Raw genomic sequence first — 51,819 nt, 5'->3', positions numbered from 1 at the left:
TGTGAGAAAATAAGCTGCAGCAGTGTCTGAGTATGATAGTTTTCTAGACACTTTTCTTCTACAGTAATCCCTCTACAGAACTCTCTTTCAGTCCATGTGACAAAAATTAATGTGTGTGTGTGTGTGTGTCAGAGAGACACAGAGAAGCAGAGACTGGTTTACTCTTATTCGGGAGGAAGGTCATTCCTATCCTATGAGTCACCCAGTTTTAAGAGAGACCAGAACACCCCCATCTCTCCATCACACACACACACACACATTGCTCCACTCTTCTCTTTTTAAGGAAAAACCCTTCCCCATCCAGAGAGAAGAGCTTCACATAGTAATAACTCTGGTCAGCAGCTGGCCTTCTCTTCCTCGTCATTCTCTTTTCTGTCTCAGCACTTCTTCTCATCTTCCCTCACGGCAGAATGCTGATTCCTGCCTCACCTCCAGACACCTCTGTAAGCGAGGTAAAGTTAAGAGCAACGTCTTCAAAAATGTCCTTTCACAGATTCGTTACGTGTTCATTCGTGTCGCTTCGTCTAAAGCTTGACAAGGTATTTTATGTTGATCCTTGGTACAGCTTCAAAATAAAACTCCAGATTTTCATTTTTATTTTTTACAGCATCTTCCTTCCACAGTGAGTTAATCCACATGACCGCTTCATTTCCACATTGTTGGCTCTGCCATGTAAAGGATGTACAACTCTGTTCCTGATTTGCCTCCTGTGATAACATAAATTAAGACATGCTTTCCATTCACACTATAAATCTAACTGTTTGTGCAGATGTGCACAGACAGGGTAAATCCCCTAAAAAAGGGGAGAACTCCCACTACGTTAACACATACAAGTAGGTAAATAGTTCGCTTTAAGTCCCTCAAAATATGTAAACATGTGCGCCTCCTGTGTTCTGCGCTGGATTACACATTAGTGGCAGTGTTAGTCTTCACTGCAAAGGCAGCTCCAGCAGCATAATCTGCAATGATAACATAAATTAAGACATGCTTTCCATTCACACTATAAATCTGTTTGTGCAGATGTGCACAAACAGGGTAAATCCCCTAAAAAAGGGGAGAACTCCCACTACGTTAACACATACAAGTAGGTAAATAGTTCGCTTTAAGTCCCTCAAAATATGTAAACATGTGCGCAGAGTCATGCACAGGCTGCCTGTGTTTACACCAGGTATAAACTACAGAGCTTGGCCTACTAATTGCAAGCATATCACCAGGAACAGGCAAGACGGTGGGTTAGGAGTATGGAGGGGGGTGAGTCTGCTCTTTATCCTGTTTTATTTCATTCTGACCTGCCACATGTCTGAGATCAACTGTGAATACCTCCTAAATGCTTTAGCTCGAGGACCTGAAAGCTCAGCGTGTCCTAAGGTTTTCACCATGTGTTCTGTGGAATGGCAATGATAAAAAAAAACTGTGGCATTTAAGACAGAAACAAGTCTTGGCATCCCAAATTAGTGGTGCTTGGGGGGAAAAATTGAATGCTGTAAATGACTTGTTGGCCTATAATCTGTCAAGCATATCAGAAATATATCTCTCATCAATGATATCAAGTCATTTTGAGCCAGAAGAATATTCATATGACAAGACAGAAGATTGATCAGCCCAAATATAACATCACACTTCTATAAAGAGAATTTAATTAGTTTAAGTGGCCAAAGATGTAGAACACGGAGCTTGTATGATAATGCAGAATCATAAGAATATTTCCATATCAGGTCATTTCTTTATTTTATATATGAGTTCTTCATAAATACACGTTGACTGCAGACTTTATATCAGGATAAGTAAATACATTAGAACTAAAGAGCACATATAAACACTGGCGATCACTTTCTGGCAAACGACCACCTGTTGGCACGGCAGGCACTTGGTACACGCACGCGCACACACTCGGGTTCCAGCGAAGCCACGGCGCCTCCAAGCGGACGGCGTTGCGCACTGAGCTGAGCTGGGAGGAGGAGGAGGGCTCAAGAGCTCGTAGCTGGGGTTGGACCGGGACAGGCGGACGAACGGACGGTTCTTCTGCGGGAAGCAAACGCGCATCCAGGGTGTCATTTCCCACTCTCTCTTCCTGTATCACTCGTTCTCTCGGCTCCCCCCCCCCCTGTGGAGATGAGGAGATAATCAAAAGATAAGCTGCTGACGAAGTTCTGAAGTTGTATAGAGTTTGGGTAAGCTGCACTTTTACGCACAGACTCTTTTTGCTTCTCTGTTTCGCTCTCGCTCTCTCCCCCCGTGTCTCTCTCGTGAACCTGCCTGTCTCCCTCTTCTCTCCTTCTGTGTCTTGTAATTTAGTCCTATGAGCTGAAATGACGGTGTTTTCTCAGCCGACGAAAACTGTTGTGTGAACTCTAGCTCTCAGGCGAGAAGTTTGTGAGTTCTCAGAGCGTCAACCTTCTCTGAGAACTCACAAACGTTAAACAAACAAATAAAAATATCAGAGAGTGGATTGTATATTTCTTTGGGTTTTTTGCACGATATTCACCCGCTCTGAGCTCTAAAGCTGTGAGAGCTCCCACTCGCTCGTGGCCCGGGCAGTGGAAGAGGAGTAGGAACATCTGCAGAAGCTGCAGGACTCCTGCGCAGCTCACAGCCTTTTGTCCGCTAGAGGGACCCGCAGCAAAGCGCGTCGCTGACGAGGTTCTGGCTGATATTCCAGCATTAAAATAAAATGTAGGCCTGTATGAAAACTCACTCAGCAGCGCTGGTGGGGGAAAATCATTTTGTTTCACAGATACGAGCTCCACCGGCAGAACAGCTGAGCTGTGTAGAGTGACATATATGAATGACACATGTAGTATTGGAAATTGTGTTGAAAGTTCTTTGTTCTCAGACGGAAGCTGTTTTCTCCTGTTTTGCGCCGTTAGTGTGCGTTTTTTCATACTGTGTCTTGTAGACATTATTTTAGCTGGAGTTCCTAGTTTAAATGGAGTGATGGGCAATAGAGTTCTTAGCTTCTTTCATTTTGCTTCTGCCCAGATCATAAGAGCTCCCACAAGGCCCAATGTGCAACTGGTTTCTGTACATTTGTTTTGAATGGCAGAGACATGTCCCGTCAAAGCTGTAAAGTGTGTGATGCAAATAAGGTCACCGAGCCTGCCCTCAATGAGTTAACCTTGCTGTGACAGCTTTGGCTTTATGTGAGAGTGGAGAAATCCTGTTGATGGCAGTAGAGTGAGACCTTTGAAAGAATTTGGTTTGTGATAAAAATGTGTGCCTTTCTTTTTATCCAATCAACAACCTGTTTTCTGGTCTCCAGATGCAGCCATAGGCTGACCCTGATGTTCAGGAACACGGCTGAGGTTTCATGCTTTTTGTTTTGAGAATATAATCAGGTCAATACCTCGTAGCTTTGAGCTTGAACTGAACTACTTCACTCCTGCACAAGTTTTGTTGTTCTCATTGAACTTTGATGGAATCTGGTTGTAGTTTAGCAGCGGGTTAAGTTTCTACAGCGACACAGTCATACAGTCATACAGTTATTACATTTTTTAGCTTTTCTTTTCTTTTCTGTCTTTGGACACACACAAAACAAGTTTGACTCATGTGATGCTTTCAAACCTCTTACATAACTGCACGGCAGCCATTTTGTTCACTGTACAACAGTCCCTGCATGTGTTTGTTTGACACTGATGTCAGATGAAGAAAATGAAAAAAAAAATAAGTTCAGTTTTAAGCAGGAAAAAAGCACTCTAGATACAAAAAATTCATATAGTGAAGCGTGCATTTTCAGGGTTTTTTATAATGTTTTATATATTAAAGGCTATTCTCTCATCATTTCTTTTTTTCATCTTAATAATCTCATCATGCATGTCTTTGCCTTTCTTTGCTGTTTTATCCTGCAGTTGCCGAATTCATTTCCCAACTGCAATAACTGAAAAGTGTGTTTCAATGTGCCGTGACAGGAGAAGAAGAAGATGGTGGGGTTAGAGTTCGTCCTGTTCGCTCTTCTCTTTGGAGCCCTGACTCGTGCCGAGAAAACCGATTGCAGCAGTGAGCACGACAAAACTGAACAGCCACAGTTTCACTAACACAACATGGAACATTTGTCTGATTCAAGTACTCTGTGATGTAACAGGAAGGAAGGTTTAAGTTTGTGTTTTTGTGTTCTCATCTTTTCCCTTCTAGAAAAAAACGAATGTCCCATAGACGTGTATTTCACCATAGACACGTCGGAGACTATTGCCCTGCAGGAGCCGCCTCCTGGAGCACTTGTGGAGAGTATCAAGGTTGCTCATTTATTTACAACTCTGTGGCTTAAAACGATCCCTATTGTTGGATTTAGTAAAAGTAACAGCCGTGTTGTGTAATGTTGTTGATGCTGTAGATATTCACGGAGCGGTTTGCACAGCGTTTGGATGATGAAGAGCTCAGGGGTGTCGTGCGGATCACCTGGAAAATCGGTGGACTGCACTTCTCCCAGACACAAAGTGTTTTCAGTCGGTTTGCATCCAAGAATGATTTCATCACAGTGAGTGACGCACATCTCAAAAACCTTTAGTCTTTCAAATACACCTGTTCACTTTTTGTCCAATAGCCAGCTGGCCTAATTGGCACAGAGACGGATCAATTCAGCTCAAGTTCATTTTATGTATTAGCACCAAATCAAAACAACTGTTACCTCATTGGGCTTTATATTGTAAGGTAAAGACCCTACAATAATACAGAGAATCTGTATTATTCTAAAGCATCTGGGAAGGAAAAACTCCCTTTTAACAGGAAGAAATCTCCAGCAGTACCAGGCTCAGGGGAGCACAGCCGTCTGCCCTCCCTGTCTGGGGCTGAGGGGAGGTAGGCAAGACAAAAACCACATTGTGGAAGAGAGTCGACTAATAATAATAACTAATGATTAAATGCAGAGTGGTGTATAAACACATAGTGAGGGAAAATAAGTGAATGAAGAAGAAGCATTCAGTGCATCATGGGAAGCCCCCAGCAGCCTCGGACGAATGCAGCATAACTAAGCAAGGATTCACGGTCACCTGATCCAGCGTTAACTGTAAACATTTAAAACAGGAAGGTTTTAAGCCTCATCCTATCAGGCTTCTCCTTTAATGTTTCTGCTGTAAATAACATAAAATAACACAAATTTTGTAACTCATCCTTCATGATAACGCCTCTGATTTTCTATGTTTCCAGGGTGTGAGGGGAATCAGGTATTTGGGTAAAGGGACCTACATCGATTGTGCCCTCAGAGAAATGGCAAAGGAGATACAGAGCTCACCCTCATACCCCAGGGCCCTCCGATTTGCTGTTGTCATCACTGATGGTCATGTGACTGGAAACCCGTGTGGGGGTATTAAGGTGGCAGCAGAGGAGGCTCGTGACAAGGGCATCCATATCTTTGCTGTGGCAGCATCGAATAACATAGAGGAGACTGGGCTGAGGGACATCGCCAGCTCTCCAGTGTCCCTCTACAGGAATGAATATGCAGCTGTGAACTTCAGCCAGAACAGAGTCACGATAGATACCCCAACTATTGATCGAATCATCAAGACAATGGTAACTTCCAAACACACACGCATAAACAGTCACAGCTACTGACAGCTACTGCTAACGTTTTGTGTCCTTTGTCTTCACAGAAACATCTGGCATATGTAGAGGTAAGACACACCTGAGAATCAGAAGAGGATCAGTTTATGAGCTGCCTTCCTTTATCTTCACTGACTGTCTCTCCTTGTGTCTTGTGAACCGCAGTGTTACAATGTGTCCTGTCTGGAGACAAAAGGGCCTCCTGGTCCAAAAGGCCACAGGGGACAAAAAGTGAGTTTAACACACACACAAACACTCATGCTTAGAGCACTTTCACCTATGTGACTTTGATCCTCACAAATGTTTTCTCGTCTGAACTCGATGACTGCAGGGAGCTAAAGGAGACAATGGCGAGCCAGGAATAAAAGGAGAAAGAGGTCGCCCAGGAGACCCCGGTATCGAAGGTCCAATCGGTCAGCCCGGTATCAAAGTAAGAAGCCACACTTTCGCCTACCCATCATCTTCATCAGTGCAACTCTTAACATTGATTTAGGCTTTATAATGACACATGGTTTTCTTTGTCCCGTCTCTGTAGGGAGAACCAGGTCTAAAAGGCGAGAAGGTGTGGCTTTTGGATTTTTTCAACTATGAATGGGCTATGGAGATGTTTGAAAATGAATGAAAGTAACGTCTGTGTTTCTTATACATAAAATGACTACTGACTTTTGTCTGACTACAGGGAGAGATTGGAACTCAGGGGAAAAAGGTATGTCTAATCTAACGTCATCTCTAAATAATCATTAATGCTGGAAGGTGATTTGCTTTTCTCATCTAACTGTTTCCTCTTTGTTCTCATTAGGGTGTGGCTGGCATCCCAGGACGCAACGGGACAGATGGGCAGAAGGTAGGACTCAAGCAGTCTTTCCTTAAATGCTCTTATTTTGAAATGACGCTCCCAGTTTTTGATCATGGGATGCTTTTCTGATGTATTTGTCGTTGTCTTTAGGGTAAAATTGGGCGAATCGGCGCTCCAGGCTGCAAAGGAGACCCAGGCGACAGGGTATGTCACGTCACTGATTACTATTCAAAACTATTATTACATGCTATCTATTTATGGTCTGTTTTTTGATGGTTTGCAGGGTCCTGACGGTCACCCTGGAGATGTCGGTGAACGTGGTCCTCCCGGATCTGATGGAGACAAGGTAGATGGTCGCTCCTGCTGTAAAAATAATAAAATTAAAAAATCTATAATTTGTTCAAGAGGTGATGAAAGTCTGCTTAATTGTCTTTAGGGAGATCCTGGGCGCCCTGGAAGATCTGGTCCGCCTGGCCCAGACGGAGATCGTGGACCAAAGGTAAATTCTGTACCAGCAAACAGACAGAATAGCAGCATGGAAGTCACATTAGTATGATCAGTGTTGGAGGTGATAGACTAAACTCTGGTGTTTCATCTGCAGGGAGAGAGGGGAAGTCCTGGATCACCTGGTATTCCTGGAGCGAAAGGAAACACTGTAAGATGCATCCCCACATAAATAACAAAGTCACACTCATTCACCTGCTTCAAGGCGCTGATTGCTGTGTTGTGTGTTTTTAGGGAACCTCTGGAGTCCCGGGTGTTCGAGGCGAGAAGGTGAGAACACCTATTTCATTTGCCAACAGTCGTTCTCCTGCGAGCTTTGTCTTTATGTGGCATCACAGCTGCCATGCCTTTTTTTGTTTGTAGGGTAGAAGAGGAGACTATGGTCCAAAGGGTTCACAAGGGCCTCCAGGCACTAAGGGAGAGAAGGTATGTCTTTATGTACACACTGACACAAATCGTAAATGTCAGGTTCAGGTGGTTTGGTCTACAGTAGGTGAGCAACTCATCAACATACACATGCAAAACATAAAACAACAGATAAGCAAAAGAAATGAATGCTGTTTTGTACTTTGAACACTGCCAGCCTTCATCAAGAAGGAAGAAACTCAAAGTCAGTATGCAAAGGATGCGAGTGGTCGAAGTAAGATCGAAGCAGCCGACCGCTGGAACTGTCTGGCCTCAGCTGTGGCTCACCAATCAGCCTTTTAGACCAGTCAACAACTTAACTGAGAGGTTTTTTTGCTTACAAATAAGCATCTGACCTGCGCCAACAAGGAAAAGGATAGACTAAGAAAAAAGAGTTTCCTCAGAAATGACAGTCCAATCAGTCAGTAAAGGCTCCAAGATTTTTACAAGACTTTTTTGTAAATATTTTTTACATGTCACACTGACATCTACTAAATCATCCAGGACAGCGCTGTGGTTGGTCTTATCGTCTGAGGTCCCACTAACTTTTGGGACCTTTTGTAACTTTTACATCACCTACGTGATGAATTATTCGCATATCCTCAAATGATTTGTCTCTTAAATCGGTTTTATTATTCCACCACTGGGAGGCTGAAGGGCGTTTTTTACTGTGTTTCAGGGTGAAAGTGGGCCTGAGGGCCAGAGGGGCCTTCCCGGTGAAACAGGAAGCGATGGGGCAAAGGTAATATGAACTGCGGTGTCACATTCATTGATTCATTGTCATTGAACACTATACAGTCTTGAGCTCTTTAATCTACTTGAGTTTGTTACATGTGCACTTTTCTTTGTTCTGAACAGGGTGATGTTGGCTTGCCAGGACCTAGGGGACCAGCAGGCCCACCAGGAGAGAAAGGAAGAACCGTGGGTTAAAAGTCACATTTGAGAACTATATTTAAAAGTCCCTTAAAGACATATATGTTAATCCACTCTCCATTTACTCTGCTTGTATTTTAGGGCAGCAGAGGTGACCCTGGTGATGCTGGACCTAGAGGAGAGCCTGGAAACCTCGGACCAAAGGTTAGACTCTCCACGTTTGTTTCTGTGGTAGCTGTCTTCATAGCTGCAGTTCCTTGTTTTAACTCTTTGTTTTATCGCTACTCAGGGAGACAATGGAAGAGCTGGCTTTAGCTATACGGGATCAAGAGGAGAACCGGTAACTTAGAATCAATGCGTTAACACTGCTTATAGTTTCTGCCTGACATGGCCAGGTGATGAAATTTTCCCCGATAATACGCAGGGTGACAGAGGAGACAAGGGTAAGCGTGGACCTCGTGGCACCAGAGGTGACTGTGGTCAAAAGGGTGAACCTGGACTTAAAGGAACTCCAGGACAACCAGTAAGTAGCACCTCGGATGAAGTTTGAAGTTTCTCTTTCGCTCAAAGGAAAGCTGTGTGATTTATTTCCTTCCAACAGGGCGAGCCAGGGTCCCAGGGTGAACCTGGATCAAGAGGCCCAAAAGGAGAAGCTGGGCGTGATGTGAGTACACAAAAAACAAACAGACAGATCCATAATGTAGTTGCATTCGCAGTGTGATATTTCGCATTGTCTTTTTGCAGGGAGATCCTGGCCCTGAGGGGGATCCCGGCCTCACTGTGAGAATATTGCAACCAACTACACTTTTATTATGTCAGCACAAACACATGATGATGATTTAATGATGTTTCCTGTCTTTTCCTGCAGGAATGTGACGTCATGAACTACATCAGAGAGACGTGTGGCTGCTGTGGTGAGTTTGTTTGCCTCTCTCTAAACATTCATGACATCAAAGTGCTCTGTCAGATTGTCAGACCTTCACAGCGTGCTGCGTTTTCATCTCTAGACTGTGAGAAACGTTGCGGACCGCTGGACATCGTGTTTGTTATCGACAGCTCAGAGTCCGTGGGTCTCACCAACTTCACCCTGGAGAAGAACTTTGTCATCAACACCATCAGCAGACTGGGATCATTTGCCAAAGACCCTCTGTCAGACACAGGTAGATACAGCTGTCAGGCTTTAAGTTCACATTTTTACAAGATAACTCCCAATTACACCTGTTAATAAGATAGCCACGCTTGTTTCCAGGCACTAGGGTGGGAGTGGTTCAGTACAGTCACAGTGGAACCTTCCAGGCCATCCGGCTCAACGACCCCAAGATTGATTCATTGGCTGCTTTCAAGGTCTCACACAGACGGACACAAACACATGTGTCAGTTTATTTTTAGAGTAGAGAGGAGATTGTTCTTTACACCAGATGTTTTTTTTTAATGAACTAGGCTGATCAGTCTGCACATGTTCCTCTCAGTACGTTGCTTAGTAGTGTCTGAGCTGCAGAAGATGGAATTCACCATCATAAAGCAAGTGTCTGGCCACATATGATGTTTTTCTTATTATAAACAAATCAGAAAAGAATAAAAACGATGATACACTGCATATAACAGGTTGATCAGCCACTGTGATGTCACCCATTGACTTGGGGGCTCTCATTTTAAAGCTTTCAGTTTTACATTTTAGCCAGTGCTATTTCAGTTTTTTAAAAGCACATGTCCCAGGCCAGGGATGGATCATACTCAGATCTTGGATTTCAAGTTAATACTGAAGCAATTTGCAAGTTAGAAGGCTACCACGCCCAGAGATATGCCTCATTTATTTCATTTTCATTAGAGCTTTAATCAACAAACCCAACAACACGTTGGATGGAAGATTTGAAACTTAGCACTGAGATTTTAAACTAGTTAAGAAAGTGTTTTCCAGACATCATGAATCAAATTTTAAAAAAGCAGAGTGATTTTCCCAGACCTCTTCACAATTGAGGCTTAGACGATCTGCCCCCTGCTTGGCATTAGAAAGAATGTAAGAAGTGTAATCCAGCTTCTCTCAAAATATTGTTTGTTACAATTGCTGATTACATTTGGTAAACAAGTTTAAATTTGAACTTGAATGTGGTCAGTGCAAACTTTATCCTATTTTATTACATTAGGGTGTGTCTGAAAAAAATGGAAATAACTTCTGAATCTGAACAGTGATGTCAACACAGCAGTACCTTAAACCTGCATTCTTTCTAATGGCCAGACGGGGGCGACTCATCTGGTTGCAAAAACAAATCTGTCTCTATGAAAGTTTATGGGAAAATATATCCACTTATCTATTGACTCATAGCCTTGAAAATCACTTCACTGTCAAATTCATGGTCCCATGTGCTAGTTTTAAGTCCTATTTAATAATACAGAGTGTTCATTTTGTAATTTATGGTTCCACTAAGAATGAAAAAGATAATAAAACAGGGTATAATTTAGGGATAGTGCCTTTCTGATCTGCAAGCTACTGTAACCTCTATAACTATAATTAAGGTAAAATGCTTAGTTTCTTACCGACATCCATCCTTTTGCTTGTTTCATTTCAAAAAAACCAAGGCAGTAAATGACAAAAAAAAGGGATTCAACAAACCATTGGGTGTCATTACAGCCTATAATTTCACCTCAGCACATATTACCATAATTGTTTTTATAGAACAAGGCCGTAGTCAGACATGAAGCGCCTTTGTAAAAATAATGGTGGTGATGTGACATAATACGCGGCAAACTCTCATACTGTCGTCTCCATCGCTCAGGATGCAGTAAAGCGTTTGGAGTGGATCGCAGGAGGTACGTTCACGCCGTCTGCTCTGAAGTACGCCTACGACAACCTGATCAGGGACAGCCGCAGAGCGAAAGCCAACGTCACTGTCGTCGTCATCACCGACGGACGCTTTGACCCCAGAGATGACGACAATTTGCTCACCTACCTCTGCAGGTGCTACTGGGGCTGTGGTTTGAGATTCATTTTTTGTGAAAAGGATCATTTTTATCTCATCGATTGTGTTTGTGTGAACCAATGCATGTGAGTAGAGATCCCAACGTTGACGTGAGCGCCATTGGTATCGGAGACATGTTTGAGCAGATCGAGGAGAATGAGAGTCTGAAGAGCATCGCCTGCCAGAGGGATGGTAAAGTAATGGGAATGAGACGCTTTGCAGACCTAGTGGCAGAGGAGTTCATTGACAAGATCGAGACCGTGCTCTGCCCAGGTAAATACACAGAAATATTCATTATGTGCAGCATGTAGTGGACTAACCATCTTGTTTTGTTCTTCATGGTTTGACATATTCGCTATCTTTGTTTTAGATCCTTTCATCGTGTGCCCTGATCTGCCTTGTAAATCAGGTAGGATTTTTTGTATAAGTCTAAGTGTCCTGTTATAGCTTCATTTATTCCTATAACATTTATACTATGCTTCAAATTAAGTTACTTTTTGTTTTGCCTTATTGAAAGTTCTTCCATCGAGGTACTTTTACCTATTTATACAAATCGCCCTGCATTTCACTTCAGTGGTGGCCATTTACAACTTAAATACCAATAGATTTGCCTTCTTTTTGAAGCATACTGCCCCGTTAGACTGCATTAGGATTTGGTTGCAATTTGTTAAACCGTGCGAGCAGTAGGTCAGTAGAGATCATTACACCTCCTTTGTATTGGTGCGATTACATTTTTTGGCTCAATCTAAGAATTTTCAAGCAACTCAGTGTACCTCCGACATCTCAGTTGGCTCTGTTGGTGCCTCGTGTTTGTGGGACCACGCCCACAATGTTATTCCGCCCACTCGTTGCAGGAGGGGGCATCTCTGTGGGGCAAGCCCCACCCCCTTGGAAGCCACTAGCCGAGGAAGGCAGCCCCTCATTGGTCCCCACCTCTTTGGAGGGTGTGACCAGCCTGCTGAACGGCCTGAGCGAGCAACAGTATGGGATTGGTGTGGCGACCATGGCGTACACAGCCCAGAGAGCCAAACTCGCCCAAGGAGCGGACAGGCAGCAGTGGACCCAGCTGTTTATCAACTCCTTCAAATATGTCTATGGGGACATTATGGGGGACCCAACGAAAGCCATAGGACTTTGCTAATGCTAATATGCTAACCATGCTACCTCGCCATTATGGATGCCATTGACTAATAAGCTTGCTGCTGGACAAAGAATAGAATTTATTCAAACTGTGGGCATTGTTTTATTGTTTAAACTATGCAGGTGAAATATACACCTGGGCTGAACTGCATGATATGAAGCTGGTCTTTTACTAAGCTTTCAGAGAACCCTTTGTGTGAATTGACTTCAGTCAAAATGTGGATTCATGATCCCTTCTGGCCTCAGAATATAAATATAAATATAAACATTTATGGATATAGCACAGTAATCCTGAGTATGTCTGTTAGTAATATGTACAGATCACGTATTTCAAAACATTTTCAATTGAAATGGAAAATGAATGTCATGCATTTGTTGGAGGCAGATTTGTCTACAGGGCCGTTCTTGTTATTCGGTTACAGTTGATGGAGCCTCATTTTCACTGTGAATCACTCCGATGACAGGTTTTTTTTAGCTGTTTTGCACGTATCCATGGTTACAGCCTTTATGTTTTTTTCCCCTGTGAATGAATCACGTCGGTGAAAGGCTGTTGCATGTGGAAAATATCTGGTTTTACACAATTCACAGCATACTGTATGTGAGTCAGAGGATGGTGTATGTTAATGTTTGGTTAAATGAATTGGCACCGACTGTGAGGGAACTATTGTATGATGTGCCCTTGACTGGTGCATGTTTTTCGGGGGGATTTTTTTTGCATGTGGCTTGGCTTGCAAAGTAGGATGACTTGAAGAAAAGGACCACAGAGTGGCTTCAATCCAATGTCATGTTATTGTTTTAGCTCTGTGACTGCAACTTGCTGATGTGAACATTGTTCACGTTGTTCATTTTGTTTCCTGTAAAATGGGATACATTCATATATTATTTTTATTTTAATGTCTAAAGAGAATAAACTCAACGAGCAAACTAAAACAGTGCTTTATTGACAAGGCCGGTCAGAATCTGGGAAGGCTACTCAAAGAAATACTGAAAGAGCCGGACTGCAGCTGGCATGCATGGAATTACAGCATGTTGTTGTTAATATGTGTATATATATTTTTGTTGTTGTTGTTGTTGCGGGCTTTGACTCTTGAGCATCTGTTTTCCAGCTGTAGCTCACCGAACACCCTGCTATGTATGTATGTGTGTCTGTTCCAGAGCCTGCTGTGGCTGCTTGTGTTCAGCGGCCAGTGGATATGGTGTTCCTCCTGGATGGTTCTGAGAGGATGGGGCTGGAGAACCACCGCAGGGCCAAAGAGTTCATTGAGAATGTGGCTCGCCGTCTCGTCCTGGCTACCGGCGAAAATGACGATAGGAATTCCCGCCTGGCTTTGTTACAGTACGGCAGCCCCTCGGAGCAGAGGGTGGAGTTCGCACTGACGCATAACCTCACAGTGATCTCCGATTCACTAGCAGGCGTCACCTACATGGATTCTTCCTCTGCTTTGGGCAGCGCTATCATCTATGCTGTCAACAATCTGGTGTTCAAGGTATAACAAATATACACATCTTATTTTTTTTTCATTTGAGAAGTCCAGACCACTCCCTCCAGCTGTTTGAGGTGACACGCAGCTTGTGTTCTAGCCAACACCCGCTTCTAACTGTAAATGGCTGAAGGTGCTTAATGTCTAAATTGTTGTGTTACTTAAAAATTAACCTAAACACAGAGACTTTGAAGGATGAAGTCAGTGAAGTCAGCTTGAGAGATCAAAACTGTTTTTTACTCTGTTGTAGCATTGTTAACTCTGTTGTAAAGCTCAGCATTTTAACAAGGGAGTCTGTGGGGATTGACTCACTTTTAGAGCCTGCCTCATGTGGCCAGACGAGGTACTGCAGTTTTTGGCATTTTGGTGTGTTGTTTTTTTTTTGCAGTCCTAGTGGTTGTCTTTTTGACTCCCTGGAGTTTTCACTGATTGACTGATAATCTTCTGGCATCACTAATGTCGCAAGTATGGAGCAAAAAATGCTCAAATGATACGCGACTTTATTATTTGTTTTATGTTGTGTTTGTAGGGCAACAGTCGCTTGTCACGCCGCAACGCTGAGGTGGCCTTCGTGTTCATCACTGATGGCATCACAGCCAGAGAGCAGCTGGATGAAGGTGTGAGCGCCATGAAGAGAGCGGAAGGCGTTCCCACGGTGATCGCCATGGGAAGCGACACTGATGAGGAGGTGCTAAAGAAGGTGGCGCTCGGAGACACGTCAGCCATCTTTAGGGGAGACGATTACGCCATGCTGAACAAGCCGGCCTTCTTTGAGCGCTTCATCCGCTGGATATGCTAGAAAGGAACTGTAAAGCTAGAACGAGAATTCATGGGAGGAAAGAAGGACCAGCTCCTTCAGCGTACATGTAAACACACCCTCACAGACCACACCTCTGTGGTCACTATCATTACTGGATGGAAGGCACTGAGGGGGCTACATATCCTGTCATTATGGGAGAAAATTAATTTACCAAAAGCAAAAGCAGTCTATGCAGGACCAACACACACACACACACACACACACACACACACACACACACAAAGACATGCAGTATCATTTGTATCAGTTGTTCTTTTAATCTCAAATCTATATTTTCAGCCAAAGACCTCCCAAAGGAGAGGTACGTGATTTCTGAATGTGTACCACTTTATCAGTAGGCTTTATTTTGTATTAATTTTTGGTTTGCCGAAACACATTTTTCCTCCCTCTCTCACAGACGTGTGCACACACACAGTCCTTTTTTCCAGGAAGTCAGTATTTACTTAAAAGGTGCTAAAGTAGAAAAACAAGGACAAAGCCATTTTATTTGGTATTGAATGTGTTTTTTACTTCATGTTATGCTGTAAATGTAGATTGATCAGGGCATAAAAACATGTAGACATGCTTCAAACACAAATTACACACACAAATGCATATTCAGTAGATAATTGCACACTGATTAACACGCAAGCCTAAATGAACCAAATCTGTAAACCTGACGTCCAAATAAAGCCTGATATTATGATCCCAGCACTGTCTGTTGTGTCTGCCAGCCTGTTTGTAATTTCTTTGACACCAGTGACTTTCCTCGGTTTTACGCAGTAACTGTTAGTCAGCTTGCCTCCTGCTGGAACTGCTGGATAATGATTCAAACCAATAAACTAGTTCTTTATATTGTAAAGGAAAATATATTTTGCTCATTTGCTGTGTATTTTTCTTTATGTATTTTAATTATAAAGGCCTGTATAAAAGAAGGACAGCTTTGACTCACAAACAAACTGCTTAGCCAGACTGACACTCTGCAGAACAGGAAGCTTTCATGCTCATAACTCTCCGTAACTAACAGCGGGTTGTATTTTTTCCCCCATTCACCCAGAGCAGGTGACATTAAAAGACAGGGTCAGCTTCTCTAGCAACCATGTGGATTTAAAAAATTAAATGTATAGACCACACCAGCAACATTTACATCCATATCCTATAGACACCAAAGAGAGGGGTGTATAAGAAGGGTTAGCAGAAGTATGGACATTATCAGCTGTCAGATTTTTTATTCTTTTGGGACAATGTTTACATTTTAGTAGAGGTAGTCAGATCTTTTTGAAAGGTATTGAGTGGTTTCGCTTTCCCGAGCCTTGACTTGATGCAAATAGACTGACCATGTATGATAAGAGTTTTTAGGAGTAGCTTAATTATTTCTTCCATTTCTTTTGTTTTTCATATTTGCAGTTGGTTAGCAACTGTAACAGTAGAATGGCTGTCACAATAACAGTGTAATGCCTTTTTACCAATAATGTAGTTTGGGCTGTTTCTTATAGTTACAAAGGGCTTTCAAAGTTTTTACATCAGAAGCCGATCCTGTTGCAACCCTCCCATAAAGGACTACTTTTTAGCAGCCCATCTATGACCCTTGGTGCAGTGGTGTAATTCCAATAGAAGACAATAGAATTATCCTCAATGAGCACACATTACAATCAGTACTTGGCTGATTGTCCCTCCTAAATGGAGGGACAGTAACTGCGTCTCTCCATTTAGGCTTGGACTTTGTATCTTTTGTAGGCTTGGACTTGACTTTGGGCAGGTGCAGTGCCTGCAGGCCCAAATATGTTGCTGGTTGGTCCACCTAATTATGATCACCTCTGGGTCCAAAAAATCAACATGGTGGTGTCCGTCACACTACACACAACACAGAGTGCAATAACCAGGGGATGAGGTCACGATGGCTGTGTCCAATTTGACATCACGTGTCAGCGTGTTTGTTTCAGTTCCTCAAGTTCACGAAGCCAAAGCCAGCCAGCCTGTGGCAAAAGACAAACGGCACCCATAGCCGATGCACCAGCCAAGGAAGAGCCAACCGCTGCCACTGCCGCTGCTGTCTCGGCACCCTCAGAGCCTGAGCCCACGCCTTCCTCATTTCCTGATGACACATCCCTGAAGAACCAGGAGCCCCGCCTGGGACCCAAGCCTCGCTCACACAAAAGGGTCCTCAACCCTCCTGAGAAATGTCTAATGTGCTGAGCGTGCCACCTCTCCCAGTTTGTGTCCATAAACCTCTTTTTCTGCTCCCCTGTTAATCTTCTCCCATTCTTACACTGCTCTTTGATGGTCATGTGATCTCTACACCTAAATACAGCCCAGTTATTGTTGTTGTTCACACCTGACGCCTGGGCTCATGAGTTGTCCTCAACATCTTGCACTTTCATCCCCCGTTTCTGACTCCCTGCCATCTGTCTTCTCCTCGATATTCTTCTATAACGAAACCTGCATTTATTACAGTCACCAATGAGTCAGCTGAATGGCTAGCTGTCACATTATCACTTTAACTGTAACACTTTTCAGTCTCAACTTTGCAGTTCCTGTTTTCATCGTTTGTGGTACAAGCATTTGTAAGTGTAATTTGTTTGGAGGCACAATCGTTGAATTTTGTGTATGTGAAAACATTTCTGCATCTCAGGAATGGTTTGGACTACTTGCATAATTTTCAGCTTGAAACTGACCTGCAATTTGGTTTGGCTAAAAATTTCACAGCAGACATTTGCCCAAATTTCTGGGAGCTTTCTGGGGTGAACACAGCTTCTCATCAGTTTAATACAGATTATAGCCTTGGGCTAATTTCCATCTGCAGACCCTCTGGCAGGTTGGTGTTACACACAAATTAGTAAAAACATACAGAGACAACAATAACAGGACAAAAACAGTGATCACATTAAATTAGAACAAACAATGACAAGAAGAGTGGAAAACAGAGGACAATACAGATAACAATAACGGAAACACATCAGTTATATTGCACAAACCCCACACATGCCCTGACTGTCCTGATATTGCACTGACCCATTACACTAATAGTTGTTTCCCTTTTTGTAATACACTAACTCTTTTTCACGTCCAACATAAAGCATGATTAAACATGATCACATGTTTGCGTGTGCCTCAGCCACCCTTTTAAGTGACTCTTAAAGATAGGGAGACTTGCACTTTCCCTCACTGACAGGGGAAGAGTATTCCAGAAGCTCAATGCAATGACAAAGTTCAGACCTTAACCTGATGGAAATCCGTTGGTGCGACCGTAAGAGAGATGTGCATAAACAAATACCCCCAAACTTCAATAAACTGAAGCAACATTGTAAAGAAGAGTGGACCAAAATTCCTCCACAGTGATGTGAAACAGCAATAAAATCATACAGAACATCATTGCTTCAAGTTATTACTGCCAAAAGTGCTGCAGGTTTCTCTGTGCTGCTTTTTTGTTGTTGTTGTTGTTGTTTTTTTTTTTTTTGGGGGGGGGGGGGGGGGGGGGGGGAGTCACTTGGGGAACAGTTTCAGGCCTTTATTGGCCAAGCTATCTATGATAGAGATGCAAAATCTATAGATTTGAACAATCATACTGAAAATCAAATGTTCAAAATGTAAATTTGGTGACAGGTTAACAGAAAGCTTGAAATATTTATTCTGACAGGGAATCCGTGTCTGAGATTTGAATATTTAACCCTAAAGGGCTGTTTTCATATCTGGAGGCAACGGGATTGTAAAGCATTGAGTTTCATTTTTGGTTAGTGCATCGGCATAATTATTCTGGCACCAAGCAGCGATGTGACCTGTGGATTACTGCAGGATAAAATAATACTTCTGGGCCCAGCTTTCAAAGTAAAAGCAGTTGTGGGAAACTGGCAAATGCTTTATTTCCATCAGCATTTAAAAAAGCTAAAGAATAAATAAATAAATAAATACATAAATAAATAAAAAGGGTGAGTGGTGCGCTGGATGAATGAGAAAACGACTCTGTGAAGACAAAACAAAGCTATAAAAATGTCCACGTGCACAGACATGCACACAAAAACTGCCTGACTCCTTGCTGGCTGTAACTCACCGCGCGTGATCACCTGTAATGTTCGTTAATAAGACAGACACGTGACCATTCTGATAGCCGTGTGCCATTTAAATTAGCATAGCTCACCAGCCATCATGGAAATCCGATAACAACGCAGTGGTGGGGGGTGGGGGGGTCGCTTCACATTCTAACTTTAAACAAAGGATTTTAAAGCTATTTGGTGTGGGTTTAAATCACATTTAAAAAAATCTTAACTTTAAAAAACTGATGAATTGATGATTATCTCATACATCAACACTTTGGAAAAGTGGCAAGAGGGAATCTCCCTCTAAGATCATTTCATGCACCTTTATGAGCAACATTTTACACTTCCATCACAGCTAAATGAGCCCTCATTCATTTGATCATATTTGGTTCATTTCCTGGGATTCATCTGTTCCTGGGATAGATGACAGTGTGAAGGAATTCCCAAGCTGGGCGCATGACTCTGGGTAGCTTGCATCAAAAACAAAAAAATGCTTTGATGCGGCCATTAACAGACCTTAGACTCCAAAACACATTGCTTGCATTAACTGAACTTTCAAAACAGAGCTACCTTAAATTACACAATTGAAACATATGTGTATTGTTTGTGTATTTATACACAAACACTCATATATATTCAAATGATTTAAAAAAAAAGTCCATTTACCTGTTACTACCACACCAAATCTGGTCGTTAGTACTTCCTGTCTTGTGTAGCCACTATGATCCTGGAGCATTTCCATTGTGTTTTGGAGTTTGTAAGTGCTTTGTCTCTAGGGGCCACCGTAAGTATACTTTTATTTATTCACTCCACATAAAATCTAATAAATAAATTATAAAATACAACAAAAAAAAAAAATTACATTTCAACTTTTAACCTTTTAAATGTTCTGCTTTTTCCTTTTAAACAAATTTTCAAGTGAAACAACACAAAACACTGCAAACCACAGCACAATAAAACATAAATTAAAATATGCAAAACAAGAAGAAGATACACATTCTCTGTCATATAGGTCTGGGATGATTTCTGGGAGAGTGTTTTCCTGCTTGGAATCGCAAACATGGGATTCACTGCATGGATAAACTTTCTGAATCCTTTTTCATCCGCAACTGAAAATAGTTGTGGATGATGACTATACCTTTCTAACGTGACGATGTTGTCTCTTGTTGTTGTCCCTGGCTCGCTATCTCTCTATTTCCCTCCTGCTCTGTTCCTGCTACTGTATTATATGCTACTATGCTTCTATATTAGATTTTTTTTCTATGATTTATTTTATGATTTGCAAAAGGTTCTCCCTGATTGTACTTTTTCATTATTTTTGACTCCTCGAGGACACCGTAGTAATGTGATCGGAACTTCCATAGAAAAAACAAATTCGCTGTTTTGAAAAGGTAAGCTGTGGTTTGTGCTGCATATTTCTGCATTTTTTGTTGTTATTGTTGTTGTTTCCGATGCTTGTTAATGTGCTGGTGGTTCCCTCACTGTTTCACAAACGCTATTATGCAGATTCGAAAGCAGTATGATTTTAATTTATCTATCGTTATGATGCACGATAATATTATCGGAAGGTCTTTATAGTACCAAAAAGAGGAGGAATAAAAAACTGCTTAAAGAGTGAATTGGATCACATACGATTTGATGAGTTGCAGTGCATTTGTAAAGTTAGTGTTTAAGTTTAAGTTAGTGTTGTCAAAGTTCAAAGTGCGCTGCGTTACATAATCAGAGACGTTGCAAAACTACACCCAAGTGTGATGAAGTTTACTTGCTGATTCGTGCATGTATAGCAGATACTTATAAATATAACTATTGAAATATGCTGGTTGAGCCAATCATGCAATAGAATTTAATTGCATGGGAAATATCTGAAGTGCTTTGTGTGTGTGTGTGTGTGTGTGTGCGTGTGTGCGTGCGTGCGTGCGTGTGCACTCCAGTGCTGCCAGTATGGAGGGAGATCCTCTCTCAGCCCTGTGTACTCCTGCTTTTGTGGTGGACGTGGACAAAGCGAAGAGGAATGCCCAGAGGATGATCGAGCGCTGCCAGAAACTGGGAGTCCAGCTTCGTCCACACATGAAGACCCACAAAACCCTGTATGGATTCATACGCTCATGCATAGACACGCACACAGCACATGCTTACAGACTTGCTGCGTATACAGGATTCTGATGAGGTCTCTGTGTGTGTCTAGTGAGTGTGCTGACATTATGACGGGTGGATCACAGAGGTGCATAGTGGTTTCCACCCTGGCAGAGGCCTGTTTCTATGCTGACCATGGATATGATGACATCCTCTATGCCTACTCTATTCCCTTTGATAAGGTTCTCTCAGCTCACACTTTAAATGTGTCCTTGTTTTATATTCTGTGAAATCATAAAAGCTGTAAAACATTAGAAATGGAAAAAATAGATTATTAATAACTGAGCCTGCTGAAAATGTATGAATCATATTTAGTAATATTATCACTAGAAACAATACATATATGTAAATATATGATACATGTATATCGCCATAGCACTTGCATGTAAAATAGCTCCAGTTCTATGCCATTACTTTGACATAATTTCTCATCACTTTTATATTTGTTAGTTGTTAATGTCCCAGCTGTGCTCTCTGTGCCATTTTTAATGTATGTCTCTGTGTGTCTTTAGGTAGAGCGTTGTGCAGCCCTGTCAGAGAGACTGGATCTCTTCCAGATTTTATTGGACCATCCTGATGCTTTGGAGCAGCTCCGAAAAAGACCCCTGAAAGATGGCCGGCAGTGGCACGCCTGGCTCAAACTCGACTGTGGCAATGGGAGAGGTAAACGTGCAGGGAAACCACGATAGATTTAATCATAAGTGCCTGAGCTACACTTCACTTCTCTGTTAACACGAGGATTGATCATGTGTCGGCTCTTTGTCATAGCTGGCGTCCTGCACTCGGAGCCAGGAGCGCTCAAACTGGCTGAAGCCATCGCTAAGACGGAGGGCGTGGAACTTACAGGAGTGTACGCCCACTGTGGGAATACCTATTACTGCACAGGAGTTGAGCAAATACAGGCTGTTGCCCAGGAAACCACCAAACTGACTCTGCAGTTCATGGAAAAGTAAGCTGAAAGCTTAAAAAAAATACACTGACTCATTAAAGCTGCTCTAATCAATAATTTTATCTCACTGGCTATTTAAGAACGCACACGACATAACAGCTGTTGCTCATACTCTTGAAAATTAGTTTTTATAAGCTGTTTTAACATCTTTGTTTTGGTTTCACAGCCCACAGGTTTCTTGTATTGAGTCATGCAGCTTTGTTTCCAGAAGCAACAAAAAAATCATACATCATATCTAAAAATGATGTATCCCATGTTTTGCACCAGACTGTAAACATGTTTCTGCTCTAAATTTGAGCATTTTCACATGGGTGTGATTGACTCTCTTTTGGAGCCATCTGGGAGAATAATTCTGCATTAACTTTCAACTGGTTTTTTGTTTGTGTGTTTTGGGATTTTTTTTGTGTCAGACTGAGGGCTGTTGGCATCATCTGTAAGTCCAGCATTGGCTCCACCCCTTCCTGTAGCCATCCAGTCAAAGACATGTCGCAGCTGAGCGAGGTCCACCCAGGAAACTACGTCTTCTATGGTGTGTACACATAGACCCACTGTTTCCTAGTTTAAAGGTGACGTGTAAAATCCACTTTTTCGTTATTTGTTGTGTATATTCAATATTCCCAGCGTGACTCAGTAAACATGACAAAGACCACGCCCTTTGACTTCACATCAGATGGGAAGCGTAGAATCAAAAGAGCCCTTTGCCCTATAAAAACAGTCCCCGACAGTACTGTCCTCTTAAGGTCATGACACATAGCTGCCTCGTAGTTTTGTCTACTTGCCCGACATGTTTCTAGTTGACTTCGGGACCCGACAATGTTTAAAGCTACAGGCGCTGAAACGGCCTGTTTGGAGCAGAGGTTTATTAAACAGTCTATAGGTATGGCAGGATAAATGACCTTATTGGTATTTTGAGCTGAGGAATAGTCGGGAGACATGTCACACTTAAAATATATTTTTCAAAAGGGCCTTTAAATTACAATTTCTTTTAAATGCATGTTTGTGGCATGCAGATGTGCAGCAATCTATGATTGGCTCATGCTGTATGGAGGACGTGGCTGTGAGGGTTCTCACAAGAGTCATTGGTCACTGTCCACACAGGAACCAGCTCCTGATTGACTGTGGATGGGCTGGAATCAGGTGGGTTCAACTTCATTCAATGGGAGCTAATACCTATCCCCTAAGTTCTGTTTTTTGTTTTACTCATCCCTGCTATCATCAGTGTAAGCTCTGTTTTGGAACAACCATGTAACTTAACCTTTCACCTACTCTTGCTTGTCTCTCTCAGTTTGGACGGAGCTGGAAAACTTCCCACTGGATACGCTGTGATCGAGGGGCATCCAAACCTCAAGTAATGCTTTAAAAAAAAATCTCAGTCTATTTTAGTATCTTTTTTCTCTTTTACTCTCAGTACCAATGTTAAATGTGACTGCCGTGTCCCTCCAGGTTGTTGTCTATGACCCAGGAGCATGGACGAGTGGAGCCCATCTCAGGACAACTGGACTACAGCAAATACCCCCTGGGCTCTCTGCTCACACTGATTCCCTACCATGTTAGTACTGAATGATTTATAGTACATCTTATTGACACATCAGTTTTATTGTACATTTTCCTGTTGTCAGACAATGTCTTTTTTTCTGCAGTCATGTGCAACAGCAGTGATGCATCCTGTGTACCATGTACACTCCAAGGGTCGTCTGGTAGGGAAGTGGACGCCCACTCGCGGGTGGTGAAGAGCTGGACGATGTCTCCCCCTTCTTGTCTCTTTGGGACAAGTGAGATATATAGAGACTCATTCCAAATAATTTACACATTAGAAACACATACAGCGATTCCTTCTTTGTTAGTGAGATGTGCCATCTTGATGGTAAAACATATAATTAATGAAAATATTCTCACTGTGGGCTTCAGAAGTTTCATACTGTAACAGAAACCATGTTCCACTAATGTTATGTCTTTAAAATTAATTTTTGTGTTCTGCACCTGTTTTTCACTGTCTGCAAGGAGACCTAGCTAGTGATGACTTAATAGAAAGTCATATCACTTGTGCTATCAGCTGTTAATACCAATGCTAATAAATGTTTATGAATGACCCTTTATATACAACTGCAAACTTTTGTGATTTATTTTTTCTATCAAAATAAAGATTTTCTTGGTCCCCTTTAATCTTCTATTTTTCTGTAATCTATGAATAAATAAGTGCCAGCGTTTGAACGGACACGCAAAAAATATCTTGGTGATAAATGTTATTTTTTTTAATATTACAGAAAATACATCATTCGCATTAATAGTAACCTACATTACTTATTGAAAATATAATAATTAATCAGTCGGTAAAAACCCTTCCCCTGTAGGGTTTTAGCCGCACAGACTGAGCTGATGTTCGAAGTGCATTTTGGGAAATGTGGTTTTAGCTGGAAGCAGCGTTCCAGTTGGCCACTGAATGACCTTTCACTTGTCACGTGGTTTAAAAACTTCAGCGGGATGGCGCGGAAACTTGTCCCAGCGGCACACTGCCTTGCTGTCACTGTGTGAAAGTTGTGTTTACATTTTCATGTGGCGGTACTGACGCTGTACAGTAAGTTGTGTCGCTTTAGACGCGTTTCTGTTTTTATTTCCCAGTTTTATTTGGACTTTCGGCGTGTGGCCGCTGGTTGAAGCAGGGCTGCTTCTCGCTGTTTGAGAAGAATGGCCGCCCTTCACTGTTCGTGAATAGAAACGCACTGACTGAAAACCTGCGTTAGCATCTACACCTCTGAAAAGCAAATTATATGTTGTAGTGTTACGAGCAACTAACTAAAGTCGTGCTGGTTGTCATTATTATCTTTAGTCATGAGTGTGCTGGAGGTGAAGTTCATCGGGGATGGCGATGTCCTGGAGCACATCGTGGACAAGCAGGAGGGTATGGATGCTCTGCTACTGTAGAAATGTTAGTTTACGAGCACTTCTGTGTCTCTCTGACTCTGCTTTCTGTACTGTGCGTACCTCCATAAGGTGCGCAGAGCATCGCCGGGTCCGTTCAGAAGATGGTAAAGTTTAAGAGCCCGGCTGGACGACGGGGATGCAGAGAGGATGCGGAACATGATGGAGATGAAAATGGAGTCCACGATGAGCAGGATTATGTCCAAGCTTTAGGAACAGATAACGCAGAAGGTGAGTGCTGAGCAGGGGTAATGACTTTCTTCACCGGGAGGTTTGTTTTCTTTGCAGACAGACCGTGATCAGCTGACGATGCTGCTGACTCAGCTCTTTACTGCTCTTTGTAGATTTACCCAAATACGTTTGGAAAAATGCAGACAGACGTTGGCTGATTTTCAGGCAAAGTACAAATGTGGAATTTAGCAAGTGCTGGTTCACCAGCTGAAATTCAGTTTAGTGACAGAGACTGCATATAGTTAGCTCAAATCCCTACAAAAGCCTTGTAAAAAATATTCCTGTCACAGAGGTACTTATGATTATGACAGGAGACTTTCTGTACACCTCAGTTTCACTCCATTGCACACATTAAGTGTGTTTGTAAGATGGACTATATCGCTGATATTGACATATTATATGCTTATCAATACTGGCATATAGACATATAATTTTTGGTGGGAAATTTGAACATTCATAATGCTGTGAAATTTTAGCTTCGTATAAATGCATGAAAAATATCTGAGGCTTTTTCTTTCTTTCTTTTTTAAATTCATTTTAAAATGACCAGTTTTCTCTTGGATTTACAGAAGATGAAGATGGCTTGTCAAGAGTGGCTGGATCCTCCATCTTTACCTTTCAGAAAGTCAAACGCAGCCACAGCATGGCCCAAACCGGTGAGAGCCTCCATTGTCTTCTCACATAGATCGGAAAACATTTGCATATTATACATCTCCTTCCAGTTCTTTCTTTAGACATCGTATATGCTCATTTTGTGTTGCACATTTTTCATAAACAGCAAGTGAGCTGGCTCGGACTCCTGGAAAAAGCGTGAGTTTCAGCGCGACCCCAAACTTTGAACCCTCAACCCCCAGTCGAACGGGGCGGAGTGAGTACAATAAACGTTCATCATCTTTTCCGTATACTCATCTTTTTGCTCATTTTCTCACAGTTAAGTATTTTCTTTTCTTCTATTTCAGACCTTAGAGGTGAAAGCAGAACACCACAGAAGGTGAGACCATAGAAACCTTTAAACTTCTTAAAGTCCAAAGCCAGCAACCTCTGGTGCCAACTTAAGAATTTTATTTTATTTTTACTTAATGGCAGAGCAAAAAGGTCCAGTTTGTCTCTACAACACCACACAGGCTCAGGAAGAGAATAGCAAGTGAGTCTGACTGGGAATAATTCAATTCATTCTAAGTGAAATTTCACCTTTCCTCTAATCTAAATGTTTTGTTTTGTTTGTTTGTTTTTTAGCTCCAAGCTTGCGGTCAGACAGCGACAGCGAGCTTTCACCCTCTGACTCGGGTGAGGAGGAGGATGAAGATGGGCTGGAGGAAGAGCAGAAAGGAAAGAAAGAGGATAAAGAGAACGTGACCACCCCGAGAACACCCAGTAAAGGTTTATCAGCAGCTCTCTACAAGACTCCTGCCAAGAAGAGCAAGAGCACGCCTGAACCTCAGAACCAGCCCAGTATGGTTGAGGAGTACTTCGAAGCTCACGGCAGCTCGAAAGTGTTGACGTCAGACCGAACTCTGGAGCGTTTGAACACCCCTAAACTTGACAGGGTTTGTTTTTAACTGCATTTTGAAACATTGTAAATGAGCTGCTTTCCTAATAGATTTAGTGTGAATTTATCTTTATTTTTGTTTTTGTAGGAAACGTTGGTCCGACTTCTGGAGGGAAAACAATCCTGCTACTCAAAAGAGATCCAGCAGCTGCACGACAAACACAGAATCCACTTTAGCAAATGGATGTTACAGTTACAGTAAGTGAGGTTGCAACGTAGTTGTGTGCATTCTCTGGTGTTTTAAGAGCAGTACAAAGTGTCTGTGCCGGTCTGTGTGTAGGCTGGGATTCAGCGTGCTGGTCTATGGTCTGGGAAGCAAAAAAGCTCTGCTGGAAGACTTCAGGGAGTCTCATCTGTCGCAAGAAATTCACCTTGTGGTTAATGGATTTTTCCCTTCCATTACTCTTAAATCAGTCAGTATACACACACACATCAAAATATTTTGCATAAATTGCATAATAAAATAAATATCCCTGATCATGAAAATTAAATTCTCACAGATATTAAACGCGCTGACGTGTGAGGTTCTGGATCACCAGGGAACTTTCCGAACCCCCTCGGACCAGATCCAGTTTATCTCCCAGACCTTAAAAGACAGTAAGCCCATCAAGCTCCTGTGCATCCCAAGCATGTGTGGTTGTACCGCATGTTTTACACCGATGTCCTCACAGGCCCAGATCTGCACGTGTACCTGCTCATCCATAATATAGACGGACCCACGCTGCGAGGAGAGAAGACCCAGAGTGCACTGGGGCAGCTGGCATCCCTGCCAAACTTGCACATGGTGGCTTCTTTAGACCACATCAATGCTCCACTGGGTGGGTGTTCATAATAGTCTGCACTGAGGTGGTAATTCTGTTGAAATCTATCCTGAATACATCCTGCTTGTTTTCAGTGTGGGACCAGTTGAAGCAGAGCCAGTTTAACTGGCTGTGGTGGGAATGTGTGACGTTCCAGCACTACTCGGAGGAGACATCGTATGAAAACTCCCTCCTGGTGCAGCAGACTGGCGCTCTGGCTCTGTCCTCCCTCACACATGTGCTTCGCAGCTTAACACCCAATGCAAGGTAACTCCAAAGACCTACTGGGTAGTTGTTTTTAATCTTCTGTCTAAATGAACAAGGAGAGAGCCATGGGAGGATCTTAATGAGGTGCTAATGAGTTATTGAAATACTAGGATCTAAATATGACATCAGATGAGAAAGGTTAGCTCGCATATTAGCTTCTTTGTGCTTCCTCCCAGTCCACTCCACAAAGTCATCCAATAGTGTTTTGCACTCCTGCCCATCACTAATACAGTGGTGTAAAAAGTGTTTGCCCTCTTCCTAGTTTCCTATTTATATCTTTGTCCCACTTAAAGTTTTCAGATCATAAAACAAATTTAAATATTAGACAAAGATAAAACAGGTAAATACAAAATGCACTTTCAAAATAAAGGTTTTCTTTATTAAGGGGAAAAATCCAAACCCACTTAAATAGGACCTTCCTGACAATGTGGAGCAGACTAGAAGATCCTCAAAAGCCAGTCATCACGCCACAATCCAAGGAAATTCAGGAACAAATGAGAAATGAAATAATTCAGATCTCTGTCTGGAAGAGGTGGGACCTGTGGGACTCCAGCGAACCACAGTGAGAGCTGTTATCCACAAATGGCAAAAAAACATGGAACAGTGGTGAACCCTCCCAGGAGTGGCCGGCCTACCAAAATTACCCCAAGAACACCGCATCCAAGAGGTCACAAAAGATCCCAGAACAACATCCAAAGAACTGCAGGCCTCACTTGCCTCAGGTTAGGTCAGTGTTCATGACTCCACCATAAGGAAGAGACTGGGCAAAAATGGGCTGCATGGCAGAGCTCCAAGACGAAAACCTCTGCTGAATAAAAGGAACGTAAAGGCTTGTTTCAGTTTTCCCAGATGATCCCCAAGACTTTTGGAAAAATACTCTGTGGACTGAAAAGACAAAAGTTTAACTTTTCTGGAAGGTGTGTGTTCCATTACATCTGGTGTAAAAGTAACACAACATATCAGAAAAGGAAAATCATAGCAACAGTAAAATATGGTGGTGGAAGTGTGATCCTCTGGGGCTGTTTTGCTGCCTCAGGACCTGAAAGACTTGCTGTGGTAAATGGAACCATAAATCCTGCTGTGTACCAAAACATACTGAAGGAGAATGTCCGGCCATCTTTTCATGACCTCAAGCTGAAGAGCACTTGGGATCTGCAGCAGGATAATGATCCAAAACACACCAGCAAGTCCACATCTGAATGGCTTCAGAAAAACAAAATGAAGACTGACATGAATCCGATGCAGATGCTGTGAAATTACCTGACTGAATTACAGCAATTCTGCAAAGATGATTGAACCAAAGCCTCGGTCAGCAGTCACAGGCTGGGATGAGATGAACGTGTTTACTGACACTTCCTGTAGCTTGTCTCTGAGTAGCAGTGGCTGAAACATATTAAAGGCACTTGAGAAATCAAAGAAAGGTTATCTTCACCACGCAGCTGTTATTATCTAGTTGCGAGTAAATATAGATGATTGCAATCATTCATCCACTCCCAGATTTGGTCTGTGTGCAAACTGCAGAAGGTCAACAGGTGTTTTCACCTGTGGTCTTAGATGGGCCCAGATCAGTTTCAAAAAACTGCATGTACAGACTCGACAGTCAAATCTTATTGTGAGAAGTGCTTCAAGACTTGTAGCTTTTCAAAGAGTTTATGAAACTTTTATTTCAAGAGTGACAACACAGCAAGTGTTTTTCTACCAGGACACTGAAGCCAAGAAAAATAGTAAGTGTATATACTCATAGGGAATATGGTTGTTTGTTGTTGAGAATGATATTGTTTCTTTTGGACAACCATTGTCTTTGCTGTCACTTTATTCACTCATTTGTGATTTCTGTTCTAAATTCTGTTCGAGTCTGACCTCCTCTCATTATGTACAGAGCTGTTGGGGGGGGAAAACTCAACTGCTTGTTTTTCTTTTTGCAGAGGAATCTTTAAACTGCTGGTCAAGTTCCAGCTGGAAAACAAAGATAATCCTTCATACGCAGGTGCGCATTCACATTCGGCTTTTATGTCCCCGTTTTCTAGTGCAGTTTGTAATCAGTTTGTCCTCTGTGCAGGATTGTCATTCCAGGATTTCTACCAGCGATGTCGAGAGGCATTCTTGGTGAACTCTGACCTCACGCTGAGGACTCAGCTGACAGAGTTCAGAGACCACAAACTGATACGGACACGCAAGGTGGACTTCCACTTTAGAATTCCCCAACTCTCATTCATTAAGTGTCTGCAGTACCTGGTGCTTATCACATTTATTTGCTTTGCTTCAGGGAGCAGATGGAGTAGAGTACCTGATTGTTGCTGTGGATGCAAGCACACTGATGGATTTCCTGGAGAACGAAGAGGGTGACTGAGTGGACAAGACTTCAGACGTATGAATCATCTCTTCCCGCAGATGTGCAGCAGCACAGTTACATTGGAATAAGATGTGAGCCCCAGGGTTCTGAACAGTTTAAATTATAGATTAAATGTATTTTTTTGCACCATTCACGCATACAGCCAACATCTATGTAAATAAAAACATTTAAAGTTAATGCATTGCTGTTTATTTTCTTTACAGAAATAGATTTACATTTAGCAAAACATACAATCTTTTGTTCTTACAAAGCAATAAGGCATGCAGCTATAAAAAAGACAGCAGGGGAACTGATGAGTCCACACGTGAAAGCTGGAACTGAAGTAGTGTCATGCCATGCATATTGCAGGCAGATGTTAATGGGACAAAGTGGGCACCTTTTATGAACCTGAGCTTAGTGTTAAATGTGGAAGGATGGGGTTAGCCCTGAGCGCATGCTGTGAAACGTATCAATGTTGGATTTCAGCTGTTTTCTGTGTTTGCTGTGTCTTTGTAAGCCTTTCTGAGTCCAGTGTGTAGATCTGAAGTCTGTTCTGTGTGGCGGTGTGTACAACATGAAGCTCCTCTTCATCCAAATCTTTCAGCAGCAGCAAAACTGCATCAAGAGCGTGCGACTGAAAACACAAGTTTTATTGTTAGCTGGCAGATTACAAACCAAACATTCCAGGTTTGAATGAATTTCACAATATAAATAGATCTATTGGCTCTATTAAGTTAAAAATGCATGCCGTGGAAGAGTTCAGGTCTTAGGAGGGTAATATGCTCCAAAGGCAAAAAAAAAAAAAAAAAAAGGGCACAGTAGTACTGTTATGGCAGTATTGACTAATCTAGTACCCAACAGTAACTCGCCCATTTGCATTTGGCCTTAAGTTAGTGACGTGGACTCGGTTGGTTAGACTTCAACTTTGCTAGTTTGGGACACTAAACTCTACATTTCTATTGTATTGGTCAGTTGTTGCCAAAATTAAATAAACTGTCTGAAAAAATGATATGGTCTGCTGTGAAGATATAGCTAGCACAGTAAATTGCACAGTTTTTTTTAGTCTGTTACTGAATGCTCATTTTTTGTTATGTGTTTTTGTGAGATACACATGTACAGCTTATAAATGCTGCTGCTAGCATCAGCTGATAATGCCAACCAAATGGTGGAAAAGTCTAGATCGCCATAGAGCTAAAGTGGAAGCTCCAAAATACAGAGTCCCGAAAACAACTGAGGCGGTTACACACATCTTTTATACACTTTCTATGCTTGAACGTTTGATCATGAGGGGTGGCCAATCTAAAGAAAGCTGGCAAGGCAGCTCGTTTCAGACATTCTGTGAACTGAAAGGCGGCACCAAGCTACAGCCTAAGACAGAGGAGCGTTTGTTTGAACTGTGAGTCATACAAAGCTACTTTAGTAGAGTCCAGGCCCACAAAAATTTTAAGGGACACGGTGATGAGAGGAGCTACCTTTTTGATTGGTTTGCTTTCTCTGGTTGATGGAGAGGACAGGGAAGAGAACTTGTCTCTGGAAAGTGGCTTCATTCCCAGCTCTTCTCTGATTTTGCTAGAAACAAAAGTTAACAGAAATATTTTCTTCTGTTAATTTTACTTCAGTTTTCGCATTTTCTGCAAACTATAAGTTGTTTCAGGCCACAAGACCTACTTTGTCTCCTCCATGTTGTAGTTTAGAGGGTCGTTCTCTGTCTCTGCATCCTGAAGTCCGTTGGTTGTATGCTGGTTCTGGATACTACCTGGGGGTGTTGTGACCTCTTCACCTTCCATGAGAGCCAGTGAAATTTCATCATCTGTCACTACTGTACACAGGAAACATTGAAGAATAGCTACAGTAAGAGTCAGACTTCAATTCAACTTCCTAGATCTGACACTGATTTTCAACCTCAACTTTTTCATGAGGATGATGAGTGGCTGCTAATAAAGTGCTTAAACAGTCGAGGTAAGCAGACGGTAGTGTGGCCCCAAAACATCACACAGTCACCTTGGTTATCGAGTTTCTGGAGACGAGGGAGGCAGCGAAGCACTGTGAGGCGATACTGGGTGGCATCGGTTCCACAGCAGGGGTTCTCAGCTAGCCAGAGCACTCTGAGACGAGTTAACGGTCTCAGGTGAGAGAGCTCAGAGAGCGAGGGGATCATGTTCCTTCTCAGGTAGAGTTCACTCAGAGACAGACAGCCAGCCAGAGGAGAGAGAGACAAGATGCTGTTGACACTGCAGACAGATGAAAGAGAATCATAGCCTGGTGTTACTGGGTCGTCCCAAATGAGTCTGTGCATTTGTGACTGTGAAATGATTTTATGTGTGTGGCAAAGGGACCTACCTCAGTGTCAGCACTTCAATGTTTGGCATCTGAGCGAAGATAGAAATCTTAGAAGACACATGAATCCATGCAACTTTCATTAAGTATGAACACTAAATTAATTGTCAGAGTAAACATGACATCCAAGTTTGCTACTCACATCAGTCAAGTTGCATCCCCTGCAAAAATAAGATGTAACCTAACGTTACCACAGATAGGAGACACAACACAAATGGTACCTGTTCACGTCAATGATCACTATGTAATTAAAAGGGCAACAAAATTACTGGTATGCCAAAATGGATGCACTTACCAGCAGTTCAGTTTTTTCACGCTCTCCAAGTCGGAGGCCTTCGCCTTAGCAAGAACCAGTTTCCGTGTTAGCTTCATAGCAAAACATTTAACTTCCTTTTAAATTAATAATATTTTCAATGGGCTAAATATTCACAAACAACAAAAGCCACATCGTGACAAGCTAATTGACCAAAGACTTCAACTCGCAGCCGCAGGGATGTTGTCGTACGCCACATTAATACGCATGCGCATATCAGCTTAAGCGTCCATGGTAACGGGTTAATATCTTTTATTTATAGTTTTCCGTAGATTACGCTGTTTTATCAAAAATTCTAATTTAGCTATAATACCAGAGCTAAAAAATATATTTATATATATTATCGTAAGCGAACTTTTACGTTTTTGTACAATGTCTGCGTTTTACGAAAACTCAAAGTCCCAGAATGCAGCGTGAACGGACTGAGTAAATCGCGCCTGCGCGTTAAGCAATCCCTCTTTGGACCTACGTCTCCCACTGAAACGATGGTGAGCAGAGCTTGTTCCGACCCTAATCCTTGTCAATCTTACAGTTTCACTGCTATAAATGATATAATCGCTTATTAGGAGGTTTCGTGTTGACCTTTTTTGCCATACCTAGCCTTCATTTATGTCCGTTTTGGGATTGGATCAGCAGTAAAAACGATGTTTTCATTCTCCATTGAGACAGAAATGGCGGCCACCATTGCTAAACTGTGTGAGCTCCAAGTACCGGGCAGGCTAGTGACACTAGCTCCTTAAGTCCCGGTCTTTTGAGCGTCCACAATTAAATAAGTCCGAACTGAAATGTGTAATGCCCCACCAAAAAGTGGTCGTTTGATACAGTTAAACGAGAACTGCTCAGTTGACTTTAGTTAGCATTTTGGCTAACCTGCTGAAAGGAAGCTTATGTTGGCTGGCTAATGGTCACAGCAGCTTCTTCACCCTTGTTGCTCAGATTTTGCAGGATTATAGTCAGAAGTAGTTTTTTTTTTTCGCTTTCTGGGGCCACCCTGGGCGCTTCTCCCGACACTTCTTCCTGTAGTAGTAACGGCAGAATGCTGAAGCCATTTGCTTGTAGTTTTAAACCACAAAATCCCATGGTTACTGTATTTTCTCACTGTGTGTTCATGTTATCCACAGGCCAAGCGCACCAAGAAGGTGGGGATCGTTGGTAAATATGGCACGCGTTATGGCGCGTCGCTGAGGAAGATGGTGAAGAAAATTGAAATCTCCCAGCATGCTAAGTACACCTGCTCTTTCTGCGGAAAGGTAAGGACAACAGTGGAGACCACCCACATAATGTACAGTAGCAAAGACCTGGTCAGTGTTAGAAATGCTTTCTGCAGACTACGCTGCTTACATTACATAATTGTTTTGCTCAAGGATGTGTCCAGATAAGTTGAGTTTCCACTTTTGTGTTCTCACTATGCAAATTTGTATTTACAGACCAAGATGAAGAGGAGGGCTGTTGGAATCTGGCACTGTGGGTCCTGTAGAAAGACAGTGGCTGGAGGTGCCTGGACTTACAAGTAGGTTACTTTCCCTCTTTGGTCTAATTCTGTCATTCGACTGCTGCAGACGCTGAAGTTATGATTAGAAAAGGGGTTCAAAAATTCCCTCAGCTGTTTGTCTTTTTTTTTTTTCTTCTCATCATTAAGTTTTTCTAACTTGGGTGACAGTGTGCCCACGGCGAAAGCAGGATTCTTTGTTTGTTTTCTGCTCACCCTCCACCTGCATTGATTGTGCCCCTCCACACTCAGAACACCTGTGTGATGTGTTAAAGCCTTTAATGGTCATCAGGTGTAAATAATTGTGTCCATCTAAAATAAATAAGCCAGAGTTGACTCAGTGAACATTCATATCACTCACTACATTACTTTGAAAAAAGTATCCAGTCATCTTAGAGACCTAATTAAACTTTGAAATTCAATCTACTCAGCCTGAGTGATCATTTAAAGGGTATGTGTCCAGCTTTGTGCTGTGCACACACTTTCTTACATGCAGTTTGCATTTATATGGTGCATGACAAATGTGATGTAGCTATATAACCAGCTCCCTCTCCGGTGAGCTTCTGATACTCCAGCTCTACGTATCTTGGCCTGCTGCTGGTGATGGTAGGTGTTTTGCTCGACTGTGGCACATGAACCAGTTCTCCACATGGTTTCCTTAGATTCCAGATAGCAGGAGGAAGACTTGTTAACAACTTGAGTCCAAGAATTTTGTGCTTGAGTGCATCAGGCTGTTGGCCAAGGTTTTCTCTAGAGAAGGAGCTTACTAATATCAAGAACTGGCACAGTAGTAACCTGGAGAGAAACCAGCAGGTAGGAAAGGCAGAGGCTGGATAGATAGCAGCAAGTTTAAAAAATAAAAATGAATTACAGCAACACTGCATTCAGTCTAATAAGTAACAAACCAATAACTTAAGTGGAAATGCTTGTTTCTCCGTTGATGCTAAAAGGCTTCAAAGAAAAGTGAATGTTCTTGGTCTTGGCGAGTTCACAAAAACCAAAGTGGTTCTCACTACAGAGCAACGTGTCCGTCCTTCAAAAACATTGAGAATGTTGTGTTTGTAGAAGCTAATAATTGTCTTTGCACCCCCCCCAACTTCTCTTGCAGCACAACATCTGCTGTCACAGTCAAGTCCGCTATCAGGAGGCTGAAGGAGTTGAAGGACCAGTAAACCAGCGACCATGATAGCTGGTGGATTTGGGACTTTGTTTTCTATCATTTAACCGAGCTGGACATGTCCTCAACATCCAAAAATAAAACAGTCTGGAGCGGAGTTTGTGTCTTTGTACGTTTGTTTACTGTGCAGCTGTAAAATAGAAAGTGCGAGGGTTGTAACCTGCAAGAAGACTCTTCAGTAGCCCTTCATTGAGGATACTTCGGTGGAGTTCAGGTTATCTCTAAACCCTCTGAAACAGCAGGTCTTTTTGGGTGGGGGGTAAAATGAGAAACCACAGGGGGTCTTTGAGATCTATGGGTAACATTTTGGTTTCAGTGAAGCATCACGTGGGAATATCTCTGCAAAGTTAAAGGAAACATTGATGTGAAATTATAACTAATCTATCTGTAACAGCTGCAAATACATGTGTTACACCCGTACACCTTTGATTACTAGGCAGGATGTCAATTTATCCATCCTTGTACAATTGCTTTAGAATGATATCAGTTAACCTTGTATGTCTTGGTGCTGTGAGAGAAAACATGCAACCTGTGAACTCCACGCAGAAAGAGCCCAGCCAAACTGGTTTAAGCTTTATTGCAACAAGTCAACATTGCTGACTGCTCCATCGCTGTGGGACATGCATTAGGACCACTTTGGTGAGAAAAATGGAAAAAAATAGTTTTAATGAATCAAATGGTTAGGTTGAAAATATACACAAATTTGTTGATAAGATGATGAACAGTAAATATAAACCAAAATAATCTAACCTTTTTGGGCTGGAAGGGGAAAAAACTAAAATCTAACACTGATCCAACCTGTTCCATGGAGCTCAGAAACATTTATTTAAATGAATTAAATAGCATTTACACTCACACGAAAACATTTGGTAACCCCTCTCAGCATCATAATAATTCACTCTGTTTTCACCAAAAAAGATGACAGTGGTATGTCTTTTATTTTCTAGGAATATCTGAGTACTGCTGTGTTTTCCAGAAAAAGATTTTTAGTGAAGCAGTATTTACTTGTATGAAATTTAATGTAAAAACCTGCTGTGCAAAGAATTGGGTACACAACAAAATTAGCTTGTTAAGTCTTGAACTTTAAATACAGATGTGTCCAATCATAAGAAAAGGTATTTAACCTTTGGATGCACAACCTACCAATACCTACACTCTTCCACGAGTGGGGTCAAAAATGACCCCAAATAGAAACAATGCATTTTGCTATAAACTCGGTTGTTATTCTTCAAAATCTTTAAAACGAAGAGTTGTAATATTTTCATATTCCAGGTATTCCTCATAAAACATGTTTGTGACATTTTTATTTATTTTTTCATTAATTTTAAGAAATTGCAGTTTTTGTATCACTTTTGTATGCTTGCTCTGCATATACTGCAGAAGCTGGGTCTTCCCTCTGAAAGGCACAAGTTGTTCATCCACTGTAACACAATCACTGAGGATGAAATTCTGCCTGCAGTTAACCAGGAACACGCCCTATATGTAGCAGAAAGCTGCCATGTGGTTTGTTTTCAGTCGGTAGGCTCTGGTCCTCTTGTCATCAATGTGCAAGAGAGGGCAAATATCTTTAAATCTTTGAATTGACATAGTGGCCTTGTAAATGGGTTATGCAGAGGACTCCCAAAAAACACACCGACTGGTACATCCCAGTTCTTCTCACTTCCTGCAAGAATGGTCAATCAAATGAACGCCAGGATGTTTGATTACATCTTTCCACTCTTTTCCCCTGTCTGTGGCTACTCTTTGTGCCTCTATGTTTGTGCATGTCAGCACCTCTTCTATTAAATTATCAGACATGAACATCTTCCATGCATTTACTGGGGAGAAAGTACTAAACCCAGGTGCAAGCCCTGGCCGACTAATTCAGAATATTGTGGCTAGAGCAGTAAGAGGGGCTCATTCTGTTAGACTCAATATCCATTTCCTCCTCAGAAGACTCATCAGAGGACTCCTCTGTATCTGACTGGCCTTGTTCAGTGGGGGGGGGGCAATAGTCTGGGTCCTCTATATCTTAGATGTCAGATTCTGAGTCAGTGCTGATGGGCTCGGATGAAGACCCTGGACTTCAGAGAGAATAACAGAGAAATCCTCAGCAATCCGATGACCCCCTCTGAGCAAGCATGTGACAACAGTGGGAAGGAAGAACTCCCTTTTAACAGGAAGCAACCTCTGGCAGAACCAGGCTCAGGGAGGCGCAGCCATCTGCTGAGACTGATTGTGGGGGTGAGGGGAGGGGGACAGAGACAAAATACACACTGTAGAAGAGAGCAAAAAAATAAAAAAAGGATAATAACAATGCACAGTAGTGAGGTGGGATGTGGATGGGGCAGCTTCCGCAATGGAAGTGAAGGAAAGTGGTATTTGGTCTGCAGTATTTTCAAAGGTTACAGAGATAAAGCAAAAAGCTACCGGAAGAGATCCAGAAGAGGGCGCTGTTGGTGCTACGCTCCCTCGGTTTTCCTCAGCGGGGCCCAGAAACAACACAGGCTTTGGTGTTTGTGGTTTGGTCTCTCAGCGTGACTGTCATTGTTCTCCCCTCCAGTCTACACAGCATGGATGAAGGAGCACGGAGGCGCCATCGTCAGCATCATCGCCAACAGGTGGAACGGCTTCCCAGACGTGGCGTAAGAACAGTTTCCCTCATTATTCACACACAAATCTGCAAAGTCACACAGTTTAAAAAAAAAAAAAATTAATTTGCCTGCTGCGTGGTGTGTCTCCTCCTCCCCGACAGCCACACAGGACCCCCTGATGATCCTCTAATCGCCTGAGCCAAGGTGTGAAACTGGGCGTGGGTCCCAATCAGCCAGAGTTTCGGGTGTGTTCATTGTGAAATCTGGCCCCACCTTATCATGCGAATTCCTGAGGTCAGATGGCCCAGGATGTGAGTGGGTGTTAAGGCGTCTGGGGAGGGATCTCAAAACTGGATTATAGATGGCAGAGAGTTGGTGTCGTAAACCCCCGCCTCTGTTCAAAGATGGTCGCTCACAGTGGACATAGATGGCTTCTTTCACTCCTCTTTCAAACCATCTGTCCTCTCTGTCCTCTATGTGAACACTGGCATCCTCGAAAGAGTGTCCTTTATCCTTAAGATGCAGATGGACTGCTGAGTCTTGTCCTGTGGAGGTGGCTCTTCTATGTTGTGCCATGCGCTTGTGAAGTGGCTGTTTGGTCTCTCCAATGTAGAGGTCTGAGCATTCCTCGCTGCACTGTACAGCATACACCACATTGTTAAGTTTGTGTTTTGGAGTTTTGTCTTTCGGGTGAACCAGTTTTTGTCTGAGCGTGTTGCTGGGTCTGAAATGCACTGGGATGTCATGCTTGGAGAAAACTCTCCTGAGTTTCTCTGATACACCGGCTACATAGGGGATGACAATGTTGACAATGAACACACCCGAAATTCTGGCTGATTGGGACCCACACCCATTTTCACACCTTGGCTCAGGCGATTAGAGGATCATCAGGGGGTCCTTTTGTCCCTCTGTGGGGGGTCACTCCCACTAGGTTTATATCTGGGACTCTCCACCATTTGACCTTAGAACTGAAGAAGCTTCTCGGATGAGAGGTGAAACGTCTTCAAGTAACTTAAAGAAGTCCAGACGCTTTTCTTTGCAAGCTCCTTTGACTACGATGACCTGGATGACTGAGAACCTTCACAGACATAGCTCTCTAACACAACTGCACTGTAGTCTTCACAGTAGATTTAGTACGAGGAGCTAAATTCTCGTGTTTGTCTCCAGACCACAGTGCATGGCCTGAAGCTCCAGAGGGGGAGAACCTGGATGCTCTGAATGAACTGGTCGACCCAAAAAGCAAACTCTGATTCACTCATGGGACGCGCGAGAGCACAAAAATCCCCACGCCAAAAAGCATTGTGGACTCTGAGCCACAAACACTGTTAAGCACACCGTGCTGGCCTGGTTAGAAAGTCTGTATTTGTAGTGTGTGACTGATTATTGAGAATCTGCACATAATTGTATGTAATTAATAGCACTACAAGTGTCCAGAGGTAAAGATTTGTAACATTCCAGCTGCTGAAATGTACATATCGTTTTTCTTTCCAATGCTCTTGTCAGTAAGTCTTTGAACAAAATTTAATAAAACTGTAAAACAGAACAATATCACTTGTATTTTTTATTTGTTTTATTTAACCTCTTCGCGTCTGTTTTGAACTCATTATCTCATAAAAGAGTCTTAAAAAGATGTCTAACTATATATTAAACAGATGGGAAATACTTAATATCATATTTAGCACTTCTTTTGTTACAGCAGTTGACAGGAATATGAAATGACATTAGTACTAATAATGATAATATGTGGAAAGGGATTCTCTGCCTGGCAGATATGTTGTATTATAGAAGGTTACAGCATGTGGTATCAAAGGTTTCCTGCATCTGTTCTTGGTGAATTGTGTAAATTGCACGTGAGAAACCAAAGAATGTGATCCCCATTATTATAAATGGGAGTAAGCTCTCGACAGCATGTAGATGATTACAAACTGTTCTCGCAGTTTTGACCTGTGTGCATTTTAGTTTCGCTCTTACAGCAGGCGACAGGGAAGGGGCGTTTGAAAATAAATGTTAGAGCAAATGCAAACAGAAAAACGCCTCTTGCTGACGTAATGTTTGCCTCCTTGTATGTGTGAAGTTGAGGTTTGATTGACATATTATCCACTAATTGCTCGGTGATTTTAACCAGGCAGGTAATGCAGTGATAATGTTAATTAACTATTTAAAGGTAGTTAATCGCTGTTAACTTTGTCCGAGGAAGTGAAAATCGTCAATGTCAGCATTTTTGTGTTTGTTACAATTACAACATCACAGTAATTCCAGTAAAAAAACTGTCCCTATTCACGCTTCCACTTTCGTCTCACTTTACGGAAGCACAGCTTCATACACTTTGCGGTCAGCATTACTAAAACATGGACCACAGTAGTCAACAGTGCTATTACATCCAGGCTGAAGTACTGGAACCAGTAGAGTTCACGGAGAGCCGATTTGAGTTGCTTTGCTCCTTTATGCCGCATCACAAATTCTGACTCCCTCGGCCTTCCTCAGCGGTACCACGCAACAAGGATGGGGGCTTCCAGTGTTTTCCGACCGGGCTTGTTCAACCATAAAGTTGCAATAGTGACGGGTGGAGGCACCGGGATCGGTAAAGCTATCTCTGCGGAGCTGCTGGAGCTGGGTGAGTGAGTTCTAATAGTTGTTGTAGCGCAAAGAGTCTGAAGTGAGGAGCAGCTGAGTGACAGCAAGTGAACTTCGACACAGATACAAACAAGTCTGTAAGAGTCGCACCAGTCCCTCGGTCAAGTGCGCGCAGGGACACTGTGAAAGTGTGGCTGTGAGTGTTCGCTAACAGCTGGAAACACCAAACATCTGGTGGCTTTCAGTGTTGTTTCACAGTAAATTGACTCGAAGCTTTATTTCGGAAAGTGCTGTAATTGTTTTTCGTGGCTCACTTGTTGGTCTTCAGGCTGCAGTGTGGTGATCTCCAGCAGAAAGGCAGACAGGCTGGAGGCAGCAGCTCGGGAGATGAGACAGAAAATCCCTCCCTCCAGTCCTGCAAGTGTCACTGCTGTGCCCTGTAACATCCGCAGCGAGGAGGAGGTGAGCAGCTCTGCATCTGCTGCTCGTTTCAGTGCGTAAGTGGCTGATTTTCTTTTTGTCTTTCTGTCATTTGAAGGTGAAGGCTCTTGTGTCATCAGTGCTGAAGCGATATGACCGTATAGACTTTCTGGTGAACAACGGAGGAGGTCAGTTCAGAAGCCCTGCAGAAGACATGTCCTCTAAGGGCTGGAAGGCTGTGGTAGACACCAACCTGACAGGAACCTTCCACTGCTGCAAGGAGGGTGAGCCGGGCACAGATAACACAGGCTTTGGTGTTTGTGGTTTGGTCTCTCAGCGTGACCGTTGTTGTTTTCCCCTCCAGTCTACACAGCATGGATGAAGGAGCACGGAGGCGCCATCGTCAGCATCATCGCCAATATGTGGAACGGCTTCCCAGACGCGGCGTAAGAACAGTTTCCCTCATTATTCACACACAAATCTGCAAAGTCACACAGTTTAAAAAAAAAATAATTAATTTGCCTGCTGCGTGGTGTGTCTCCTCCTCCTCGACAGCCACACAGGAGCAGCGAGGGCAGCGGTGGATAACTTAACTAAGAGTCTCGCCATCGAGTGGGCAGCCTCGGGGGTCCGAATCAACGCTGTTGCACCTGTGCGTACAGCTCAGCACATAATCAGTTTTGTTTCAGTTTTTCAAGATGTGCATGATTTTCATCTCTCTGTTTGGCTGCAGGGTAAAATCTTTTCCAAAACAGCGATGGAGAACTATAAAGGTAATAGACCAGATCTTTTCAAGATGTCCGTTCCATTCACTCCTTCGAAGAGGCTGGGAGTGCCCGAAGAGGTTTGTTAGAGAAAAAAGTCTCCTTAAAATGTGTTACAGACAGAATGACTTTAACATATAAGTCGGAGTAATTCTAATTCTGAAAAACGAAAAAAGAACCCAGACCCCAAAGGTCTCACAGTGCTCCATAAACAGCATTAGGATATAAAGAAGTTGTGAAGCCATACAATAGAAGGAGAAAGGTTAAAGCACAACTGTACTGAACAATTTTTGAATTGCCGTCTTTGCCCAGGTCTCATCTGCAGTGTGTTTCCTGCTCTCTTCTGCTGCTTCCTACATTTCTGGAGCCACGTTGAAGGTCGATGCGGGACAAAGTTTGTATACATCCATGTGGGAGATACCGAGTACGTATAGCTCTCTAACACAACTGCACAGTAGTCTTCCCAGTATATATTAGATTTAGTATGAGGAGCTAAATTCTTGTGTTTGTCTCCAGACCACAGTGCATGGCCTGAAGCTCCAGAGGGGGAGAACCTGGATGCTCTGAATGAACTGGTCGACCCAAAAAGGAAACTCTGATTTACTCATGGGACCCGCGAGAGCACAAAATCCCCACACCAAAAGGCATCGTGGACTCTGAGCCACAAGCATTATCAAGCACTGTATTTGTAGTGTGTGACTGATTATTAAGAGTCTGCACATTACTTTATGTAATTAATAGCACTACAAGTGTCCAGAGGTAAAGATTTGTAACATTCCAGCTGCTGAAATGTACATATTGTTTTTCTTTCCAATGCTCTTGTCAGCAAGTCTATGAGCAAAATTTATTAAAACTGTAAAACAGAATAATATCATTTGTGGGTGTTTTTATTTATTTAACCTCTCCGTGTCTGTTTTGAACTCATTATCTCATAAAAGACTCTAAAAGATCCCTGATTACATTAAACAGATGGGAAATACTTTATATCATATTTAGCACTTCTTTTGTTACAGCAATTGACAGAAATATGAAATTACATTAGTACTAACCAGTGTTGGTAAAGTTACTTGAAAAAAGTAATCAGTAACTAATTACTGTTTAGTTACTGATGTGATTCTTGGACTGGCAGATATTTTGTATCATAGAGGGTTACAGCATGTGGTATCAAAGGTTTCCTGCATCTGTTCTTGGGGAATTGTGTTAAATGTACTTGAGAAACCAAAGAATGTGATCACCACTATTATAAATGGGAGTAAGCTCTCGACAGCCTGTAGATGATTACAAACTGTTCTCGTAGTTTTGGCCTGTGTGCATTTTAGTTTCACTCTTACAGCAGGCGACAAAAAAGCAATATTTTCACCAGGGAAGGGGCGTTTGAAAATAACTTTTAGAACAAATGCAAACAGAAAAACGCCTCTTGCTAACGTATTGCTTGCCTCCTCATATGTGTGAAGTTGAGGTTTAATTTACATATTATCCACTAATTGGGGGATAATATGTGGTAATTATTTAAAGGTAGTTAATCGCTGTTAACTTTGTTCGAGGAAGTGAAAATAGCATTTTTGTGTTGTTTACAATTACAACATATATTACAGTAACCCCAGTAAAAAACACACACACACACACAAACTGTACTTATTCCTGCTTCCTCCTCCGTCTTAGTGATCCTTCCAGTTGTGTCCTTCATCTTCTCTATCCATTGACGAGTCTTGTGGTCCGTTTCCAATATGAACTCCCATCCAAGAAGATAATACTTAAAGGAATAGCATGACTATTTCATCAAGGTAAACTGCAGCAAAATCAGATATGTCAGACAGTACCTGATCCATCAGTGTATGGAACGTTGCTGGGGCACCATGCAGTCCAAAAGGCACGACTGTAAACTGGAACAAGTCCTGCGGGGTCCAGAAAGCAATCAGCTCTTTTGAGTGCCCAGTCAATGGTACCTGCCAATAACCCTTGCAGAGGTCTATTATTGTTAGATATCTTGCCTTCCCAAGGTGCTCAACTATGTCATCAATGCAGGGAGTTGGATGTGAATCAGATTTTGGAAGGCCACCCCTTTGTTGGAGCTTGACCTGATTAAAGCACTTAAGATCAACAATATAGATGGGAAATTTACATACAAAAAAAGGAGGACCTGGTATGGATCTGCGAGAACCCTAATAAAAGTGAAATAATGGGCAGTCATTCACTTCCTCTTATGGAGGATTTGTCCACAAAACTGGCTGGTGCTACACACTATAGCCAGAATGTTTAACCTGAGCTTATCATCAACTGCATCTTCACCCTGACAGTCGCAGTGACTTGCTTCAGCACCTTCTGCCTTCGAGAAGATGATGCACACAGCTCTGAAACATCTACCAGGAGTGCAGAACTACTTGGATGACATTATAGTGTACGGGCATTCCAAGGAAGAACACGATGAACATCTACAGGCTGTTCTCCAGCGTCTAACCAATGTTGGTCTGCAGATCAATTCCAGTAAAAGTTCATTCGGGCAGAAACATATTCTGTTCCTGGGACATGTCATTTCAAAGGAGGGCTTGTGCCCTCACCCAGACCAGCTGACTGGCATCTCTGAAGCTTCTGCACCAAAGGTGCAGGCTTAACTTCATGGTTCAGCAAATTTCTACCAAACTATGCAACAGTAGTAGAGCCACTGCAACAGCTACTTTGAACAAATAACGTAGCTAAACTAAAATGGACCGATGCAGCAAATGAAAGCTTAAATAAGCTGAAAGAAATGCTCCTGAAAAGCCCAGCACTTGCAATCTACAACCCAAAGCTGCCAACGTGATGGAGCGCATCATTGCTTTTGGTTCCCGCACCCTGTCTCCAGCTGAGAGGAAATATTCAACAATAGAACAAGAGGCCCTCGCCTGAGTATGGGCAGTTAAAAGATGAAAGACGTAGATATGGGGACACCGATTTACCCTAAGAACAGATCATCAAGCTCTCACCACTCTGCTAAGTACTAAAGAGATGAACAGAGCTGGCAGGAGGATTGCACATTGGTCAACTAGACTGATGTTTTTCCAGTACAACATGGAGTATCATCCTGGAAGCCAGAATATCATGGCAAACAGCCTGTCACGTGTTCCCTTGCACACCACTGACATAGCTGAAGGTGCTGAACAGGATTTCATCACAGAGCTAGCTGAAATCTCTCCTCTCTTAACATCACTTCCACTTTTTGATTTTAAAGCAGAATGTGAGGATTGCCCCAAACTAACAAAACTGAGACTGACCATTCTTTCGAAAGTGAAAAAGTCCCTTCTAGATGAAGTCAAACCTTACTTCCTCTTGCGAAATGAACTGGCAGCAGAGTCACGAAGTCAAGAGCCTAGAAGAACATGAAAGCATAGTTCGCACTAAACGACGCCTTAGAGAACTGCGCTGTTGGCCACACATAGATGAAACTGTCCACACAATTCTGCACGTCCTGCCAGGCTTGTTATAAAACAGCTACTGTTTCACCTGCTCCTTGCAACTCATCAAGTTTCCAGAAGGTCCATTTAAACTTGTTGTGGTCGACATTGTTGGTCCATTTGAACATGGGACCTATGACTGCAGGTTTGTTACTGACTATTTTAGTAAGTGGCCTGAAGTTGCATTCACCCCAAATGCCACAACTGCAACTGCTTGCATTCGTTACTTCTGTTTTTGCCTGTGAAGGAAACCCCTGCACCATTACCACCATTAATGGTCCACAGTTCACATCCACTGCCTTTACTTATTTTCTGACTGAACGTTGCATTAATCACATGAAGACAAGTGTGTACCATCCTCAACAGGGTACTGAAAGACTCTATTCAGACAGCACAAGCTACTCAGCGACCCTGAAAAACTGTAGTTGCGGAACTACATTACAGCTATTGGGCTACCTCCCATGCTACAACTGGTGGGTCCCCTTTCCAGCTCGTCAGAGGGAGGCCAATGTGGACTAAATTAGACATTTTACCTCTGTCGACAAATGGACGGTATAACTCCATCAGAGCTAAGGTGGTACAGATGCAGGACAAAAGTGTGTTGTGCACAAACAAAAAGAGAAGTGCTAAACCTTATAAAAGTCACTGTTGGTGCTTCAGTTAGAGCAGTGGCGGTCCTAGCCTGTTTGGCGCCCGGGGAGAACACTCCCTCCGGTGCCCCCTCTCCGGCGCCCCCCCCACACACACACATAAAACATATTAAGGATTATACATTAACATAAAACTGTTGTCGGAACCATACTGAATTTCGCCAGAGAAACACGCACACACATATGAAGAGAGAGAGAGTATGCATAGTATGCAAACAGCTACCAAACAGCCATCATAATTCATCATACAATGAGAACAGGACAAATCAGCAATTGACAATGACTAATTAATATTAAAATCTACAACATGATGTATTGTTTGGAGTTTAGTCTGTTACTGTTACTATTTTTACCATTTCTTTTTGGAGCAACTGTAATCCACATTATTTCCTTAGGGATTAATAAAGTATTCTGATTCTGATTGTTTCAGGATGACCTGCCATTATCCAATCACACATCTGCTTACCTGCATCTTTTGCTCGTTTCTCCTCCTCTTCTTTTCTATTTTTTCTAAACTGAGCACCTGATGGCTTTGACCTTTTCTTGTCCATCTTACATTTGTTTTCATTTTGCACTGCAGTATGAACACAAATCCCCCAACTCGAGGATCACCACAACATAACCTAACACACCTACACCTTAGTTCACAGATTCACTTTTCTAGGGTTTATTTCTGGGATTTCACACAACCCAGGATTCAAATCATGAATACATAATGGGCTTGGATTTACAACATTATGAATGAAATGTGCTCTATTTGGAAGCAGCCGGCCCCCCTCCCCTTTCGACGGGTTGTGTGTGAGACTTTAAATCATCAAACTGTAAATTTTAAATTGTTATTGATCCCTTTACCCCGAGTCCTAAAGTGTATATTTATTTTCTTACTCTTCTTATATTTATTGTTTGTTTACTTGCACTGCTGTAACTTGAGCCTCATCGTCTCGTCTCTCTATATACTGGACTGAATATTAGTGATGTGCGGATCGATCCTGAAATATCGATTCCTCCGATACCAATCATATATGTTCTAGAATCGATTCTCACATTAAAATATCGATATTTTAGTAATTTAGAGTAAATTTGTAGTTTATCATTAACAGGAACACAGTGGAAAGAAACTATAACATTCGGATTGCCTACATTCAAAGGAACTACTTCCTCTTCCGCCTTTCATAGTCATGTGCGAAATACGGCTGTATAAATGTCTCGCAGCCCCTTGGCGTGCGCACTCACAACAATGGCTGAGCGTAATTGTGCGGATGTATTTTACCTCCACAAACAGCTGAGCCGTGGTTTGCAATAAATGTGGCAAAAAAAGTGAGGTGTTGTGGCCATACTTGCCAACCTTGAGACCTCAGAATTAGGGAGACATTCAAAAGGGCTGTTTGGGCGGATAAATATATTTTACAGGGTTTATTTATCGGATAAAATACGTTAAATGTCACCGTTATTATTGGCCGGCCCGGAAACAGCGGGGGTGTCCAAATTCAGAGGCTGCTTCCACCTGAGGACCCGGCCTTCAATCTAAAGAAAGCCGGGTAGTACGTCACGAGCTCCCTCGGTGGAGTGAAACTCTGCCGTCTGCTCCTTGCTGTCTAAAATATAACCGGACACTGACGTAAACTCTTCTGTTTAATCAGTTTTCTGTTTGACGTTTATTCAGCTGTGTGAAAACCCCGGAGGAACCCTCCCGAGGGAATAATAAAATTTAATTTAATCTAATAACTTTAATCTCAGCCAAACCGATTTACTCACGAACAAATAAAACACTGAAAAAGCCAAACAAGAACATACCACCACTGAATATACCACGCCCTTTCAAGTAGTGCGACCTCCTCCTGGTCATGGCGTAGTATATTCAGTCGCTCCTGCTGGGCACACTGGTCCACTTCGACAAGTACATCGAACTGAGTTGAGAAACATTCCAATCAGGGAATTGGATGGAGACCAAGATAGTGGCCTACAAATGTCAAAACAGGATGATCTAACCGGAATGTTGGCCACAAATAACAGTATGGTTGATGAAGTGGAACAGATGTTTACAGAACAGGGAGATGGAGGCGATTCTGCAGTGTTGGAGGAAGGGACGTTGAGTCCCACACATGTGGGGGTGCCCCATTTGGATTGTTCTGGGGACCTAGAACCTGGGGAGGAAGATGTTGCCAGCTTGACGCAAGGGTCTCGTAGGTCAATGAGGAAGACTGCTGGACAGCACTCAAACCCATTTAAATTGCCACAATCCATTATAAAATGAGCAAAATTTTAAGTGTGCTCTCTTTTCAGCTCATCGTCGGGTCGCCGGCCCCCCTCCCCTTTCGACGGGTTGTGTGTGAGACTTTAAATCATCAAACTGTAAATTTTAAATTGTTATTGATCCCTTTACCCCGAGTCCTAAAGTGTATATTTATTTTCTTACTCTTCTTATATTTATTGTTTGTTTACTTGCACTGCTGTAACTTGAGCCTCATCGTCTCGTCTCTCTATATACTGGACTGAATATTAGTGATGTGCGGATCGATCCTGAAATATCGATTCCTCCGATACCAATCATTTATGTTCTAGAATCGATTCTCACATTAAAATATCGATATTTTAGTAATTTAGAGTAAATTTGTAGTTTATCATTAACAGGAACACAGTGGAAAGAAACTATAACATTCGGATTGCCTACATTCAAAGGAACTACTTCCTCTTCCGCCTTTCATAGTCATGTGCGAAATACGGCTGTATAAATGTCTCGCAGCCCCTTGGCGTGCGCACTCACAACAATGGCTGAGCGTAATTGTGCGGATGTATTTTACCTCCACAAACAGCTGAGCCGTGGTTTGCAATAAATGTGGCAAAAAAAGTGAGGTGTTGTGGCCATACTTGCCAACCTTGAGACCTCAGAATTAGGGAGACATTCAAAAGGGCTGTTTGGGCGGATAAATATATTTTACAGGGTTTATTTATCGGATAAAATACGTTAAATGTCACCGTTATTATTGGCCGGCCCGGAAACAGCGGGGGTGTCCAAATTCAGAGGCTGCTTCCACCTGAGGACCCGGCCTTCAATCTAAAGAAAGCCGGGTAGTACGTCACGAGCTCCCTCGGTGGAGTGAAACTCTGCCGTCTGCTCCTTGCTGTCTAAAATATAACCGGACACTGACGTAAACTCTTCTGTTTAATCAGTTTTCTGTTTGACGTTTATTCAGCTGTGTGAAAACCCCGGAGGAACCCTCCCGAGGGAATAATAAAATTTAATTTAATCTAATAACTTTAATCTCAGCCAAACCGATTTACTCACGAACAAATAAAACACTGAAAAAGCCAAACAAGAACATACCACCACTGAATATACCACGCCCTTTCAAGTAGTGCGACCTCCTCCTGGTCATGGCGTAGTATATTCAGTCGCTCCTGCTGGGCACACTGGTCCACTTCGACAAGTACATCGAACTGAGTTGAGAAACATTCCAATCAGGGAATTGGATGGAGACCAAGATAGTGGCCTACAAATGTCAAAACAGGATGATCTAACCGGAATGTTGGCCACAAATAACAGTATGGTTGATGAAGTGGAACAGATGTTTACAGAACAGGGAGATGGAGGCGATTCTGCAGTGTTGGAGGAAGGGACGTTGAGTCCCACACATGTGGGGGTGCCCCATTTGGATTGTTCTGGGGACCTAGAACCTGGGGAGGAAGATGTTGCCAGCTTGACGCAAGGGTCTCGTAGGTCAATGAGGAAGACTGCTGGACAGCACTCAAACCCATTTAAATTGCCACAATCCATTATAAAATGAGCAAAATTTTAAGTGTGCTCTCTTTTCAGCTCATCGTCGGGTCGCCGATGCCCTTTGAAGGGGAGGGTTGTAACAAGTGTCACCTGGCAGTTTGTTGCTCTCTGCCAGGTGATTGGCTGAAGAGCTGTGAAAAGGTAGTGGGTGTGTGGGGTGAAGTCAGCGCTCTTCTGTGGAAAAAACCAGAGGCAATTAATTCACTCAGGTGCGAGTGGGTATACTGTCGGTAAGCGACTTTTGCCATTTTTGTTTGGATCTTTTGCTATTGCATGTGCCTATTTTTAATGTGTCATTGGACTTTTTTAGTGTGACCACGAATTTTAATAGAAGAATTGATCAAGCCCTAGATCGACTGTGCGCAGGGAAACTGATCAATATTGTAGGTATATTGAGTGTTTGTTTTAGTTTCATGATTTTGAATGGTTTTATAAAATTGCTATTTTATTGGGTAATATTTTAATTGTGTGGATGCTTTAAGCATCCACACTATTGAGTTCCTGTTTCTCTTTATTGTGTGGATGCTTTAAGCATCCACACTATTGAGTTCCTGTTTCTCTTTATTCTTTATTATTATTCTAGTTGCTTCCGTACACTTTTTGGCACTTAACTACTTCCACAATTTTCAGCCGATTTTCACCGTTCAAATTTTAAACTATTCTGCTATTTCTGCTAATTTACGCTATATCTTTTGGTATTTTTCACTATTATACTTTTTAAAATATTAAGCTTTTTTCCTTTAATTTGTCCCATTGAAATGAATGGGAAACTTCAGCAATTCTGCTAAAATTTGCTTGTTTTTGAAACTTAACTACTTCCTCATATTTTCACCTAGAACAACCATTCAAACTTTAAAATGTTCTCAAATTATTGGGCTATTCAGGTATAAATCAGCTTTTTCAAATCTTTTACCTTTTTACTTTTATGCCTCTTAAAGTTTTGAGTTGCAAAATTGTGATTTTTCACAAAATACATGCGTTGTTATGGTTGCTATGCTCTTGGCTTCCAGTGTGTCACTGAAGGTTTTGCAGTTATCTCTTCATGTCCGAACAACTGTTTGCTACTTGCTCAATTTTCACTCAACTTCCACAAATTATACATCAAAACGTAGGTATTTTTGCTGGCTTTCAGGAAATGTCACTATCATTGTTGTGGGATTTATAGAATTTTTGCAAATCTCCTCAGACCAACACAATGTCAGAAAACTCTCCATATAAAGTGAATGGAGAGCTTGTTCAAAATCACCGCTGGATTTCTGTAATGAGAGGCATATTCGAATCGTCATATCTCCTTAACGAAGCAAAGTTAAGACATGAGGCTTGTCCCCGAATATCTTCAGACACCCCTGACGCTCACAATTCAAGAATTTCTTTCTCACCTATTACCGTTCTGAAATGAGTTGGACTTGTTTGAGGGTAGGAAATTCGTCCTTCGCTCAGATTTCTTCAGATTTCAAACTGTGGAAATGAACCACTTTTTTCTCTCGTCATAACTTTTTGTTGGATTTCCACAGAGACCTGAAAATTTCCATGATTGTTCACCAAAGCCTGCTGTCTCTTACGGTGAAAGAATGATATCGATACTCCAAATAGATTTCAAGTCACAAAGCGTTGTTTGAGGGCAAGTCAAGGCAGTTTTTGCTTCGCTCTACTCAGTTATGGTGCATTAGAAGTCAAATATCTTTAATAATTCATATTTTAATGATAAATTGTAAACACTGGAAGATTCCCCCATCTCTTCTGAACAAAACGGTGTAAGAATGACCGCTCTAGCCCCTACGGTTTGGGAATTATGGTCATTTGTTTGAGGGGAGTCCTCACTATGAGAAATAGGCTGCAATAATCCTGTGCCTCTCTGTGCTGCGTGTGTAAAAAGAGGCACATGTTTTGGCGGGAAAAAGTACACAGGCTCTCTGATTGGTGGATTCAAATTCAGCAGCTCCCAGGCTGACCTAGAAACTTACTTCTCTCTCCCTGTGCATTTTTTTGCTGATTTTTTCATTTAACAAGTATATTTGAGGGACCCTCAGCATGTTCAGCATTTTTTCAGCTGTCCATTTTGCTTTTCCAATTTTTCTGTTTAACTTATTACTATTGTGCTAAGTCATACTATTTCTGCTATTTTATAAGATTTGTGCCTAATATAGTATTTCTGCTAAATTACAGTATTTCTGCTTTTTATACTATTTGTGCTAAAACATAGTATTTCTACTAAATGTAGTATTTATGCTTAATCATACTATTTCTGCTTTTTATGGGATTTGTGCCTAATATAGTATTTCTGCTTTTTATAGGATTTTTGCTCAAACATAGTATTTCTACTAAATGTAGTGTTTATGCTTAATCATCTTATTTCTGCTTTTTATAGGATTTGTGCTTAATATAGTATTTCTGCTAAATTATAGTATTTCTGCTTTTTATAGTATTTGTGCTAAAACATAGTATTTCTACTAAATGTAGTATTTATGCTTAATCATAGTATTTCTATATATTTCTGCCAGGTCCCCAGGCAGCCAATCCTCTGTGAGGACTTAGACATTCAAATTTTCAAATCAGGGCCTGCACGGTTTCCCAGCCAATCATATATGTGTCCTGAGGCATTCAAATTTGCA

The 51,819-nt window shown here is 42.2% G+C and overlaps 6 protein-coding genes across 14 annotated transcripts; 5 read left to right on the top strand and 1 right to left on the bottom strand.

Moving 5' to 3' along the window:
- The first annotated feature begins 1,949 nt into the window (after positions 1-1,949).
- Positions 1,950-15,198, top strand: LOC309694374 (collagen alpha-2(VI) chain-like). 3 transcript variants are annotated; one of them, XM_082514432.1, is made up of 33 exons: positions 1,950-2,171; positions 3,260-3,335; positions 3,906-3,993; positions 4,129-4,229; positions 4,328-4,471; positions 5,140-5,502; positions 5,583-5,603; positions 5,698-5,763; positions 5,864-5,962; positions 6,068-6,094; positions 6,212-6,238; positions 6,332-6,376; positions 6,479-6,532; positions 6,612-6,674; positions 6,765-6,827; positions 6,930-6,983; positions 7,067-7,102; positions 7,196-7,258; positions 7,917-7,979; positions 8,096-8,158; positions 8,252-8,314; positions 8,400-8,450; positions 8,535-8,633; positions 8,712-8,774; positions 8,855-8,890; positions 8,979-9,024; positions 9,118-9,270; positions 9,360-9,454; positions 10,885-11,066; positions 11,162-11,340; positions 11,438-11,476; positions 13,363-13,694; positions 14,218-15,198. In XM_082514432.1, the coding sequence occupies exons 3-33, from the start codon at positions 3,918-3,920 to the stop codon at positions 14,485-14,487; spliced, it is 3,036 nt and encodes a 1,011-aa protein (XP_082370558.1). In that variant the 5' UTR covers positions 1,950-2,171; positions 3,260-3,335; positions 3,906-3,917; the 3' UTR covers positions 14,488-15,198. The 3 variants fall into 3 exon arrangements, with proteins under 3 accessions (XP_082370558.1, XP_082370559.1, XP_082370557.1); XM_082514431.1 differs by lacking the exon at positions 3,260-3,335 and having other exon boundaries at positions 1,951-2,171; XM_082514433.1 differs by lacking the exons at positions 3,260-3,335; positions 13,363-13,694; positions 14,218-15,198 and adding an exon at positions 11,922-13,137.
- A 4,610-nt stretch (positions 15,199-19,808) lies between these two features.
- On the top strand, positions 19,809-23,766 carry LOC309694377 (D-serine dehydratase). 2 transcript variants are annotated; one of them, XM_082514436.1, is made up of 10 exons: positions 19,809-19,912; positions 20,453-20,608; positions 20,707-20,836; positions 21,167-21,317; positions 21,423-21,603; positions 22,014-22,132; positions 22,614-22,740; positions 22,889-22,951; positions 23,047-23,152; positions 23,244-23,766. In XM_082514436.1, the coding sequence occupies exons 2-10, from the start codon at positions 20,463-20,465 to the stop codon at positions 23,331-23,333; spliced, it is 1,113 nt and encodes a 370-aa protein (XP_082370562.1). In that variant the 5' UTR covers positions 19,809-19,912; positions 20,453-20,462; the 3' UTR covers positions 23,334-23,766. The 2 variants fall into 2 exon arrangements, with proteins under 2 accessions (XP_082370562.1, XP_082370563.1); XM_082514437.1 differs by lacking the exon at positions 19,809-19,912 and having other exon boundaries at positions 20,431-20,608.
- Positions 23,767-24,051: 285 nt separating this feature from the next.
- On the top strand, positions 24,052-29,899 carry orc2 (origin recognition complex, subunit 2). Its single transcript, XM_082512600.1, has 16 exons — positions 24,052-24,178; positions 24,431-24,502; positions 24,595-24,753; positions 25,323-25,409; positions 25,532-25,621; positions 25,713-25,744; positions 25,840-25,897; positions 25,990-26,300; positions 26,391-26,500; positions 26,583-26,715; positions 26,803-26,899; positions 26,974-27,120; positions 27,198-27,369; positions 29,295-29,356; positions 29,429-29,547; positions 29,636-29,899. The coding sequence occupies exons 2-16, from the start codon at positions 24,433-24,435 to the stop codon at positions 29,717-29,719; spliced, it is 1,731 nt and encodes a 576-aa protein (XP_082368726.1). The 5' UTR covers positions 24,052-24,178; positions 24,431-24,432; the 3' UTR covers positions 29,720-29,899.
- Positions 27,722-32,658, bottom strand: cfap410 (cilia and flagella associated protein 410). 5 transcript variants are annotated; one of them, XM_082512603.1, is made up of 9 exons: positions 32,334-32,658; positions 32,181-32,199; positions 32,042-32,088; positions 31,703-31,932; positions 31,370-31,520; positions 31,174-31,270; positions 29,657-30,335; positions 28,630-28,752; positions 27,722-28,521 (listed from the first exon to the last, which is right to left on the bottom strand). In XM_082512603.1, the coding sequence occupies exons 1-7, from the start codon at positions 32,408-32,410 to the stop codon at positions 30,171-30,173; spliced, it is 786 nt and encodes a 261-aa protein (XP_082368729.1). In that variant the 5' UTR covers positions 32,411-32,658; the 3' UTR covers positions 27,722-28,521; positions 28,630-28,752; positions 29,657-30,170. The 5 variants fall into 5 exon arrangements, with proteins under 5 accessions (XP_082368729.1, XP_082368730.1, XP_082368728.1 ...); XM_082512604.1 differs by having other exon boundaries at positions 27,722-28,254; XM_082512602.1 differs by having other exon boundaries at positions 27,722-28,572; positions 28,690-28,752.
- Positions 32,659-32,732: 74 nt separating this feature from the next.
- On the top strand, positions 32,733-35,114 carry rpl37a (ribosomal protein L37a). The gene is made up of 4 exons (XM_082512613.1): positions 32,733-32,839; positions 33,473-33,601; positions 33,779-33,861; positions 34,949-35,114. The coding sequence occupies exons 1-4, from the start codon at positions 32,837-32,839 to the stop codon at positions 35,010-35,012; spliced, it is 279 nt and encodes a 92-aa protein (XP_082368739.1). The 5' UTR covers positions 32,733-32,836; the 3' UTR covers positions 35,013-35,114.
- A 4,755-nt stretch (positions 35,115-39,869) lies between these two features.
- LOC309694387 (peroxisomal trans-2-enoyl-CoA reductase-like) lies at positions 39,870-42,217 on the top strand. 2 transcript variants are annotated; one of them, XM_082514455.1, is made up of 8 exons: positions 39,870-40,204; positions 40,493-40,626; positions 40,703-40,868; positions 40,949-41,030; positions 41,140-41,236; positions 41,318-41,428; positions 41,661-41,772; positions 41,865-42,217. In XM_082514455.1, the coding sequence occupies exons 1-8, from the start codon at positions 40,093-40,095 to the stop codon at positions 41,945-41,947; spliced, it is 897 nt and encodes a 298-aa protein (XP_082370581.1). In that variant the 5' UTR covers positions 39,870-40,092; the 3' UTR covers positions 41,948-42,217. The 2 variants fall into 2 exon arrangements, with proteins under 2 accessions (XP_082370581.1, XP_082370582.1); XM_082514456.1 differs by having other exon boundaries at positions 40,087-40,360.
- The last annotated feature ends 9,602 nt before the right edge of the window (positions 42,218-51,819 follow it).

This window comes from Aulonocara stuartgranti, assembly GCF_965226115.1.
Source record: "Aulonocara stuartgranti genome assembly, chromosome: 18".
Lineage (NCBI taxonomy): Eukaryota > Metazoa > Chordata > Actinopteri > Cichliformes > Cichlidae > Aulonocara > Aulonocara stuartgranti.
Note: the sequence above shows the minus strand (reverse complement) of the source record. Positions and strands in the feature narration are given on the sequence as shown.

Bases quoted from the DNA above. Each gene is read 5' to 3' on its own strand.
- LOC309694374 (XM_082514432.1), top strand. From the start codon at position 3,918: ATGGTGGGGTTAGAGTTCGTCCTGTTCGCTCTTCTCTTTGGAGCCCTG. The intron at 5,503-5,582 runs GTAACTTCCAAA...TTGTCTTCACAG, and splicing joins ATCGAATCATCAAGACAATG to AAACATCTGGCATATGTAGA. The intron at 8,451-8,534 runs GTAACTTAGAAT...GATAATACGCAG, and splicing joins CGGGATCAAGAGGAGAACCG to GGTGACAGAGGAGACAAGGG.
- LOC309694377 (XM_082514436.1), top strand. From the start codon at position 20,463: ATGGAGGGAGATCCTCTCTCAGCCCTGTGTACTCCTGCTTTTGTGGTG. The intron at 22,741-22,888 runs GTGGGTTCAACT...TGTCTCTCTCAG, and splicing joins TGTGGATGGGCTGGAATCAG to TTTGGACGGAGCTGGAAAAC. The intron at 23,153-23,243 runs GTTAGTACTGAA...TTTTTTCTGCAG, and splicing joins TCACACTGATTCCCTACCAT to TCATGTGCAACAGCAGTGAT.
- orc2 (XM_082512600.1), top strand. From the start codon at position 24,433: ATGAGTGTGCTGGAGGTGAAGTTCATCGGGGATGGCGATGTCCTGGAG. The intron at 26,900-26,973 runs GTAAGCCCATCA...ATGTCCTCACAG, and splicing joins CTCCCAGACCTTAAAAGACA to GCCCAGATCTGCACGTGTAC. The intron at 29,548-29,635 runs GTGGACTTCCAC...GCTTTGCTTCAG, and splicing joins AACTGATACGGACACGCAAG to GGAGCAGATGGAGTAGAGTA.
- cfap410 (XM_082512601.1), bottom strand. From the start codon at position 32,410: ATGAAGCTAACACGGAAACTGGTTCTTGCTAAGGCGAAGGCCTCCGAC. The intron at 31,521-31,702 runs GTGACTGTGTGA...TCCTGTGTACAG, and splicing joins CCAGAAACTCGATAACCAAG to TAGTGACAGATGATGAAATT. The intron at 31,271-31,369 runs GTAGGTCTTGTG...TTTTGTTTCTAG, and splicing joins TACAACATGGAGGAGACAAA to CAAAATCAGAGAAGAGCTGG.
- rpl37a (XM_082512613.1), top strand. The intron at 33,602-33,778 runs GTAAGGACAACA...TTGTATTTACAG, and splicing joins CCTGCTCTTTCTGCGGAAAG to ACCAAGATGAAGAGGAGGGC. The intron at 33,862-34,948 runs GTAGGTTACTTT...CTTCTCTTGCAG, and splicing joins GGAGGTGCCTGGACTTACAA to CACAACATCTGCTGTCACAG.
- LOC309694387 (XM_082514455.1), top strand. From the start codon at position 40,093: ATGGGGGCTTCCAGTGTTTTCCGACCGGGCTTGTTCAACCATAAAGTT. The intron at 40,869-40,948 runs GTGAGCCGGGCA...TTTCCCCTCCAG, and splicing joins CTTCCACTGCTGCAAGGAGG to TCTACACAGCATGGATGAAG. The intron at 41,429-41,660 runs GTTTGTTAGAGA...GTCTTTGCCCAG, and splicing joins GGCTGGGAGTGCCCGAAGAG to GTCTCATCTGCAGTGTGTTT.